At 30.5% G+C, this 72,089-nt stretch overlaps 7 protein-coding genes, 1 long non-coding RNA gene and 1 pseudogene across 12 annotated transcripts; 2 read left to right on the forward strand and 7 right to left on the reverse strand.

Annotated features, from left to right (window-relative positions):
- Positions 1–4,965: 4,965 nt before the first annotated feature.
- On the reverse strand, positions 4,966–10,319 carry LOC107940662 (uncharacterized protein At2g29880). 3 transcript variants are annotated; one of them, XM_041108327.1, is made up of 4 exons: positions 9,883–10,319; positions 7,080–7,155; positions 5,841–6,211; positions 4,966–5,765 (listed from the first exon to the last, which is right to left on the reverse strand). In XM_041108327.1, exons 3-4 carry the CDS (start codon positions 6,108–6,110, stop codon positions 5,289–5,291), a joined length of 747 nt encoding a protein of 248 aa, XP_040964261.1. In that variant the 5' UTR covers positions 6,111–6,211; positions 7,080–7,155; positions 9,883–10,319; the 3' UTR covers positions 4,966–5,288. The 3 variants fall into 3 exon arrangements, with proteins under 3 accessions (XP_040964261.1, XP_040964262.1, XP_040964260.1); XM_041108328.1 differs by having other exon boundaries at positions 7,055–7,155; XM_041108326.1 differs by having other exon boundaries at positions 5,841–7,155.
- A 5,244-nt stretch (positions 10,320–15,563) lies between these two features.
- On the forward strand, positions 15,564–16,252 carry LOC107947413 (pathogenesis-related protein 1). Its single transcript, XM_016882081.2, has one exon. It carries the CDS (start codon positions 15,626–15,628, stop codon positions 16,112–16,114), a length of 489 nt encoding a protein of 162 aa, XP_016737570.1. The 5' UTR covers positions 15,564–15,625; the 3' UTR covers positions 16,115–16,252.
- Positions 16,253–19,600: 3,348 nt separating this feature from the next.
- On the reverse strand, positions 19,601–20,393 carry LOC107947414 (agamous-like MADS-box protein AGL61). Its single transcript, XM_016882082.2, has one exon. The coding sequence runs from the start codon at positions 20,339–20,341 to the stop codon at positions 19,718–19,720; it is 624 nt and encodes a 207-aa protein (XP_016737571.2). The 5' UTR covers positions 20,342–20,393; the 3' UTR covers positions 19,601–19,717.
- Positions 20,394–21,144: 751 nt separating this feature from the next.
- Positions 21,145–21,906, reverse strand: LOC107947415 (uncharacterized). The gene has a single exon (XM_016882083.2). It carries the CDS (start codon positions 21,747–21,749, stop codon positions 21,228–21,230), a length of 522 nt encoding a protein of 173 aa, XP_016737572.1. The 5' UTR covers positions 21,750–21,906; the 3' UTR covers positions 21,145–21,227.
- Positions 21,907–30,208: 8,302 nt separating this feature from the next.
- On the forward strand, positions 30,209–32,241 carry LOC107945124 (uncharacterized). 3 transcript variants are annotated; one of them, XR_005922277.1, is made up of 5 exons: positions 30,209–30,748; positions 30,857–30,957; positions 31,125–31,247; positions 31,450–31,550; positions 32,093–32,241. It is a non-coding gene; the product is annotated as an uncharacterized lncRNA (long non-coding RNA). The 3 variants fall into 3 exon arrangements; XR_005922276.1 differs by lacking the exon at positions 30,857–30,957 and having other exon boundaries at positions 30,215–30,748; positions 31,115–31,247; XR_001696429.2 differs by lacking the exon at positions 30,857–30,957 and having other exon boundaries at positions 30,220–30,748.
- Positions 32,242–36,843: 4,602 nt separating this feature from the next.
- Positions 36,844–37,562, reverse strand: LOC107940683 (uncharacterized). Its single transcript, NM_001327437.1, is given in 2 exon segments — positions 36,844–37,324; positions 37,327–37,562. Coding segments are annotated over 2 exon segments (717 nt in total).
- A 1,406-nt stretch (positions 37,563–38,968) lies between these two features.
- Positions 38,969–40,678, reverse strand: LOC107945123 (cold-regulated 413 plasma membrane protein 1). The gene is made up of 4 exons (XM_016878982.2): positions 40,290–40,678; positions 39,756–39,863; positions 39,604–39,674; positions 38,969–39,474 (listed from the first exon to the last, which is right to left on the reverse strand). The coding sequence occupies exons 1-4, from the start codon at positions 40,466–40,468 to the stop codon at positions 39,221–39,223; spliced, it is 612 nt and encodes a 203-aa protein (XP_016734471.2). The 5' UTR covers positions 40,469–40,678; the 3' UTR covers positions 38,969–39,220.
- Positions 40,679–52,915: 12,237 nt separating this feature from the next.
- On the reverse strand, positions 52,916–54,580 carry LOC121224644 (allene oxide synthase 3). The gene has a single exon (XM_041108330.1). The coding sequence runs from the start codon at positions 54,478–54,480 to the stop codon at positions 52,990–52,992; it is 1,491 nt and encodes a 496-aa protein (XP_040964264.1). The 5' UTR covers positions 54,481–54,580; the 3' UTR covers positions 52,916–52,989.
- A 3,747-nt stretch (positions 54,581–58,327) lies between these two features.
- On the reverse strand, positions 58,328–59,285 carry LOC107940689 (allene oxide synthase 3-like; annotated as a pseudogene).
- Between the last annotated feature and the right edge of the window lie 12,804 nt (positions 59,286–72,089).

Here is a 72,089-nt window from a genome sequence, read left to right on the forward strand (position 1 = left end):
TCACACTATTTGGAATTTGTAGAGGTATTTTAAATATAATTTTAAGTATGTATTAAATGGGAAGGGATTCACTACACCATTGTAAAACTCATGTGGTTTTACCTCCTTTTATAGATTTTCTATTTAATTCATATTTTAACAATCTAATTATCATATATCATGCAGATCATGCATGTCAAGTTTGATATAAATTAAAAATTTCTACTTATTTTATGTAAAAAAAAACTTTTAACTATTAAATATTTATTAATACAGATAGTATTTTAGATCAATATAATAGTGTATCGGGCCAATTCAAAATTTTACATGTATGACAAGTAAAAATATCTTGATAAATTCAATGATTAGATTGTTAAAATATTATATCGAGGCCAACTAAGGGGTAGTTATTCATAGCACGAGATCGCTTGATCTAGAGAGTATACAAACAAGTTAGTACATGAAAGGACAAGGGGCAAATAATTGTGGAGACGGAGTTGAACTCCGAAGATGGTTGAATGTTGCATTTCTTTTATGTTTTGGGAATGTAACTTAAAATATGATGCTATTAAACTTCGAATTTGGTTTTTGGTTTTATTATTATTATTATTATTTGTATATGTTTTTGTTTGAGTGTGTTTGTTTTTTTTTATGTAGGTCACTCATTCGAGGATTGCATAATATATTCGAGCTTTATCCTAAACACATTGGGGGCAATATGTAATTTAAGCATGGGGAAGATACATAGAAATTGATATTCTTTTTTGCTTTGGCGTGCATATATGTTTATTTTTCAGTTTTAATAAAAATAAAAAATTTTTTTCTTTGTTTTATTTTTGAATTGTTGCATGCATATAATTCCCACGTACTATTTTGGTCACTAAATTTTTAATTTTTTTCAAATTAGTCACTAAGTTAATCAAAATCAAATTTATTGGTTAACGAATGTTAACAACCGCTTCAAATTTGACGGAAGCGCTAATGTGGGCTCTTTTCTTTTTGTCTAATAAGAAATTTAGCTCTTTAATGGTTACACTTCTATCAATTTGATTCTAAATATAAAAAAATTAACAATTTTAGCCCTCAATGCTTACAAAATTTATTATTTTAGTTCAAATTCTAAAAAAAATCAATAAATTTAGCCCTTAATATTTCTAAAAGTTATCATTTTAGCCCTCTAAAATGATTTATTCCCTTTTGTTTTTGATGTTTTAAGAATTATATAATTTGTTCCCTTTTTGTCTAATCAGATCAAGCCACACTAACTCTTTAACGTTACAGTCAAGCGTTGAGTTAGCCATGGAAACATCCAACTCATTTTGAGTTGTCATCGCCCGGATGGCCTCCATCAACGATGTCACCTCCAATATCTCCACTTGTTCTCACTTCTTCAAAGTTAAAGACAATACCTTCCTTTTTAGTATAATTTAATTTGAAAATTTTAATGAAATTTGTAATTATTTTACGATGGTTAAAATGTGCCTATAGTCTCTGCACTTTTTAAAAATTAAGAATTTAGTCCACGTACTTGTATTTTTAGGAATTTAGTCTCTCTACTTTTCAGATTTCAAAATTCAGATCTAACTATTAACACTATTTTTTGTGTTAAATTTGTTGTTATGGTATTTTGAAAAAAAAACTACTCACTTGATAGTCATGTAATTAAAAAATGATATTGTATTTAACCTGAATTGAACAAATTTTTTTTAATAATATTAACAGTTGGACCTGAATTTTGAAATCTGAAAATTAAAGAGTCTAAATTTCTTGAAATACAAATACACAGACTAAATTCCTAATTTTCAAAATATACTATAGGCATATTTTAACATTTTACGATTTCCTTCTTTGATCAATCCCACAAAAAAAAAAAGAAAAAGAAAAAAGAAAAGAAGATTTGAATTCAATAAATTAAAAAAAGACTTCCGACAGTCACGGTTGAATTTGATTTGGTTATTTGAGCATTTAAAGAAAACATGTATTTAATTAAAATTTTTAAAAAATTAGGATTAATTGACTCATTTTTATAAAAAAAATTAATTTTTGATAATTGCTTTGTAATTCATAGTTTATATTCACCTTTAAAGAAGAAAAATTGTAAATTAATATAGGTATTGATGTATATATATAATATTTGTGGGTTTGTTTAATTTTGAAGGAAACAGTTTTAGTTGGGGAAAAAAGGATTTGCTTCCTTGAAAGTTTCTCCTATTTGGATCCCAAGTCTATGGATAATGTTTTGATTTAGATGAACCAATTATGCAAAAAATGTTGCCATTCAGCAAGGTCCTCTTTTTTTTTTTGTTTCATTTTACACACCTATTTGAACTTTGCATGAGGGCCGGATACGAGTATATGATTGTCATAAGTTTCCTCATTTTCGAAATATGCATTACATGGTTAAAACGATAAATTTAGGTTCAAATTGATAGAATATGTAAATATTAGAAGGCTAACATTATTATTAGGCCACTAAAAAAAATTCACCTCGGCACTTTGATCAAATTTTAATAACCAAAAGAATTTGATTTCGAATAGTTTCATAATTAAATAAACAATGACCAAAATAGAAGACGAAGAATAATTTAGTGACCATTTCAGGGCCTTTAAAACCAATGGAGTGTAGGTGCCACGTTACTTGTTTCTTTTCATTTTCATATGACTATTCCTACATCATACACCACGTCAACTTAATTTTATTTTAAATATTTAAATTTGAATAAACTTAGGTGGCAAAGGGAAGTATATATTTATGAAAATTTGATATAAATAATAAATTTGTCTGCCTAGGAAACAAAATTAAGGAATAATGTATCCAAATTTCTAATCTTCAATCCCACGACTTAAAAATCTTTTATTAGAAAAATCAAAACTTCTAGATTTCGTAATTGGAATCTGGAAAATGTCTTTTACAACTCACTCCTTTTTCATCTTATCAAATCTAGACTCTAATAAAGAAGGAAAGAATGAGTTTTGATTATAATAAAGAAAGAAACCAAAGGTCCTTTTTTTATAAGTTGATGCTCAATAACAAAAGTAAAATAAACAATGAGTTTTCTCTTCTCTTCTTGTTAACTTCTCATCTAAATTTTGGGTCACTTTTGATAAATCTACACAATGAGATGATAGTTTAACATCCTTAAATGTTAGGCTGATTTCACGACTGAAAATGGAGATAGGAGAGGGAGAGTTTGAAATTTTGGTTGTAGATGTAAGAAAATCAAGGCTTAATTTGGCAAAGATTTGGAATGTTAAGGTGGAATTTTGGTGTTGATTGACCTTTGGAGAGTGGTAATCAATTTCTCTGACACTTGATGGTGGTGGAGGAGGGTCTTTTTTGGCAATAGTTTTTAGTATACTAAAATTTATCTGGTTAGAATTATTTATATTTATTAAAAGTTTTGAAAACTTATAGAAATGTGGGATTATACAAATTTTTTTATTTTAAAACTTATGAAAATGTATATTAAAAAGCGTGGGGTAAAATATTGGAGCTTTAAAAATATTCTGGTTTTAGAAGGAAAAAAGTTAAAACCGAGGGGAAGAAACGTGTAAGTTGCTAACCAATGACTGCAAATGAAAAAGTCATTCAAGTGGAAGAAACGTGTAAGTTGCTAACCAATGGCTAAAAATGAAGGAGAAAAGTCATTTCACCTTTCAAACCCATGGGTTTGAGTCTTGGTCTCTACCACATTACTTTCATTTCTTTTTCATATTACCCTTCTTAGATGATACACCACGTTAACTTTGCTTAATTTTATTTTTAATTTGACTAAATTTTAAAAACTTATAAAATATATAAGATTATAAAATATTTGGGTGAAAAATAAATTTATGTAGCAAATATATTTATAAAAAATAATATAAATAACAAATGAGACTTTGATCGAGTCAAAAAAATAATTATGGAATTTAAGTGTACATTAGTGTTAAACCCTACTGGTGGTGCAGTTAAAATAGATTTGGATAAAGCTACTTCAAAAGGTGTCTTAAATGTCTTGCAAGATTGGAAAGGTAAATGGATTTCTGGTTATAATAGATGTTTGGGTAAGTGTTTAGTTTTTTATGCTGAACTATGGAGAATTTTGGATGGTTTTAAATATTATGTTGAGTAGGAACTTTGAGAATGTTTTGATTCAGACTCATAGTATAGAAGCAAAAAAGGCTATTAATGATTGTTTCATGTCATTCTCGAATTGTGCATTGATCAGGCGAATACGAAAAATGTTGAAGGAGGTTGGAAATTGATTTTTACAATATGTTCCCAAAGAAAATAATAAGGATGTTGATTGTATAGCTAAAATGGCCTTTGATAGAGAAGAAGGTTTGGAAATCCTTAGGGATCCACCTAGGGGATTCCTAGTGTCTTGATGTATTCACCAAAAAAAATCACACAAAATTTCAATAAATGTATTAAAATAAGGCCACGTTTGGTTCGTTGTAATGGAATAGAGGCGTAATAGGTAATTCTTTTGTTTGGTTGAATGGATTGGAATAGAGGCGTAATGGTATTCTTGTGTTTGATTGAATGGAATAGAGGTGTAATAGCATAAGGAAAAAAGCTAAAATGACTAGAATACCCTTAGCAAAATTTTTTTAGGTAGATGATTATTGTTATTGTTATTAAATTTTAATAAGATTATTAATATAAATAATAAATAATTTAATCATATTTTAACATAATTGTTATTAAATATAATTTAATAAATATCATAATATATAATACTATAAAATATAATTTAAAATAATTCTTATTAAATATAATTTAATAAAATTCTTATTCTTATATGAATTTACTAAAATCATAATATATAATACTATAAAATATAATTTAAATAATTATTATTAAATATAATTTATAATCCACTTTATTATTTTTAAACTGCAATACATATTTAATGTGCTAAAATATCATTTGTGGAACAAATAATTTAATTATTCTACAATAAAAAAATATTAGCAGTAATAAATAACTTTAGAATTATATTTTGCATAAACATAATTTTCATATATTAACAAAAGGTTAAATGAAATTCATGAAATTCTATGTCACAATCCATATGTTATACAGTTTTGCCACACCAAAAAGTTAGAACATTGTAATGACATACCATCCCAAATATTACAAACAGAAAAAGTTACGAAAATGTCATCAACAAAACCATAATTTTTAATGGTCAGCAAGAAATCTTCTGACCCATTCCAATTGTACATTAGAAGGTAAACTAAAGAAAACGAGCATTTGAGTTGGATGATCTGGAATTTTACTTAATGCTCGAAACTGCTCATCCACAGTTAAACCTTCTATTTCACATAAGGTTGGATATAAATTTGTAGCTTTTTTCTTGGATGGTCTGGAATTCTTCTGACCTTTGTTGAACTACCACATCGGAGGCAATACTCCTACTGATTTGTTCGCCAATGGCCCGCATGTTTTCAACCAATAAAGTGACAGCATCATTAACTGAAGAAGAAAAATGACCACTTGCGTCAGAATTCTTTTTTTTCCTCTTTGAAGAGGAGGAACCCCCTTGGTTTCTATCTGGTTGCGGCTCCGTAGCAGAAACATCCATGTCATCCAAACAAACATTAGCATCGCAGTCATAGTATTCATTTCTTTCTTCATTAATATCTGCAGTAGGTACATCCTCAGCATTTATTTCTTCAAGAACGTCAGCGGCTGTTTGAGCGTCTTTCCCAGTTGCTCGATCTTTTGCGTATATGGCAGTAAGTTGGTCATAGTAAGGGAAACTACGATGTCTGAACTGACCGGCTTCTTTATGACTCTATAAAAATGAGGAAATCATATTAGTTATAAGGTTGGTAAAAATAAGATAATAAAGAGTTGAACTCATTCTTACCTTTAAATAAGAGTCCCAAACCGCATCTTCAGCAACAACGACCTGCCTATGGTCGTCCCAACCAAAACCGCTATTGTTTTGGCCATTAAGCATGTCATACACGATTGACCAATCCCTTTTTAGTAACCTAATCCTTGACTCGATATTAGGTCTAGCCTTCAACATTGTATTGGATAAAGCCTTTTCTAACATTTTTTCTAACTCGTTTAAGTAACCGGCTTTGAACCCCGTATCAGCGTTAAATGTTCCAACATTGTGCAAGTCCACCATGCAGGAAACCAATGCTGCATCTTCTTCTGGAACCCATTTCCTTTGGTTCCTCGAGATGATTGGGAAGGAACATTTGATTCTGAAACACCTGACATAATTATCTTAAGAAAAAAAAACAAATTAAAATTAAGTTTAATATCATGAATCAAAATGTGAACACTTTATAAAATTAAAATTGAGTTCAATATCATGAATCAAAAACTCAACACTGTATAAAATTATAGCACATGATGAATGAAAAGAAATCAAATTATAAAATTATAGCACATGAAGGAACTTAACCGTATTTTTTGACAATGTTACGAATTTAACATTAACAAATTACATATTTCTTTAAAGAATTTTTAGAAGCACTTTCAATCATAATAACAATGAATATTTGTTTTTCTTTAAACAATTTTTACAAGCACTTTCAATCATAATAACAATGAATATTTGTTTTTTAATCAAGTTGTTTACTTGATTATATCTAATGATCCAATTTTAATATATTATCCATATGTTTTTTAATCAAGTTGTTTACTTGATTATATCTAATGATCCAATTTTTATTTTATTTACTCATGATTGGATTAGGTTTAATTTATAATGGTTCAAAAGTCGATATATATGTAATATTATTAAAATAATATTTTTAATTTTAATTATTTAAAAATATTTTTAATTAATGCGTTGTATATGAATATACACATTTAATTAATGCGTTGTATATGAATATACACTAGTGCAAGAAATCCTATAATTTCGTACAGGTCTCGTAATTGCTCGATTAAAATTTTCGAACTACCTAAACTTAAGAAATTCGATCCCAAATTCAAAATTTTCAATACCAATAAAAATTAACTTATTACATCACCACTTGCAAAATATAACTATAAAAACATTACTGTGGAGTAAACCATAAAAAAACTGTCCAATTTACTGGAATTACAACTATAAAATACCTCTTGAATTGCAACTATAGAATACCTCTTGAAATGCAACTAGAGCTTCAGCTTGCCAACGATTTATGTCTGGAGCAAATCCGTAGCTAACAGTCCAATACCTACAAAAGTTCACATAGAACATCAATTTACTGGAACAACAGTGCTCAGATACACCAGGCGCAAGAAATTTAACAAGGGTGCTAATATACAAAAGAATTTACACTTCTAAGCATTCAGAAATCAAATTAAAACCTCACTTGTAAGTCACTTCCAAATTCTATAAAGCTTAAAAAAGAGATAGTATCCAATTAAAGCCTCAATTGTAAGTCAAAGAACATACTTACAATTATTGTAATACAATTTAATCAATCACAATTGATGAAGGTACTCAAACAACTAACTAAACCAATTTCGCCAGTTATTCACAATTACATGTAAACAAATTGCCAATCTCCTAGTTTTCCATGCTCATGGTCGTGCAGTAAGATGATAATTATCATGATTTATCATTTACATATATCCATAAAAAAAATCAAGCTAAAGTAACAGTAAAGGAATCACAGTCAATCACAGTCAATCAGCCAATCAACCTAGTGATAGACAGCCGCATTTTAAGCAGGCTATTGAGTGAAAAATTGGTTCCAACAAAAGAGAAGAACCCCATTAAAAGATGGGGAAGGGGTCTTGCCTATTTTTTAGAGGACAATTGGAAGAGAATATGGGTGTTGGCTCTTTGGTTCTCAATCTGTGCAGGCTTGTTCAATTGGAAATTCAAATCCTTTAGCACTATACCAATTCAAACGTACTTACATAAAATGTACATTTTTCAATTATAACATTCAATTTAACTAACATTATGATCGAATAACTATCAATCGAATAACTTATTAACCTTATTTATGTGGTTAAAAGTTCAAAATTTAACATCGAGCTAAAAGCATAGGAAGTAAGTGCTGGGAGGAAAAGAACGAGCAAAAGAAAAGAAAGAACAAATAACAGGGGCAGAAGCATGCAATTCATTCAACAATATGAGGTCTATATCTATAGGTTCTGTAAAATACAAACAACAGGTTGCCATTCAAATGCCACAAGGATTTGGTTAAAAAAAACTCAGACCTGAATCGTAGATGCATTAAGCATCTTGTGAACCTTGAAAATATTGACAGGAACAAATATAGCAATAAAGAAACTTGTATGTCACTAGAATAACTCATCTTCTTAAAATCACAACCAAGACAAAACAATGACGGTAGAGTCCAACCAGTAAATTTGAGGCAACCGATAACTTCCAATTAAACAACCGTTAAAATTCTAAGCTAAAAAATTTGGCAACCTGAAACAACCAGAAATTTGTTTAAATCTTTTATTTAAAACCTTTAAGCCTATCTAGAATGTGGTTTTTTGTAGCTAATATCAATGACAAAAACCTACAGCTAGAAAATTAACAGTAAATTTCACCGCTGCAGAGCTATTGGGTTAAAATAATGGATAAATAACATTGGTCCATAATTCATACACTAAAAAGGTGAAATCCCCTGCTCTGACTAAAAAATGCTTAGATCAGTGTTTCCAGACCGAATTGTGCATTTTCAAGTTCCTATTTACTTTGATATGCATTTTCTATTCAAAGCTAATGTCGAATCATTTCCAGAACTCAGATCAAAGGAAAAATAAAGGCCAAGAGATGTATTTCCAATATTAGAAACAAAGTTAAATGCTTTTCATCATGAAAATCACGATTGAAAATGACCCAAAAGAAGTTCAGAAAAGATATTTCCTTGGGTATATATATATAACATTATCAACTAAGAAAACATAGCCTGCAGAAAGAATCACAAAAGGTTAGTTTGAATACATAAAACTTTTAAAACGTGTATAAAATTTATTTAGTTTTACACTGTTTTTTCCCATATACGCAGCGGAGAAACTAAGCTAACTTTACTTTTTTAGTCACAATCTCTCTTTTCTGACCCACGACGGAGCTTTCAAGTTTTTTGCCCCCTACCAATCAGAAGCGTCAAGTTTTATTCTTGAAAACGACATAGTTTTCTCTCATTATAGATCTTAATCATAAACGAATATAAAACCCAAACCACATGAATTTCGATCGAAATTTAGCACCTCCCACTTTTCTTTGTATACTTTTTATTCATTTGAGAAAGAAAATGATAATCACAGGAACTTAGCCACCACTTGGAAAAAGGTTCAAGCATCTAAAGATGGACAAAGAATTCAAATATATACAAGGAAGAACAAACCCGAAAGTGGAACTCAAAGAGAGCAAACTGAAAACCCACAGCAGATTAGAGATCAAAGAAGATAAAATCACTGTATGATGAAAAAATCAAAACAGAGAAAAAGCAGATCGAAATGGAAGTATTCAAACCATTTCTCGATGCAAAGAAAAATGCAGTAATTTTATTTCAAGCTAGTAATAGAAATATATATATGAAAGAACAAGAAGTAATAATAAAACAAAACAACAAACGTAAAAGAAAAAAAATAAAAATGCCAACCAAAGAAAAGCCGTAATGCAGTCCCCAAAACACAAAATGAAATTGAAGGTAAAAGCTTGAAGATTAGATTGTAAAATAGGAGGGAGATCCTCGAGTGTCAAATAAAAAAAGAGGAGGATTATACAAAATTAGCTACCATTGTTCGCATGCAGTGGCACATATTTGTCGACAGGATTTGGATTTCACATTCGAGCAAATATAATTAGCACAGAGAAATACCATTCAATTTCCATGAAAATCAATCAAGAAACCAATGCAGTCGGTAATTTCCATGAAAAGCAAACATTGTTTTTTTACAAGTTTCAGACAAAAAAGGAATTCAAAACATACCCAGAAAGGATGGAGATCAACGCAACCTTGTCAAAATTTGGAGATCAATAACCTTGACAGAGCCCTAGTTCTTGCTCGAAAACGATGAGGCCGGAAGAAATCAGGAGGGAGAGGGTGGATGTGGAAGTGGCTTTCAGGTTGGGAGGGTAAAACAGGGAAGAAGGAATCGGGACAACCTAAAACACATGGAAACTGACCTTTCCGTCCGGAATAGAAAGCATCAAATATGACGAATAGGGGCGTAATGTAATCAGCCCGTAATAGGGCATTACATCCAACCAAACGCCGAAATAGGTAGGGCCCACCGAATCAGGCTGTAATGGTATCCCCATTACAGCGAACCAAACAGGGTGTAAATCTGGAAAAAACCCAACCTTAACTTTTCTACAACATTTTTTGGCGTGCAAAGAAATGTCTTTTTTTTTGTTTATTTGCCATTTTGGAAAGACTCTTTGAGTTAAATAAAATTAAGGGTGGGTTTGAATGGGCAATGTGTTTACCTGCTGTTAGTGTAAAAAAGCGGTGGTGGTTATCAACAGTTACTACTTAAGTAGATTAACTACTCTAAGTTAATCAATTCATTCTTCTATTAGTTAGTTATCTTTTATTAGTTAGATATTCTCTTGATATTGTAATTAGTGTATAAATGCACTCTCATTGTACCTACAATGTTATGAATCAAATATTATTGCTTCTCTATTTCTTGTTTCTATTATGGATGTTACAGTCATGTAATATTAGTGTGCCTTGTACTAATGAGTTTACTTCCATTTGTAATGCGTGCACTCTTGAAAAGAGTCACAAATTGTCATTCTCTTCAACTACATCTGTATATTTTGCTCTACTTAACCTTGTTATTACTGATCTATGGGGCCCTACTTCTTATTTTTCAACTGGTTTTCAGTATTATATCTCATTTGTCGATGCTTACTCAAGACATTCTTGGATATATTTTCTAAAAAATAAAGCTAATGATTTGTCTACATTTCTCTCCTTCAAAAAAACATGTCGAGTTACAGTTAGAGACTAAAATTAAACAACTTCAAAATGATGGGGGTAGTGAATTTCGAAGCTTTGATCCAGTTCTTCAAAAATTTAGCATCAGGCATCGCTACTCGTGTCCTCATACTTCTGAACAAAATGGTATAGTGGAAGGTCATCATAGACAGATAGTAGAGGCTGAATTGGTGTTGTTTGCTCAAGCATCATTACCATTGTCATTCTGGATAGATGCTTTTACTTCAGTAGTTTATCTAAAAAATGTTTTACCTACCAAGTCCCTAAATGGCCTATCACTTGTAGAGAAATTATTTAATCAGAAACTATATTACAAGTTTCTCAAAGTTTTTGAGTGTTTATGTTACCTTCTCACACGATCTTACAAACATCATAAACTCCAGTTTAGATCTACACCTTGTACATTTCTTGGTTATGCAACAAATTACAAAGGCTATAAGTGTCTTGCCAAGAATGGTCGTGTTTACATCTCAAGGCACATGCAATTTGGGTATGTTCCCTAATGCCAAATACTCTTCTTAAGATACAACCAGTCTTTTGTTGTCAACAACTGATAAAGTACCAATTTCCTTCCTACCCGTCATTATGCTACCTTCTCTTATTGTGTCAATTGTCCCACCAGCATCAGTAATTCCTCTAAACATATGTGCTACTAGTCAACCCTCATTGCAACTTCGCATTGAGAACCCCTTGAGCTCAGCTTCTTCAAGCACTCCTTCTAACAACTTTTATCCTATGGTTATTAGAACAAGGCTGGCATATTTACACCGAAAGTATACACTGTGACTACCACCGTTAGTCTCATTGAACCCTTCAACATCCATGAAGCCATGAGTATTTCATCTAGGAAAAATGCAGTGTATGATGAATTGCATACATGCCTTAGCTCGTAATGGCATATGGGACTTAGTGTCTCCCCCTTCTGATAGGTCACTCGTTGGGTGTAAATAGATTTTCAAGAGCAAAAAGAATCCAGACGGTAGTGCGGCTTGAAACAAGGTACGTATTGTAGCTCAAGGTTTCTCACAGGGTACAAGTATGGACTATCATGAAACTTTTAGTCCAGTGGTAAAAGAAAACACTATCCGAACAATTCTAGCTTTGGCTGTATACAACAAATGGTGGCTTCGGCAGGTGGATGTCAATAATGCCTTTTTAAACGTAGATTTCATTGAAGAAATTCATACTCCTAGGTTCTAACCTATTGATGAAAAGGGTAATTTATTGACTTGCAAACTTAAAAAGGCACTCTATGACCTTAAACAATCTCCTAGAGCTTAGTTCCAAAAGCTCCATGACTTAATTCAACAGTTACTTTTCCATTCATCCAAAGCAGATTCATTTTTATTTGTTAAATAGACCCCTTCTGGTAACAATGTGTTTCTACTTGTGTAAGTGGATGATATTATTCTCATAAGAGATTCCAACACGGACACCGAAGTAGTCATTCAATCTCTACATAATCAGTTTTCACTAAAGGACCTGGGAGATCTTAGTTAATTTCTCGGTCTAGAAGTAACACAACACGATGATAATGTGCATATTTCTCAACACAAGTATGTATGAGATCTGTTAGACAAGGCAGCAATGGGACAAGTGAAGTCAATGGCCTCGCCTATGGTAAGTTCACCTACTTTATCTTCTCTAGTTGGTTCACCTTTTCAAGATGGCACTCAATATAGACATATAATTGGAGGGCTTCAATACTTGTGCTTGATGAGACCAAACATATCTTTTGTTGTTAATAAAGTGAGTCAATACTTGCACTTGTTATATGATATGCACTAGACAGAAGTAAAATGAATTCTGAGATATACACGAGGGATACTGGATCATGGATTGATATTTCAACCATCAATGGTCACTTTGACAAGGTTTTCTAACACTGACTGGGTAAGTTCTCTTGAAGATCGGAAGTCAACGTCTGGTTTTTGTGTCTATCTTATAAACAACTTGGTTGGCTAGTCATAAAAAAAAACAAGGGGTTGTTTCTCGATCAACAATAGAGGCTGAGTACAGGAGTTTGGCAAATGCCACTACAGAGGTTACATGGTTTCAATTGTTTCTAAATGAAATAAGGATACCATTAAAGTGTGTTCCAGTTATTTATTGTGATAACTCGAGCACTGTCTCACTTATTGCAAATCCAGTAATGCATGCCCGGGTCAAGCATGTGGAGCTTGATTTATATTTTGTTTGAGATAAGGTATTAAGTGAGAAGCTTCAGGTAAATCATGTTCGTGAAAATGATCAGGTGGTTGATGTGTTAACAAAGCCACTATCCATTGGTGCTTTTTCTCGGTTTTGCCACAAACTAAATGTCGCTTCTTTTGAAGATTTTCAGCAAGGAAACGCAATGAGAATATTAACAGTTACTACTTAAATAGATTATAACTACTCTCAAGTAATCAGTTCATTCTTCTGTTAGTTAGTTATCTTCGATTTGTTAGTTATTCTCTTGATATTGTAATTAGTGTATAAAAGCACTCTCATTGTACCTACAACGTTATGAATCAAAGATTATGTCTTCTCTATTTCTTGTTTCTATTAGTGGTGAGATTAGATACTGTAATGTGAGACAAAAAGTAAGCTAAACGCATCATACCGAACTCAATTGCCCATCCAAACCTACCCTAAAATAACCCCAGTGGTAATATGTGTGTACTCAAAAGAAGAAAAAAAGAAATATTTCAAATAAGTATCGTTTACTTATGGTTTATTAATATTAAGATTGTTGTAGCTACAACTATATTTTTATTTTAGAAAAGAACACCTTATTACGTGCCAAACATTTTTTATTGGCAATGTATGAGAAAATTACATCAAGAGGGTTGAAGTTGTGAAGATTTTAACTTAAAAAAAGAGAGAGAGTGATTTGCTCAATCGACGGGATTGAATTGATTAGAAACACTCGACTTTTGTGAAGGAATGGCATCATACCATAAAATAACAATTTAATTAAGCCAAGTAAGTGAGAATATCTCATTTTCCATCCTCTTTTCGGGCCTCTTAACAAATTTTCGTCTTTTTAATTTAAGGTTTTTTCTTCGTTGGTTCGGTACAATAAAAACAAATTTTTATAAGACTAAAAAATTTATCAAAACGTGAGTGTATGTGGAGATCATATTTGTTTTTTTATATAATGTCTAAAATTATTTATATTACTCGAACCCACGTTTGGATCCTCTTACACTAGTAACAAGATCGATGCTAACTTAGCTAATACCCAATCGGCTCACGTATTTAAAGTATAGATGTGTTTAATAATAACATATAATATATAATGAAATATATGGTTTAAAACTAAATAATCATAATAACACATTAAATATGTACGATGTTAAAATGAAAAAAAATTAAAATGTGAGTAAAATGAAATTTAAACACATAACTACATCATATTAAGAATACTAAATGCATTACAATTGTTTATTATGATGTTATCATCAATTCAAGTTGACTTGTGACACTGGTTCAGTTAACAACGCTATCAATACATATAACTGTCGGAGATAATAAAATATGCATAATACAATTAAAATATACATATTATATTAATATAAAATTTTGGTTTTGCGTAGAATTTAAGTTTTATTGTTGCAAATATCATGGGTTCAAATCTAACTTCATGTTTTTTTTTAATTTAAAAAAAAAATAAAAAGACTAAAATATTCTCAAATAATATAACTTATTTTAATTACAAAATATAGAAAGATATTTTTGTAATTTCACCAATAATATTGATGTTCAATTGACTCAATTAAAACTTAAATAATATTTCTATTTCATACCATCATTTATGTTGTGAAGAAGCCGAGAATGTACATCCTATTCGCAATGTGATGTAAGAAAATTATAATAATAGCCCCCAACTAGTTTTAGTTATATTTTTGTCATTTATTTATTAATTTTTTTTAAAATTTAATCATTCAACTTTTCAAACATTTTTATTAGTTGCCATTAGTCGAGGGATGGAAAATTGATATGGGCCTTTTTATTGGCTTAGTAATAAATTTAGTTTTTTAATATTTACATATTTTATCAATTTGACTATAAATCTAAAGGAATCAACAAATTTAGCCCTCAATTATTAGAATATTTTGTTACTTTATTTTGAATTCTAAAAATTAAATAAATTTAGCCCTCATCATTTATAATTTTTTTTTCAATTTAGTTCTACTTCTAAAAGTTTCAAAAAAAATATTTAAAAAAATATTTTTTAATATTCGTTAACATACCTCCACAACCCACCGAATAAGAAAAGTATTTAACACCATTCGAATTGTGCTCATTTCAAACTAGTGTCATCTTTGTGAATATGGTTAAAAAAAAACCAAATTAGCTTAAATCCAATTATCTAAGTGTATTTTAAATTAATATCATATTATTTAACTAAATTCCTCTCAAAATATTAACAAAATTTGAAACTAATACATAACAATTATTTTGAAATTTTATCTTTTTTTAAATATAAAAAAACTTAATTTTCGAGTAAAGAAAACAATACAATTTAAAATAAATTGATACAGTTTTGGTTTTCTGGATTCATAATACAATTATTAGTTTGATTCATGAAAAGTAAGCGTATGGTTTGAACATTCAACTGCATGCCAAACTAATAATTGTCCATAAATACCGCCCTCAAAACACCTATTTTCACCACTCATACTTACAATTTCTCAGCATATATTTTCATTGCAATATTCTTAGCAGAATCAAACCTGACATGGAGTTTTCTAAGGTTTCTACCCTAGCTCTTACTTGTCTCGTGGGGTTAGTCTTGGTCCTTCCCTCCCATGCCCAAGACTCACAACAAGACTACCTCAACGCTCACAACACAGCTCGAGCGGCTGTCGGCGTTGGTCCCATGACTTGGGACAACACCGTAGCTGCCTATGCAGAGAACTATGCTAAGCAGCGCAAGGCTGATTGCAAGCTTGTGCACTCCGGTGGACCTTATGGTGAGAACATTGCTTGGGGCAGTGCTGACCTATCGGGAACCCATGCTGTAAATATGTGGGTTAATGAGAAGGCCAACTACAATTACAACTCTAACAGGTGCGCAGCAGGTAAGGTTTGCGGGCATTATACTCAAGTGGTTTGGCGCAACTCTGTCCATCTTGGTTGTGCTAAGGTGAAGTGCAACAATGGCGGTACTTTCATTGTTTGCAACTATTCTCCTCGAGGCAATATCGTCGGTCAAAAACCTTACTAAAAACCTTCCTTAATTTGCTTAAAGCCCTTCCAAATAAAAACTTATTTATCTGCAACAAAAATGTTATATATATGTACTGATTTGCCTACTGAATGGCAAATAATAAATAAGGAATGAATATCTTATCATTTGCTATTATAATTTCGTTATAATGATGTCTCCCATACATCCTATAATCATATATAATTGATTCTACAAGACCAACTTGCGGGAAAAAAGTAACCATGCATTGCAATCAACCAAAACAACAAGCTACACAAGGCTTTATTTTAATATATACTAATAATAAAATCATTCACTAAGTTAATGTCATGAATTAACCGATCACTAACTCGGTTAGAAAAATTACAAAAATATCTTTTTGTATTTAAAATAAGTTATATTTGAAGGTACTTTAGTACTTTTTATTTAAAAATAATAATAAATATGCAAATGATGAGATTTTAACCTATGTCAATTACATTAGAAAAACCTTAAACCTACCTCTTAACCAAAGTTTTATTTTAAATTAATCTATTTTTTCAATTTAATACGGTAGATATTGTATGTATTATTATTAATTAATTTCAAACCTTATGTTTTAATTATTTATTGTATCTTACATTCAAACGCACACCTGTATTCTAAATACTTGGTTTCCACACACCGACATAAGTATGTATGTGATATACTAGTTGATATTTAAAATTTTTATGGAATTGATGTTACTCTTCAATCGAGTCTCATCTCAATAAAAAGATTTACCTAAAATTTCTTATTTTTACATAATGCAATAAATATTTGGAAAAAAATTTCAAATGACAATACAACATAAATTAAGTTTACCAACACTATTTTCATGAGGGTTTATGAAAAAGGCAGTATTTCCCTTCTATATTTTATTTATTTTTTAAGACACAAAATAAGTTGTCTCAATTTGGTTTAATAAAAGTTTCAGCCCAACCCAAATTAATCAAATGCCTCAACATTCTCTCTTTGATTTTAGTCCAATAGAAATTTCTTTAAAAATAAAAAAAAGCGTAAAATTGTCTCTTTGACTGAGAGGTTGATTTTTTTTTCTTTGTTGACTCACAACCAATTACAAAGTAATAAGAAAGAAAAATAAGAATATATAAATTTTACCTAAAAAATTTTTATCAAGAAAAAAATATGAATAGAAAAGAAAAACTTCACTAATATTAAAAAAATAAATACAATAAAGTTTCGACTACACGTTATAAGAGTTAAACAACCCTTTTATAATCAACGCCTAATAAATTCAACTTATGCGGCAAGGTCCATAATATGGGGGCTCGAACCTTCGCCCCCACAGATCTCTAATTTTGCACTTCCGTTTTATTTTTTTAACAAATGAGTTGCACTTGAACTTTTCAAGCCAAATTAAATAAGATTCAGATTAAACAACTCTAACAAATGAAAATTAATTTTCTGTAGACAATCAGGTACTTTATTGTCATTCTCAAATTTAAAATTAATCAAATCCTTAACTTTTTAGTATTTGCTTTCAGTTTATTTTCCTTAGTCATGGAGTTCTCCACTTTTTCTACTTTTGAAAGCGTTTGTGATGTGTTGCTGCCATTGATTTAGCTCTTCCAGTGAGTTTTTTTTTTATCAATTTTGTGCTAATTTAGCTTTACGATTTTCTCTTTTAATGCTAATGGATGATACTGCTGCTGCAATTGTAATATGGATGATGGATACCCTCAATCACTTTGTTTTTGCCACTCCCATTTATCTTCGTACTATATTGTAGGGCCTGACTCACCAGACAAGACGACACCTACATTTCCTAGTTCATTTTTTTTCTTCTTTTAAATTCATTGTTGAAAGTGATGGTACCCTGAATCAGTTTCGAAAAGGAAATAAGAAAGGCATGGCTAAGTTAAAATCCGTTTTCACTCAAGTTTCTACCCTATTATGTTATTGTTAACGTTAATTATTTCCTCACTAATTTTTCATTCTTTTGAATTTAACCTTGTTCCGAGTTAGTGATGTTGAAAATTTCATTTGTTAAAGTACGTTGGCTTTTCATGGCAGTATTTGATCCATATAGAGATAAGTTTCCTTTTTGTTTGGAGAAGCAAGTGAATATGTGATGAACCACCAATCTCACAACCATACATAGGTTCGACTTGGACACAGTTGTGGTGGTAATTCTCAGATACTAATCTTATTCCGCTAGACAACTTTAACAGGCTAGATCAGTTATGTTTCACAATGCCATCACCATCAGAGCTGCTTCACCATCTTTATATGGTACAAGCTTCCAGTTCCTTCTTGAGTAATTAATTAATTGTTGTTAGAGTGATACCGGAAAACTATTATGCACCTCCAGTTTTGGTGTCAAAGTTGATAATACCAAGGCATACATCTTTGCACGGTACTTTATTTTAGTTTCTGAAACTTGGATTTTGTCAATAGAAATTCAGTAAACTGGTTTTCCCTATACTCAGCTGGGATGCAATGCTTTTAGAAGGGATCATGGAAAATGCTAAAAATGCAAAATTAAAAGCTTTAATATTCAAGAATTTTCTCTCTGTCAATACCTTTGCAAATTTCGATATGTCTCTATACAAGTAAACATCAAGAGTGAGTTCTAATATAAAATTGATTTGCATGTATGTGCTTGTGCATGATCAAGTATCATTTGAATAAAGATTGACCATCACTGATCTCAATAAACCATAGATTGCTTTATTCCTTTTCTATTTAATTGTTACATAAATTTTTCAATATGCAAATAACTTGGTTGTTAATTACAATATAGTTGTCTAAAAGAATATATTACAATATAGTTATACATATATCGATTGATCTAAGGGTCCTTATATAGTTCCATTAACAAATTACAATATTGATGTCAATGCACCCTTAGATCAATATTGTAATATTGTAACTTATTTTGGGGCCCCAAAATGACAGTTGTTGATTTAACTTTCATTAATATACCAAACAACTTTCTATTATAAATTCAATGTTTTGACTTGAATGGAGTGATAATCAAAACTCTTGTTAGACATCTATTTGATATGGATTCGAACTGTATTACTCCATTCCTAGCCTCTAATATCATATAAGAGATAAATGAAATTCAACATTCAATTTTTTTTAGTTTATCAAATAAAATCTCAGCGTAATTTTAGATTAAGCGGCATGGATAATATTAAATCTTAGGAGTTTTGTAATAAGTACGGGGACAAGAAGAAACAAATCCAAAGCCTAAAAGGCAAGTAACGGTGAGGAAACTTTGCATGTAAATACTCTCTTTTTTTGTGTGTTATTTTCTTGCATCCTTCCGGTGCTTGAAGTGATGATGCAAATTTCAATTTCCGAAAAGTTGGTTTTTGGTAGATTTCGTAATATTATCGTATTGGTGCCATACTCATATTATAGGTATTTTGTTTCATCTCATCATGTAAAAAAAGCACGTTGTTGTCACCCCCTTCAATGCATATTAATAAAAAAGGTAAACAATACTACAAAAAATCAAAGTTTTGAAACTAAAACACTGTATGTATAAATCTCCCTAATGAATAAAAGATGAAAGTTGATGACATAAATAACAAGGCCAGTTGAAGAAATTAAAAAACCTCATCCCCATTTTCAAAGCTGCCCAGCAGCTCCAAAGTCATGGCTTGGACAATGATCAAAATTAAAAGCATCCGCAGCAATACCAAAATCAAAGTAACCACCGGAATCAGCCACCACATCGCACATCATCGATTCATTAGCCTTCCTAGCCACATTATTCCTCAACTCCTCAATGGCTTTAAGGTAAGCCTCAAGTTCCTCTAACCCCATATTATCATCAATGGCTTCATCCCACCAAAACTCTCCCTTGTTTTTCATCGCTTCTTTTGTATGTTCAATTCGCTTCTTCTTCTCTTCTTTCAGCTTCTCCAATGCCTCCTCGCATTCATCGTACAACTCTTGGAAACATAGACCGGTCTCAGTCGTGGCCGAACCGTTCTCGTAATCATCCATAGCAAGGCTTCCACTAAAAAAACGATCCAATATGGTTTCGATATTAGGGTGGCCAAAGATGAAAGGTTTCCCTTTGGGAGAGAAGACGATGATGCCTATGTTTGCACCACATGGTAGGCAAATTTCACTAGCTTTCTTGAAAAGTCCATTCCTACGCTTGGAAAAAGTCACTTGGCGACTACTTTCCTTTTGTAGTTTCTTCATCTCAACTTCTTGGCGGCCTCTTGTGGCTTTGGAGGTCATTTTGTTGTTATCTGATTAGGCATTGCAATGAGAAATAATAATAAAAAATGAAGTTAGGAGATATCATTATAATGTAATTTTTGGTATTAATTTATGATTGGGTAGGTTGTAAATATTGTAGTTAAATTTGAGAATTTAATTTTGTAATATTGAAAAAGAAAATTCTAATATATTTTTGGTAAGTCAACCAGAGTTTATCTCCATTTACCTAAAAATAAGTAATTGGTTTCAACTTTACATTTATTAATGACTCTAATTAGCCAAGCAAATTGATCGGAAAAAATGGAAGAAGTAATGAATATAATATGGTTGACAAATTATGGATTATCAAGGAATTGCTAGGACCTCCATTTTTGCACCATATGTATAATCCAGACTTTTATGCTAATTGTACTTCCCTTTTTCTCGCAGGGATTAGAGGAATGGGCATCAAATCAGCCATTTTATTTTTTTCTTTTCGTTTTGAATAATACTATTTGGGAGTCGTGGATAACTTAGTCAACGGTAGCTGCATACACACAATTCCAACCAATGGCAAACTTGATTCATAGCTCATAATTTCAAATTTTGATAGGGGCTTCCATCTTAATTTCTCAATCCCAAATTCATTGACTGGAGAAAAAATCTCTAAGGCTGCTCAAGAGATAATGGCCGTTCTTTTCCATACCAATGGTATAACATTATATAACAAATTGATATAAAATTAAATTAGACTTAATTAAAATGCTAAAATTAACTTAAAAATGTATTCTGAAACCCAATCAACAGGTGCTGTCAATCCAAGCACATTATAATAATATAGATAAACAAAAGAGTAGTCATCTAAAATAACCATAATTTAGTGTTGTGAAGATAGCCTAAAACTGGCACTAATTGAGGCCAGTAATCAATCAAATTGCTCTTCCAGAATAACAGTCAACTTTGAGTTAAAACTACTCTTTGCAGTTCTTGTTTTCCTTCTCACTCGGAAACCTTCACCTCCACCTCCACCGCCGTGGGTCACCAAGACACTAGACTTTTGGAGGTTGTTGTTAAGAAGCAAGGGAGGATCCATCTTTTTATTAATCCCACACCCGCACAAGTTGTTTGCAATACCAGTAGCGTGACCTAGGTTAAGAGCTTGAGTTGCCTTGACAGCCAAGGCTCCCATCTCCTGGGTTCGAAGAGGGCTATTTAACAAACGCAAAGGCAAAACAAAGTAGAGCTCACCTGGTTGAAGCTGATCATCGGCGTCAATGGCGCAAAGGGTGGTATCGAAGTCCATATCATCTGAACTGCACACGGAACAGTTAGGGTTTCTCTGTAATACATGTGAAACCCTAACCGGGTTTGAGAATTCTTGAAGGCTACCGTCTTGGAGGATTAGCTTTGCTGTTAAAACTGATGAAGTTGAGTGGCATATGCCCATCTGGCTTTTTAACAGAAGTTGAGATTTGGGTTTCACTGGCAAACTTAATCCAGTTTTACAGTTTTAAAAGAATAATAATAAATTCCACGAGATGCATACATGCTTTGTCTTCACATCATTCCGTGTGAGATTCTTCCCCCATTTTCCGTACTTGCCATGTTTATTTTATTGACGATATCCTTTTACATCATAAATTGGGTCTTCTTTAACCTTGGAATTTCACATCATTCAAAATAACAAATAATTGATAAAAATATACATAAATTCAACATCATTCCCAATTAAATTATATATTTTAAAATTAGCTTATTTTTTTTATAAAATTGTTATTATTTAAAAGGTAAATTATATATTTACCAACTTTAAAAAATTACAAAATAATTATTTGACTTAATTTTATATTATCCTGTCATATAATAATTAAAAAGAATATTAACCCAAATCACCCTATCCCAGTTCCCTTCCCTCACTCACTTACCCCCCAACCCCACACATCTTGCATTAAAAAACAAAAAGCATGGCCTGACTTAAAGTAGCACTGCTAATTTGGCATTGATATTCATCAATCTCTCTCTGTTTCTAATTGAAAAGACAAATTATGGGTTTACACATTTCCTTGTTTTAAAAGAAAGAGACAAGCAGCAAAATGACGAGCGCATAAATTCTTCAGTTTCTACACAAGGAAATCGCTTTAAAAAGCAAAATTAACAGTATTAGAGTACTGCAGTTTTTTATTAAAAAACAAACCAAGATAGGAAAATTTATTTAATAAAAAAAAAACAGAAGATAAAGTTGCAATGAAAAAATTGTTGCTTCAAAATTACCTTCTAATATTACATGTATTACATGATATTTTACGTATTTAATATCTAACCAATTATTATTACTAAAAATATTTTTTAAATACTAAGCGTAATTGGTTAATATTTTAATGACTCAAATATTACCATAACTAAAGATTTACCAATCATAATTAAAATACTTGTACAATATTAAAAAATTGATGTATTATAAATTAATATCCTTCCTTCTTTATCAATAAATTTAATAAATATAAGTTGTGGATAATTAAAATTATTATAAAAATAAGAGTTGTTGGATATAAATGCATTATTTATAAAATTTTATGTAATATTATATTAAATGATTAAAAGTTGATTTTAAAATTAAATTAATATAATTTTTTTTAATTTCGGTTAATAAAAAATTTTAATACTTCAAACATATATCAAATATAGTCAAATTAATCAAGTCAACAACAGAGAACAAATTGAATAGATTTGAAAACATGTTTAAGAGCTAAATTGAATAGATCAAAAAATTTTATCTAGAGATTTAATTGAATAACTCGAAAACTGTGACCAAGGACTAAATTGAGCAGACTAGAAAATGCCTCGAGGGGATTAATTAATGACTTAGAAAACACACTCATTTACTGAATTGAACAAACCGAAAAATGCATCTAGGGACTAAATTAAAAAAATAAAGTAGGAAATAATTTTAAAATTATAAAAAGAAAACATAAAACTCTCTCAATCTGTAACACCCCTTGCCTGACCCTATCGTTGGGTCTGAGCTACAAGATGCCACATTCGTTGCTAGAGCAACTACAATCAATCAAAAAATATACAAGCATTTATACATATGATCAAGTGTTAATAAAACATGTTAAACAATCATTTTCGGATCTTAATCGAGCCTACGAAAGCTCAATACCAACCCGAGGTCTAATTAGGACTAAACTGAAAATTTACAAAATATGATAAGAGGGCATTGCGATATCCAAAGCTTGTTATCATGATCCCGAAGACAGTAGCCAAACATCAAAATATGTTCAGTGGGTATCGCAATATCTAGGGCTTGATATCGCAATCTCAAAGACAGTAGCCAAACTTCCCAACATAAGGATCAAACTACAAAGTTTACAAAATAATTCAAGGCCAATATTGCGATATCCAAGGTGTGGTATCGCAATACTGAAAACAGTCCACTAAGTCCCCATTTTAGGTAAAATATCATTTGGTACCTATTTCAAAGCTTTCCTCAAACCTACACATTTAATTTAATAATTCACCATATTAACTTGAATCAACCATCCCAAAAACATGCCAAAACAAACCATTAAATCATTTCTAATCAACCAATGGATTATAGCTTCATTTTAGCACAAATCATACCATTTTAAATTGTTCAACTATAAATATTCATCTAACCAACTAACCATTCATCAATCAACTTCTCATCTTTGCAATTTATGTTCAACCATGCTAATTTAAGTGTCATACATAACTTAATCACATTATTGAAAACATGTCATTTTATGTAGGCTTTATCCTTACCAAAATCAAGCATTATAAAGGTTGCAAGCTAAAACTTATCATTTGAAATTAACATATACAAACACTTATGTACATGCCACAAAATTGGATTTAAAATGATTCAAAAGCAACTGAATCAGTAACAGGATAGTGTGAGCTTCTCGACAATTCGATAGACATGTTTCACAAGTTGGCAATCTACAAGGAAAAAGGGAGGCAAAAAAGTAAGCATATTGAATGCTTAGTAAGTCCATATGAAATTTACTTAGCTTACCTTGACATTTCAACAAACTAAAATTTAAAACACACCGGTATTTAATATGGCATCCTTTAGCATACTTTCAGGTAACTATTTCATAACATCAAATACACCATATAGATTACTCCATTTGCATTTCATAATCACTGAGTAAGAAATCATATACTTTCATTCAATTTGAATTCATAACTCATTCAATCTTAATTCAAGTCAATTCAACATTTTCATTACGTTAAGTTAAGGTTTCGCCCGAGAGAACTATAACAAATTGAACTTAGATGTAAGACCCTTAATCTCTATCTGTCACTAGAATAGGGTTATGGAACATTATTGAAGTTTACAGATCAATTATAGAAAAATCCATATCATTTACTATTCATATACGAAATCAATCATATTGTCCTTTAAATGCATTTAGATCAAATTGGGACTAAACCAAGAACTTAGAGAATTTTTTACGAAATTTCAAAATTTTTCTTAGATGCAAGGGATACACGCCCGTGTAGCCAAGTCGTGTGGCTCACTCAGCCAAGTGACACGTCTGTGTCCCAAATCGTGTGGGCATTCGATGTGAGGTACACGGCCGTGTCCCATCCCGTGTTCAAATTAAGGTAGCTACTGACTTGGGTCACATGGCCAAGCCATACGCCCGTGTGCTAGGCCGTGTGAACAATTTATTTTACATTAATTAGGTGCAAGGGTTACACGGCCAAGTCACATGTCCGTGTCTCTACCCGTGTAAAAATACCTAGGCATTCTATTTCTAAATTTTAAGGATGCAGGGGACACATGTCCAAACCACACGCCCGTGCTCATGGTCGTATGCCACACATAGTTGGGACGCACTCCCCTGTGTCTACCCGTGTAGACGAAAATAGGTCATTTTCAAGGCCACTTTTCTCACCCAAATTTGCCTTCAACCTACAACAACACTTGAATACATTCACCAACAAATTCAAGGCATTAAAACCAAGCCCAAAGCCAATCTTATACGTGATATATCATCACATGTATTTAAGTATTCAAACTTACCTATTTGTATAATCATATAAGTTTATCAAAATTCAATCTATCATGCCAAACACATATATATTAAACATGATATAACCTCCTACATATACATCAAACATACCATTACTAGCCATTTCAATGGCTAGTTACAACCAACCATATACATGCCATCATTGACCAATTTAACCTATACATGTCATTATACCAAAATAAGTTTGCTATTTACCATAATGAGCTAAAGGATAGTGTGATGTTACTCCGACCACGTCCAACCTTCACGAGTTTACAAGTACTATAAAACAGAGAAAAGAAAACTGAGTAAACATTTAATGCTTAGTAAGTTCGTGTAATAAGAATTTAACTTACCAATCATGTTCATTTAAAATAAGCATACATAACACACCCAAATCAATGTAATTAATAACCTAAATACACATAATCCTCAATAAGCATGTTAGTTATGTAATTCATATAAATACCAAGAAATGTGGATGAGCTCATCAATATTCCATTTCCATATACATATATTTGTTATTTCAAATCTCCAATGAACATATACATATCATATTTTTGTATATCAAGTATTTCTCACCATCATTCATCTATAATTCATATTATCTCATACTTGAAATTTTACCCGTTGAATTATTTAAAATATCGATGAATACTTGGGCAATACACATGAAGTGTACAATACAGTAAATCTATCAACTCATATCTAGGAGTGCTCATAAAAGCTCATAAACGGGAAGCTTATCCGGGCTAAAACAGGAAGCTCATAAAAGCAATATTCAGGAAGCTCGTACGAGCTTATAACGGGTAGCTTGGAAGAGCCATTAATTGGGGAGCTCCGGATAGCCATATATCGAGAAGTTCAAGCGAGCCATATCAGGAAGCTCTAGAGAGCCATTAATTAGGAAACTCACAAAGAGTCTTTAATCGAAAAGCTCAAAAGAGCTAAGGTGTGCCCACAACACATGTAGGATCACAGCCTATCGGGATGTCCAAAGAGCTATAACAAGAAGCTCGCAAGAACCATTTAACAGGAAGCTCATGAGAGCTAATAACGGGATGCTCTTTCGAGCTATGGTGTGTTTGCAACATATGCAAGACCACAACCAATACGGGAGCCCTGTATCCAATTGATTTTCATGTATTCAAACGAGATTTAATATTTATCGGGCATTATCGGATTTTATGATTAATTTTATATACATACCAATTTCACAATTCAGCATTCATAAATACAAATTTTAATTCAAATATGTAATATACAAAATCTAGTTACACGAACTTACCTCGACATTTGCTCGTGTACGAAAATCTACTAATCCGATACTTTTTGTTTTCTTCGATTCAATTTCGTACTAGGTCTATCCAGATCTGTATGAGTAAATTTAACATCAATTTAATACATTTCATATTCAATTCAATTCAATTTACATCCTAGGCAAAATAACCATTTTGCCTCTATATTTTTAATTAATTCCAATTTTGTCCCTAGACTTGGAAGATGAAATTCATGATATTTAATCTTCATTCCAAGCCTAGAAATTTCATACATAATAATAGCAATCCCATGAATTCCATAAAATTCAAAATTTTCCATGAATTCAACATCTTTTCAATTTAATCCATAAATCATGTTTTCTTTAAAATTCTTTAATAAAACACTTTTAAATAACCATTAACACTTCAAATTCATCATCTAATAACTGAAATCATATAAACTCATCAATAGTAACTCCCAAAATTTTCAATGAAATCAAAAACCAAGGTAAAGGTTACTTAAACCTAATTGTAACAATCACAAAAACATAAAATTTTCAAGAAACGGGTGAGGATTTGACTTACCTGAAGAAAAAATTGAAAAACCAGCTTAAACCCTCTCAATGTCTGTTTTTAGAACTAAAAATGATGATGATTTCTCTGGAATTCTTTAATTTCTCATTTATTTCATTAAATTTTGCCCTTAGTTCACACCATTTTATCATCTTTTTAAGGCTTATGCCGCCCCAGCCATATGCTTTTGGCATATTTATACCTTAAATCCCTCCTTATTTATTGGTTAAACTATTTAATCACCATTTCTTTTAATTAACAAGTTTTGCATCTTTTTCAAATAGTCCTTTTTAACAAATTAGATACATGAGACTATATTGCTCACACAAGATGACATTTATGAATTTGTGACCGCTCCCTTGTTGTTCTCGCGTGCTATGAGGGAAATCAACACAAAAACATGTAAATAATCAGGGAATACTAACGTGCGGTGTCTGCAAGTGTGACAAGTCAGATGTAATATATGTAGTGTTATAATGGAACACCGGAGTATTCCAAGGATCAAACCTAAGACAGTCAGAAATTTAGTGATTTCTATTAAAAAATGCATGCAAGAAAAGAGTCTAGCTAGCTATTTGCTAAGCACTATATTATGGTAGGCCATAAATGAAATTGATTAAAACTTATTAACTACCTATAATAGAAAATGACTAAATTGTAAATAACGCAAAATATAAAACTACCGAATACGATATAATAGGGAGTGGTTGGTTGATTTCCATGTTGTTAATAACCTTTGAATTAGGGATCTAAATTGTTAACACTTCTAAATTGGTTTAATTTTACCTCTCGATCTCAACTTTACCAAATTAGACAAATTAGTTTGGTTTATCTCTCGACCTCACCCGACTAACCCAGGACTAATGAATTGGTGCCCAATAAGATTACCTCTCAGTTTCACTTATCTTGATATTCCCTTAGGGGCATCAATACTAAGTTTTGAAGTTTATTCAATTTAGTCTCGGTTTACTATTTAGTCCATAAAACCTAAAATCAACTGCCTAACATTTCCATCAATCAACCACCAAAGGTTTAACTACCCATTACCATATCACTACACCAAAACAGGCTTTTAGCGGCGTTTGGACAAAAAATGCCACTAAAAATCGAGCATTAGCGGCGCTTTACGTAAAACGCCGCTAAAGATCGAGCATTAGCGGCGTTTCTAGGAAAGCACCGCTAAAAATTAGCATTAGAAAAAACGCCGCAAAAAGTCTAAGCCCAACGACATCGTTTTGTACCTTACAGATCTTTAGCGGCGTTTTGAAAAAAAGTGCCGCTAATGCTCAGATCTTTAGCGGCGTTTTTGAGAAAGCGCCGCTAATGCTCAGATCTTTAGCGGCGTTTTTAAAAAAGCGCCGCTAATGCTCAGATCTTTAGCGGCGTTTTTGAGAAAGCGCCGCTAATACTCAGATCTTTAATTGAACATTTTATCTGCTATTTACTATTTAATTTATTTTTAATTGAATATTTGTTAAAAATGGATAAATTTGAAATAATGACACGTAAAAATAATTTGAAATTAAAAAACATAGAAAAATATTTGTTAAAAATGAAGAAATTAAAATACTATTATTTAAAATAATTTTAGAATTTTTTGTGTACATGATTGATTGATTTTTAATTTATATATTAAATAATTTCAAATATAATTGTAAAAGATACGATAGTATTAATTTTAAAATATTTAATTTAATTATATATGGTTTAAGGTATATATATGGTTAATTTAGGATTTAGGGTTGGTTTAAGAGTTGCAATTTTAAGGTTTATAAATTATGGAATTAGGGATTAGGGATTAGGGATTCTGATTTAAGGGTTGTGATTTAAGGTTTATGGGTTAGGGGTTAGGGGTTAGGGGTTAGAGATTAAGAGTTAGAGATTTAGGGTTTATAGATTTAGTGTTAGGTTAGGGTTTAGGATTTAGATTAATTAGTGTGTTTTAATTTATATATTAAATAATGTTTAGGGGTTAGGGATTTGGGGCCGGGTTAGGGTTTATGATTTAGATTAATTAGTGTTTTTTAATTTCTATATTAAATAAGGTTTAGAGGTTAGTGGTTTGGGGTTTGGGGTTAATAGTTAGTGATTTAAGGTTTAGAGATTCGGGGTCGAGTTAGGGTTTAAGGTTTAGATTAATTAGTATTTTTTAATTTATATATTAAACAAGTTCTTATATAATTGTAAAGATTATTAGTTTAAAATTGATATGCAATATACAATAATTGAATATAAAAAATTGTAAAATATGCGAGCTTTGGCGGCGTTTATAGCCAAAACGTTGCTAATATGATTTAGAATTTTTCAAAACGGTGTCGTTTCATTACAATAATTTAATTTATTAGTGGCGTTTCTTCTGTAAACGCCGGAAAAGGTAACATTAGCGGTGTTTATGACTAAAAAGTATTTAATTTAAACCATTTGATATATTTAAATATTAGATTTAAAAAAATTAATAAATAAAAAAATGTAACAAATTGATACGGATAGGTAACTATCTATTTTAGATATATAGGACCAAATTATAACAAATAAAAATAAAATACAAAAACCAAAATCATTCTACATCGAACATCTAGCAAAATAATTATATTTTAGTTAGCAAGAAATATCTCTAATAAAATGGAGATTAGATCGGAAATGAACAATATAAAATCATAATTAACGTCTCAATCTTTAATAGAAATTTGATATGTGAGAGATTATTTGATAGTAAAATAATTTTACTTTAAAAAAATCAATTTATAAAAACGCCGCAAAAAATCAATTTATAAAAAACAAAATAAAAAATACGAACATTAAAGACTACAAAATTATTTTATCATTTTCTAATTGCTACATTGATAATTTTAACCGCAAAATTAAATGTTTAAATTAAAAAAATAAATAGCGGCGTTTTTTTAAAACACCACAAAAAATATTCCACAAAAGATTATTTTTTTTGGATGGTGCAAAAGATAAATAATAGCTGCTTTTTTTCATAAAAACACCGCAAAAGCTAATTAAAATCCCGCTCAATTCCAAAAAAAATTATTTTAGTTACCTGCTCATTGCTCCCTCTTCTTCTCATCTCCGTGCGCCCTAAATCCCCCAAATAAAAGATTGTACTTAAAAAGATTTACCTTTTTATCTCAAAATTTGCCCCCAACTTTCCCATTTCCAGCAACACCAAGTCAATACACCTACGCCAATCACACTTCTTTTTCCTTTTCATTTCACTGCACTGAATTCACTCACCATCGCTACTCCTTTTCTCTCGATCTGTTAGGGTTTCTTTTAATTTTAGGCTTTCAAGGGAACGTACAGTTTCCTTTTAATTTTACTGGTGATTTCTATGGCGACGGAAACCCTAGATGGCAAGAAACCGGAGGAAGAGGAGGTGAAAGAGAAGACTGAAACTTCCCATTGAATAAGAAATAAGTAGAAGGAAAAAGAAATCAGATCCTTCTGAATAAGAAGAAGAAAAATCAGTACTTTTTTTCCATTGAAGAACAAGAAGTGAAAGAGGATATCAAGGGAAAATGTCAAGAGAAAAACTAAGAAGAGCCGCACTTCCTCCTGTTCAATAGGTGTTCTTTTTTATTTCTATTGCTTTCAGTATATTTTTTTTTGAGATTATTTTCAGTCAAAGAAAAAAAATTGGAAATAACCCATCATTTTTTTTCGTGGAAAACTAGAAAAAAAAAAACAAATTAAATGATAAGCCTATAGCTGTATGCCATTCAGACAATCCAAAACGAACTGCTGAAATCTCTTCTGCAAATTATCCTGCTCGAGAGTATGCTTGGTTTTTATCTAAGTTATATTTCTACATTTTCTGTAATTGTTCTAGGTGATAGTGGGTATGTTTTATTATTTTTTTATTTTATTTTTGCAGTCTTGATTTGTTTGCAAACCAGAATATATTTTGTAGTTTTATTTTAATGCAAGAGTAGAAAAATGCAGTTTTCTATTCAGTTTGCTGAGAAAGACCGTGGTTCTGCGCTTGCTGAAAGTTCTATTCCAGATTCACATGGTGATTCTGGTTTGCAGAATGTCATCAATTACCTCCGACGGACAAAACAAATAGTATGTTCCATTTGGTTTTTTTTTTGGTAGATTATTTCTCCTTTTGTCTTTCTCATGCTGCCTGTACTTTCTGATGTTTTGTGATTTTCTATAGGCGGAAATAGAGATATCTTTATTGAATCAACTAGCTTCTTCCATTGTTATATATGTTTTACTTTGTTGCTAATTCATCTTACTCAGACGATTCTAATACCTCTATCAGCTGTAAAAAAACTGGGAAAGGAAAGAGACCTGGAAAGGGAGGGAATCGCTTCTGGAAAAGCATTGGGTTAGGCTTTAAGACACCCAGAGAGGCCATTGAAGGTTTGCTTTACTTTGCTCTTCCTTATCATTACTATTTTGCTTGCATATTGTTAATTTATTTGGCAATTAGAATACATGTTTCTTAGCCATGCTTCCTTGTGTTCATCACTGAATATGTGTAATGGTAATTACTTGTTCTCTGCTATATTTTTTTTATTGTTAAACTAGATAGTCTAACTATGTTGTTCTTTTTGGAGATTTCGGGACAACATTCATCACCATTTTACTGTGTTTTCTGCTTGGAACTGTTTTAGGGCATTGATATAGTAAGTTTATTGCACTTCATGTTAGATGCTTTCTCTTGGGGTTTTATTTGACCGATGTGATTACACTGTGGAGGCCATGTTTTTGGCTAACATGTTTCTGAGATCTTACCTTTACTCAAACAGTTCATGTCATAGAACCATGGGGCATCCATAATTTTTATGGATATCTAGCCCTTTGTTGATTCATTTTCATTGTACTATTTCATGTCTGCTTCACCCTCACCCTTTCTACAATTGCATTTGTTGACACTTACATTGGATTTCAATGTTGTCCAGGAACATATATTGATAATTAAGAAAAGCCCATTTACTGGCACTGTTTCTATTAGAGGCCGTATCCTTACCGGTACTTACCATAGTGCAAAAATGGTAAGGACCATTATCGTCCGAAGGAACTACCTTCACTGCATCAAGAAATACCAAAGGCAAGATACCTTTTTATTTTAATATCACCTGTAAATAGTAGGTTTTGGAGCATAGAAATGAAATTGGTGGGATAGAGGCCGTTTTTAAATGTGGAATTAAAGCTTTGCCTGTGGTCTCTCATTATTGCAGTTTAGGGTATCCTTTCGCTTTCCAAATAGATTTTCATAGATGCTGGATTTGAGCTAAAGCTATGCATATACATTGCTATAATTTCAAATTTTTAAGTGTGTTTCGGTAAAAAAAAAAAATTAAATTGTTTAGCATTTTAAAGTGCATTGTGATTGTTCATTTATGTTTGCATGCATTTATATGTGCCTTGCCCCATCTTTCTTCTTTATAGAATATTATAAATCTATAGATATATTGATTGTTAGTTTTATTTTATAGATATAGGCCGACTCATTATATAGAATATTAGATATATAAAAGGTTTCTGTATATACATAGAGCCTTTATCAGTTAATCCTTTTCATATTTATTCTATATATATCTCATTTTTCTCATTTTTTAAAATGGCACCAGATGAAAAAAAAAACCCTCAAATATAAGTCTATGCAACTATACAAGTTTCGTTCTTGTTTACAAGTTATTTTTTAATTTCGGAGCATTTATGTATTCATATCATATTGGTATTGATATATTTTAATAATTTGTTGTCATAACTTCTTTATTTAAACTTTACTTATTGTGTCTAACATTACTTACTTACTTGACTAGTTCTTGCACTTTATTTGTTCTATGTTTTTTGGCTGTCATGTCATGTGTCCATTTAATATAGCTATGATAGATTTTAAAGCCTGGGAAGTATGAAGTTTTGGTATGCTATGGTCTGCATTATTTTCCTTTTGCTTATTTGGACTTTGAATGTACATTTCTGGTAACTTTTGTTTCTTCCTTTTACTGTTTTATGTTTATGGTAGATGTAATGGGACTTGCGAGTGCATGATGTTAAAATTTAGTCACAGATTGACAATTATACTAACATCAATTGAATTAAAATCTAGTCGGCATATATGAATAAAAAAGTTTGACTTGCGAGTGCATGATGTTAAAATTTTATGATAAATGATCGTTTATTTTGCCAGGAAAATTGGTAGCTATATGTGGTTGGATTGATAAAAAGATCATAGTCACAGATTGACATAAACCTAAAATATATCATTTCATTGTGTCTTATTCAAGGCATGTATTTATTTATTTATTTTTGCTCCAATTTAAACGTGCTTAATTTTTAAAGTGGAATGATTAAAATATAATTTTATATAAGTACCTTACCAATCTCATTAATGTCTTGTTTTATTCTTCCTGAAATTCGAAGAATCAGTTATTTAAGTGTTTTCATTCAGTTTACATGTTTACCTCTGTTTCTTTAAGTTTCATATTTAACTAATCCATCTTAATTGGTGGTAAATTCATGTTTTAGGCACTAATCAATTTTAACCAAATTATCTAACTGTAATTTGTACTGCTTGCAGACTTTCAGCAGCATGATCCCAAAATGGCTGTGGAAAACCAAAATTGTCAAGCAAATTAGCCAAATGCTGGTGAATCACCTTGGACTAAATTTGACCAAAGATGATCTACAAAATGTGGTTGATTTAATGGAGCCATATGGTCAGATAAGCAATGGAATAGAATATCTAAATCCTCCCCTTGATGTCAGTAACTAACTTGCTTGTCATTTTAAATATGCAAGTCAATTGCTATTAATAATTTTCTGTTGGATTCTTTTTGGACTGGAAAATAATTTCTGGGGATAGTCTAAGAATCTTAAATTTTATAGAAAGCCAATAAAGTGCTTGCTGGACGAAATGTGGTGATTAATTGAATTGCAAGGTCATACATGCTGTTAATTTTTTAATAGCTGATAAATGAGTATGACATAGTGCTCATAAATGTTCTAAGAAGGATGTCTTTAGATGAATGGAATTGTTTGATAGCTTGAGGTTATAAATCTTTGTATTGATTTTTCTCAACAATCTGAAGCCTGTCATACTTAGCAAATTTTTCTGTAAGAATGGGTGTTTAAGAACTGTGAATTGTCTTGAAATATATGCAGTTGTGATGGTTGATATATTATCAAGCATGCAATATATATCACTGTCGTGACAGGTTTTTATAGGAAATATTTGAAATCGGTACGAATTTATATCCCTGTTACATGGAAATATATATTTAGCTTTAAAGTTAAAATTTTAATAGAAATTTTAATTTAATTAATACTTTTATCCTTAAAAACAAAACAAAACATAATATAATAATTATCATACAAATAAATATTATTTAATTAAAATATTTTTTCAAAAGTCATGTTTTTAGCGGTGTTTGTTAAAAAGCGCCACTAAAAGTCATCTTTATTGTGGCGTTTGTTATATAAGCGTCGCTAAAGGTCGTGGCCTTTAATGGCGTTTTTGGGAAAGCGTCGCTAAAGATTGTGGCCTTTAGCGGCATTTTTTAGAAATGCGCCGCTAAACGTTATGGTCTTTAGCGGCGTTTGTGGGATAAGCGCCGCTAAAAGTTATGGTCTTTAGCGGCATTTTTTGCGGCGCTTCTCAAAGGGCCGCAAATTCTTTTAGTGGCGCAAAAAAACACCGCTAAAAACCTGTTTTGGTGTAGTGTATTAAAGCTAACATATATGAAAGAAACAACCATGAAAGCCATTAACATAAAACTCAATAAAAAGATGAAAGATTGGATTTTTACTTGAGAAATGTAAAAGCAAGTAAACTAACAACAATGTAAACAACAAAGAGCAATAAAGTTAAGATTTTTGGTAAATGATCAGACCAAATTTGAACGTTAGGGACGTCGCTCGAATCTCAGTGAAAGGTGTGTGTTCTTTTACAAGTGAATCGGGCCAAAATCGTGCTTAGGATAGGGCCACACGGTCTGCCACACGGGTGTGTAGGCCACCCGTATGGACCACACGACCCCTCACACAACCATGTCCCCCTTGAAACCTTAGGTTTTTCGCTTCTCACACAGCTTAGAACCTTCCATACAGCCGTGCCCCCTGTTTTTAAGATTTTATAGCTTTGCCACTCTTTTTCAAATTTTACAATTTTGCCATTATTTTTCAAATTTTATAGTTTTGCCCCTCTTTTTTATATTTTGCAATTTTGCCCCTTTCTTTACAAATTTTACAATTTTACCTAGAATTTTATGATTTGTTCAGTTTAGTCCCTAATTGATTCCTGAACTATTTTAGTATATTATATTATTCAATTAATTCCCCGATACTATGAATTATTTTAGAACCCATGAATTGACTAACCATATTAATATAATGATTATATAATTGAATGCATTGTAAACAATACATATGATTATTGCTTCGGTGTTTGCGATTGTACATGTAGTATGATTTATGACACTATTAAATCAAACACTTAATAAGCGTGACTTTTGCTATTGAGTTGAACTATTATGAGCATATTAATTGCTACTATATTGAACTATTATAAGCATATTGATTGCTACCATATTATTCTGTTAAAAGTATAATTAAATACTAAAGTATTAATCTGTTTGAGTTGGCCTTATTGCATTGCATAGGGTGTGACTATATGTACAAAGAAAGTGTTAGCAGCTTGTTTGCACCGTTTAGTGGTTTATCCACATCATATTAACAGCTTTTATCTGCACCGATTAGTGGTTACCCTCACCATATTATCGAATATTTAACCATTCTAAAGAACTTTGGTACAAAATAAAAAGAGCATGTGCACGATGATGGATAAAAGGAAGCTTACTCCAAAAATTAAATAGGGAGCCGAGTCAAATAAATATGTTGTCGGTATGGCTAGTAAAGTACTAAAAATTGATGTGTTTTAAAATATTAAAAATTTGATATAATAATTTATTCAAATTTTATTAAAATATTTTGGAAATATAATTTTTACAAAAGTTGATCAAATTATGATATATAATGTTTATGTCAAAATTTTAATATTTTAAATGTGATTAGCGAATGTATACTTTATTTCAAGATACAACAGTTTTTACTAGTTTTTAAATTTGATGATTTTTTTTTACAATCTTATAGAGCTTATGTTAATTTCTATAATTTTTACAATATTTTACACTTTCTAATATTTTTTTATAATTTTTATAGCTTTTTAAATATTTTTTAAAAAAAATGAAAAAATTACTTTTTAAAATATATATTTATAATTTTATTCATATATTTATATATTTATAATTTTTTTATGTTTTTTAAAATATAATTTTAGATTTTTTTTCGAATGATGATATCACTATGATGTCAGTGTATGCCATGTGATAAGTTATGATTCGTTGAATATTAATGGTTAAAAACTAAACTAAGCCTCAGATTAATATAATTGGAAGGATATTTTTACTGATTAAATTTCTGCCCCTTTTATATGAGGAAAACTGTTGGAGTTTTGACAACGTCAAACGTTTTGTTGTTTAATTATTTACATAATAAAGACTTTGAACCTAAAAAAGAAAGAAAAAAAAAAGAAATTGAAGAAAATAGAATTTATTCACAACAGAAACTAAAATAAACATTGTGGATGTCATATTTGGTTTTAGTTTTACAGGCACCAACATTATAGTGCATCAACCAGACAATGTTTTCAGGCTCTAGACATCAAAGTTCCAATAACCCCAGCAATAAGAGCGGTTGGATCACCAAGTACAGCTGAGATTATGAATTGCAAAGCCAAAGCAGCCATTTCACAACATTTCTTAACCTTACCTTTACTCCTTTTATGAGGGGTTTGAAGTGTGTTCTTCAAGCTCGGAATTTGGCTCTGCAATTTCCTGGAACCTTTACCACCTCCGAAGTATAATTCATGCCAATTCTCCACTAACATTTCTCTAACACACGCCACATGCAAGTTATACTTTTTGCAAGCTGACTGGTAACTCCAACTCCTCCCTTTTCGACCACATCTATGACATGGTGATCTTACCTTCCTATACAGATATAGTTTCACTTCTCCATCATCTAACACCATTGGTAGCTTTGCACAACATGGATGTAGATCGAATCCACACGTTTTGCAGTGATAAACGAAGCCAGTAACGTCCTTTTCGCAGGCATTGCAGTAACGAGGGTGTCACCAGGGGGCCTTGAGAGGAACTGAAAGGAACATTTTGTGTAGAAAGGGTGAGAAATCGAAAGGGATGGTACGGTACAGTGCATGTGGAGATCGAAATCGCAGAAGGAACAACGATAACGTGAGCCTATGCCAACTTCTTTGCACCCATCACATTTGAATGGAACTTCAGTGTACTCAAATTTTAGAATGTGTTGGGGGTGGCTGAAATGGGAAATCTCATTGTATTTCATGGTTCTTTTTTTTTCCCTCTTCAGTGGTCTCTAAAGAAATTATGGTAAGGTTTGTAGTAAGGATTATGAGAATTTGGCTTGAAACTGAAGCTAAGTAGGGAATTAAATGCTTGAAGATGGTGGTAAGTGATTGAAGGGAAAGAGCAAACATAAGGCATCTTTGGTGATGTCCCACAAAAGAATAGGAATTTTCACTTTTATGTGATCCACTTAATCAAGTAATATTATTGAAATGGTTACGCAAAAAGATAACAAGTATGAATTAATTAGGTAAGTAATGAAGGGGTTGAGTGGAAGATTTATCTAGAGGGATCATATACTTGCTGAAAACCTAAGGATCCAATAAAGAAATTAAGAATTTTAGCATCTTAAAAAGATGATTTTAAGACATAAGCAACATTATCATCAAGGCATTATTTTTGGGATTTTTAATCTCTCCAACATAAGCTAAAGCATCTAACAGCATTGTGTGGAAGTAACCTAGGAATGTTTCAATCCTAAAACCCAGTTATTGTTTTATTTTTATGGATATGAACAGGATACCATATAATCTAATGCTAGAAGGCATAGAATCATGGTCTTGAAAAAATATTTCTGTTTGAAATTCAAGATTTGGAGGATAATGATATCTTCTTTTCTGCACCTTTTTCTTATTTGATAGAATTTATGTCCATTTCTATGATTGGAATCTGTTTGCAAACTGATGTGGCAAGTGATTATATGGAATTTATTCTTAGATTAATTAATGATTAAGATAATAATAAGTTGACAATTAACTATGTTCTTCATTGTTCTCTCACAGCCTATTCGGCGGAGGGAATATTAAAGTGATCTGTTGAAACTTGAGAGAGCTTCTATTTCTATCTTCCTCAATTATTTATAATTTTTGCTCAGGAACTTTATTCTTTACTGTTGTTAGGTTATTGCCTGAACATTCCAATAACAACTTATTGAAAACTAGCCAAGTGGTATGGGAATAGAGTTATCTCTCAGCCACTTGCAACACTAGACGACCCGATCAGCTTCATTCATTACCAAAGAGATAGAGAGTAGTTGGGTTTTTTAGTTTGTATACTTTTGTTGCATTAAAAGGAAAACCCCTTTTCCATGAAATGTAGAATTTGGTGAAGAATCCAATACCCTTTTGGTCAACAATGAATCGTAGCGTCATGGTAGCTTCTTATGTCTCATTGTTGTTTTGGTTGAATGATTTCTTACATGAGGAATGCTGGAATACCTGCTCGTGATTAGTAAGTCAATAGTCCCATCAAGGTGTTCCAGCATTTTACTTACCTGCAACAATGGAGAATGGATGTTGTTCCACCACGGGATTGAAACCAGAGATTGTTTCTTATTCAATTTTACAGTATTAGGTAAGTTATATAAAATACAAAAAAAAAATCTCATAAAAGAAATTAATAATTACATTTTTTTACAAATCTTTAAAAATATAGTAACATAACTTATTACTGTTCCAAAGTCTTTTAAATAAGGTATGGTTACAAATTCAGAAAAAGCAAGCAGAGTAAAACAGTGTTATGGAACAACAATAACAATGAATTTTGGTAAGTCTCAACAAATTAATGGTGCAGAAAAAACAAATCATGAACTTGACGAAACTAAAACACACACAATCCAGAAGCTGAGCTCAGCTGAATCTAGAGGATGTCAGTGACCAAAGCCCAAGCAGGGTAAACCAACAGAATAATTATGCCAATTGTGTTGGATATTCCATTGGCTTTGGTGAATGAATTTCGAAACCCACCCGATGCTCTGATGTGCTCCTGAAGTAGATAACAAGCTATGCCTAGGCATATCACCACACCAATCCAGTCGTTCCTTATTGTGCTTGAAAATAAGCTCGGTGCCACCACTATTAGAAGTATCAATGCTCCAGGAAGTTCCAGCCAATCTGCACCAGTTCCGGTTTCAAAGGGTTACTGCAACTTTTCTTCATATTTTCAATCAATTTGAAGAATCGTAGGTTTATTACTTATGTTCAAATACGTGCTATGCGGGGTTATCAGATTAAATATTATACCTGGGAAACGTGTAGGGAAGAACAAGCGCAAAACGACTGCAATAAAAGCAATCCATTTCCCAACTTCTCCCCTGAAGGAGGACCAAACCATATGTATTTAGAAAATGGAAGGAAAAGACATGGCTTGAGTGATGCCCACAGAATGGATTTACCTCAAGATGTTGAACAGGAAGGAAGGCAGGCTCAAGAAGATGTATGGGATTAACAGTGCTGTAAGAATATTGGTTTTCCAGTTTGTACGGTCCAATATCAATAGATAACTGCATCAACCACAAGGTTGTAGTAGAACATTGTAAAGCAATCCAATTCTTCAACTGCTTGCCAAAATCATGATAAAGAGACCTATATACTATATACTATAACACTATAGTTATTAAGTGTAGTCTATATCAAACAAGAAACCTTTCAGACAAAAGGAAGAACTCACGAGAAACAGAGTCATGATAAAGAATCAGAAAAGGAAAACATGCAGAACCAATGAATGGAATCCTAAAAAAATATAAAGTTTATATCCGTAACCATTCTAATTGGAAAAAAAAAAAAGAAAAGGCTTCAAATTTCAATCTAATTCAACGATTATACTATCAAAAAATCAAATCTCTTCACTCATAAATTGGATCAACATAGGTTAGTTAAGCTAGTAAAAATGTGAAAATGAAGAGGTGAAGAAAGAAAGGGTGGCATACATTGCAGCGAAGGAAGCGATCCATTCAAGAAGGGTGGTCCCAAATCCCCAAGAACCCAATTTGATAGCATGGTTAGCAAGCTTCTTAGTAGCAAAGATTAGATCTTGGAAGTCAGATGCGATGAGATCAGTTGCTTCTCGCTCACTCCTCATTGCCAAATAACTCTTCTTTCCCACCATTATTTTCCTCTCCTCTCTTCAGCTTCTTGATTACTAATTGTTTAGCAAAATGCCCAAATAAAAGAGACTTTTTGGGGGGAGAAAACAACAGGAAGCAGACAATGCCACAGATGAACAGTTGACTGTGTGGGTTGGAGTCTAGAAAGTAGTAACCAATGGGAAGGCTCCAGTGTTAATTTTAGGAACCATATTTTTGGATTTTTGTGACACGTGCAAGAATATACTGCGCTGAGATACTTATAGAAGTTGCACTCCAAATACGTGTCCTTCCTCTAGTCTTTTGGAGGTTTAATTTTAAAATTAAAAAATATTATTAGTGACTAATTTTTTTATTTTAATTATTTAATTAAAAAATTATAACGCAGTTATTCAATTATTTAAAAATTTTTATTTAAATTATTAGATTTTTTTTTAAATTTACCAACGATCTTCAAGCAATAATTTGATAACTGGTATGGTGGATCAATAACCATGAACATATTTTAAATTTAAATCGATCTAACGGTTAATGTCGTAGATCGAAAAAAAAGTTATTTAAATTTTGATTTGTAAATTCGTGATATCCAAAACTATTTTTTGAAAAAAATTGAACTGTAAAAAAAAAGAAATAACGCTTCTAATTGGTATAGATAGTGTGAACATAGACTGCCATTATCATATATAACGGATTTTAACAATTCAATAATATAAATAAAAATTTTAAATAATTTAATGATCAAATTGTAACCTTTTTAATTAAGGGATCAAAATAAAAATATATCTATAATTTAATCACTTATTTTTAATTATTATGAGGTAGACTAAGATGCAACATTAAATGTAAATATTTTTCTTTTTACTGATTAAATAATATAATTATTTCCTATTTGCCACCTGTTGATGATATTATCTATGGGTTCATCCGGTCATTGTCTACACGTCATCTATGCCAACTCACCTCTTTCATTTTTCTTCTTCCTCTTATCCTTAATAGGTTAAGTCCATTACGTGGCCCGCTTGACAACAGAATTATTGAAACCAAAAAGAAATTCTAGAACTGTGTTTATATTAATTTGACAAATATCTTTTATTTAATATATTATTTTTAAAATTGATTTATTAATTATATTTTATAGAACATCAGTTTTTCTGAATATATAAAATATCAGTTCAATTCACCTCATAAACTATTTATTAATATTTATTTTTTTAAAGAATATTTGTTAATATTTACTTGTAAAACATATACCGCACATTCATAGACTTGTTCATAGACGGGCCATCCATCCGGACTCAAAGGCCCACTCAAAAAATGAGAATGTTTGGACAAAAATATGAGGCTCGAAAAATGGGTTTAAATAAAATTTAAGGTCCATTTTTCTATACGAGCTGAGCCTTGGACAATTTTTTTTACTCGAACCCGGCCGGGTATATTATGTTATCAAAAATATTATATTAATTATATATTATATTTATATTAAATCACTAACCCAATAACAATTAAATTCATTACCCAAAATCTAAAAAAAAAAACACCCAACTAAATAACCCAACCCAAAATATAAAATTTTGAAAATTATATTTAATACAATAAAATATTTATTATATTTATTTGTGTTTTTTAATATAATAAAACACTTGTTATATTTATGGTAGTATTTTTTAATATAAATATATTTTTATGTATTTTTAATGTGAGAAAATTTTTATTTTAGCATCTTTTTAGTGCATTTAGTGTATTATATATATATTAAATTAAATAAAATTTAGTCTAAAAATCAAATTTGGGTCAGTCAGGTCTTACTCGAGTTTACCTTTCTTAAATTGTATCAAGCTTAGGCAAAAAAGTAAGCTCATTTTTTAGGTTGGACCCAAGCTTAAAAATTTGATTTAGATACCTTGCATGGGCCCAACTTGAACCCTGCCCATGAGCACCCCTATAGATCCACTATGTGTAAGTAAAAAGACTTTGTCTAATAAATTTATAAAAACTTGAAATAAAAATTAAACAGTAATTATTTGATACACCGTCAGTAGAGTTTTTTAGATTCCACAAGTGGATTAATGGCATGCCAAGTGTCATATTTATTTAGGCTTAAGGGTGTAAAATGCCCTCAAACTTTTTTCAAAAAAGCAATCAAGCCTTTACTCTTTTTTTCTTTTTCTTTTTTTTTGCACTCAATTGGGTACTTGAACTGTCAATATGCATCAAAAAGACCCTTTAACTATTAACTTAATGATTAACCGTTAAAGTTAACTGCCTCTAATTTTTTTTCCAGTTAAAACCACCATGTGTCACAACCACGGCATGTGACGAAAAATGATAAAAAAATAAAAACTAATAAAATTTATACAAATTATAAAAATTATTAAGTTTTAATAAGAAATATTTAAAAGTTATTAAAAATTAAAAAAATTGTAAAAAATTGTAAACGTTTATAAAAATAATAAAAATTATAAAATATATAGAAAAATTTATAAAATTTTCTAAAGTCATAAGAAAATTATAAAAATATAAAAAAATATAAAATTCATAAAAAAATATTGGGTGCCCTTGTAGCTATTGCAACATTTTGCCACACCATAGCATGCACCATTTGATTCCTTATGTTGTTTCCTTGTCAATGTTTGTTATGATGTGTAGTGTACGTGTGTATCCAAAAGTTATTCGATTTCGTATGTTTGTAATGATCTATAGTGAGTATGTACGTATGTATGTAACACTCCCCATAGAAGCAACTCCTACAACAATTCCGATGCAAAGCACTTCATCAAGTTCTATCAATTTATTCAATGGCATAGCTCTTTCCTCTACTTGATTTTATATTTTTTTATAATATTTTTTTACAATTTTATATTTTTACTATTATAATTTTTTATTAATATATATTTTATAATTTTTTACCGTTTTTATAAAAAAAATTATATTTTTTATAAATTCTTTACTATTTTTTGTGATTTTTATATTTTTTATATTTTTCTATAACTTTATTGATTTTTATTTTTATCATTTTTCACCTCATGTCATGTTGTGTTGCGACACGTGATGGCTTTAATTGAAAATTTTTTTTGGGAGTTGTTAACTTTAACAGTCAAATAACCTTTTTTATGCATTTTGGTAGTTCAAGTACTCAATTGAGTGAAAAAAAAAGTAAGGGCTTAATTGCTTTTCTTGAAAAAGTTCAAGGGCTTTTTACACCCTTAAGCCATTTATTTATATAATTAATTTTTTTAGTTTTTTTAATACACTATAATACATTGTCAAACCTTAAACCCACTTACAGAGTCTAAAAACTCAACAAACAATATATCAAATAATTTTCCAAAATGGAATAGGATCTTCGTTCAAATGATAAAGTTGAGTTTATAAATATAACGAGGTCTCAGGTTCAAATCTTGTCATGCATATATATTTTTTCTTTAATACTAAAAATATAAAAAGATGACACTACCCTCGAAATAATATATGTTGCTTTATAAAAATAAAAAGGGTTTTGATAATTCCACAACTGAGTTAAGATTTCGTTAATGGGTGACACTAACTTTGCAAAACATTTAGGTAGTGTTTGGAAAACCACCTAATAATTAGATTTAGGTGTAATTGCATATAATTACACAAGGGTGGCATGTTTGGTTAACCATTTTAATTGGTAGGTCTCACCGATCAGGTGTAATTGGAACACTCTAATTACATTTTCCATTCCTTAGGGGAGGGTGAGAATTGGAGTAATTACATAGATAATTACTTCCAAAACCAATTTTAAAAAATTATTTTTATAGAAGTTATAAAAATTATATTATGAGTATGAACACGAATGAATGTTTGGGATGATTATGAAAAAATATTTATTATATTATAAATACTTAAAAATTATATTTTAAAAATAATTTGTGTATTTTATGAAGTTATAAAAAAATTATATTATTAAAATCTTAAAAATTTTCTAAAGATGTGACAAAAAAATTTATTATAAAAAATAATGTACATGTTATAAAGATGTTATAATATATTTATTTATAAAAAGTTATGAATAAGTATAGACATAATTTATTTATGTGTCCATGCTATATAATATGCTTATTCATAACAAAATGTTATAGTTTTTTTTTTTATCATAGCTTATTTATAAACAAATAATTTTCTAGAAGTATGGTAAAAATTTATGCTATTTATAAGAAATGAAATTTTTGGGTAATTTATAAAACCTTTTTTATAAAGGTTATATATTATAAATTTAACATTATTTTTATTTAATTTATGTATTATAAAAAGAGATATAATCTAGTATAAGTTTTTCTCTAAATTGAGTTTATATAAGTTTTTGTAATTAAAGCTACAAATAATTTAGACTGTGAATCCAAATATTATAAGGTTGATGATAATTATGCAGATGGAAAAATTTTCTTATACCATATCGTGGGGTATGATACCATTGAGAGAATGGTGTCGGACACAAGCACTAGGGGTGTTCAAATTTCGGTTAAAACCGAATTAATCGACCGAACCGACCTAATTCGGTTAATCAGTCGGTGGCTGAACTTAGTTCGATCGGAGGTCGGTTAATAATTTTTTGAAATTTCAGTTATCGATTAATTTGGTTCGAAATCAGGAATAGGGTTGGTGAAACGGGGTTAATGGTGGGTTGAAGGAGTTTTGTTCACATTCTATTTATGCTAATATTCTTTGGAATATGGTGTGTTGGTTGGGATTTGGAAGTTTGTTATCATAGTTCTGTTAAAGGTCAGGAGTTCTATTTTGACCTAAGACTCTAGGAGTTTTGTTACCGAAATTCTGATTATGATCACAATCTGTTAATTATTCATGTAATATATGCGAACATAAAGGTAACTATATGATTAAATAATAGAAATGAATAATGAATTTAGTTTAATAATTTGTTTATTATTTAGCGAAAATGCATGAGTTAATTAATTTATAGATAGTATAAATAACTTGCTAATTTGATTTAATTTTAATATTATAATTATGTTTGAATAAATGGATGGTAAGTTTCTAAATTCAATTAAGTACTTATTAAACTATTCATGTAACTTAATGCGTAGGCGAAAGAAAGTAGATAAAAGATACAAGGAGTACTTCTTCACGAGGATAACCTCAACTCTCAAAGCTTCAAGACTCTTTTGATATATGATTTTGAATTTAGAAAATGACATGTACATCAGTTAACTTAAAGTTTATGTTTAAGTTCTCTAGTAGTGGCACCGAGCAAGACTTAGAGATTGAAATTGGAAATTTTAATGTGGCATTCCTTACTTTAATATGTTAATAGGTTAGTAAGCAGTGTTACATTAGGTTGGTGTCACAAGTCAATCGGGCATCAATTTGGTTAGAGAAACTGCAAAAATATCCTTTTGAATTTAAAATAATTTATATTTTTCGAGGGTACTTTAGTTTTTTTTTTAAATTAATAAAAATATGCACATAGTGAGATTTGATCTCATGCTAATTGCATTAGAAAAACTTTAAATTTACCCTTCAACCAAAGCTTTATTTTGTTATTTTAATACATTTTTATTTTAGTATCTATACTATTATTTAACCCTTACCAAGTTGGTGTCACAAGTCAACCGGGCAAAAAATCGGTTAGGAAAATTACAAAAATATCTTTTTGAATTTAAAATAAGTCATATTATTTGAGAGCACTATAGTCTTTTTATTTAAAAAAAACTAATAAAAATATGCATATGGTGGGATTTGAACTCATGTCAATTGCATAAGCAAAACTTTAAATTTATCATTCAACCAAAATTTTATTTTGTTATTTTAATACATTTTTATTTTAGTATCTATACTATTATTTAAACTCCTGACTGAGTTGGTGCCATGAGTCAACCGGACACCAACTCGGTTAGAAAAATTACAAAAATATCATTTTGAATTTCAAATAATTTATATTATTTAAGGATATCTTTTTTATTTTTAAAAAATAATAAAAATATCCGTGAGATTTGAACCTATATTAATTACATTAGTACTCAACCAAAACTTTATTATATTATTTCAAAATAAATTATCAATCCAATAACCGGAAGGAGAAGAGTTTGTGTTATTTAAGAACTCTATCCTTATGGTGATTTTATTAGACCTTAAGTCAAGGTTAATAATATAAAACTCAAGTCCTCTTGGACCGACAAATATGGCGCAAGTAACCATTTATTCAATTTTTTTTTAGAGAACCACTTGTTATTATTAATATTTCCTGTTGAATTTTGACTTTTTTTTATTTTTATTAATGACAATGTAAATTGATAATGCATAACTTCAATCTCCTATACTTGCAATTTGTTAATAGAATTTCAATTTAAAACATTTATGATTGTTTTGGTTGTACACACCAATGCATTGCAATAATCCATTGAGTTGTTAGAATGATTCCTATGATCCATACTTCATGTTGAGGTAATTATTTATTTTTTTATTAAATAATAGAGTCAAAATGTAGGTTCTATACTTCTATTTTAAGGGATTTAATTCCTCTATTTTTCAAATCTAAAAATTTAGGTCCATTAGTTGAAATTGTTAAAATTCTTCTCTTAAATTTTTTTAGTGTGACATTTTGAAATTAAAAAAAAAGCCTCACTTAATATACATCTAGCAAAAAAAAAAAAACATCGTAATGTATATGAAATTAATAGAAAATTTTAGTTGGGTTAATAATTTTAAAAAATTCACATCACCATTTTAATTAGAATAAAGTACTTAGGTTAACTAATGAGCAAAATATAAAGATTAAATCTAAAATTAAATCATTCTTATATAATCTCAAAAAAAGTAAAGGGATTAGAATTGATATTTATCCATTAACTTCTCATATATATATATAAAGAAAATAATTGACATTCGGCATTTGTCACACCTTCCTTTTATATATAATAGTATAAGCACAAATTTTTAGTACTTCCAATTAAAAGAAAAGAACCAATTTTACAGGTTCCATTTAGACCTAGGTCGAGTTTGGACCAGGTCAATGTAAAATTTTAGTTGTTTTCTAGGTCTGGATTCGGTTTGACCTGAAAAATGGATCTAAAATTTTGTTCAAACCCGATCCAGATAAAAAAAACAGTTAATTTTATGCTTCTAATCCTTTAAATTCATGTTTCTATACTTAGGAGAGTATTTGGGAGCAAAATGAACGAAAAACGAGAGAGAATCAAAAAATCGGAGCAAGTTTCAAGAGCTACACGGGCTAGACACATGGCTGTGTGCCAAACCATGTCAATTTCGTAAATTACACTCCAAACACACAGAAAAATACATTTTTTTAGGTTTTTCAGGCATTCTAGGACCTATATATGACAAAGATAATAAGAGGGAGTGAGCCGTCATAGAATACTCAAGAAAACAACTCGGAAAACACCATTGAAGCCGACTCTAAAGCAGATTTCCATCAAGATTGATGATCTCCTTTTGATTTTTTGAAGTTTATTATGAGTTTCTTTGTTTCTTATGGTTATACTGTCTTTGAGATGTTTTTATTTGCTATTATGAACTAATTTTCTAAATACCTAAGGGAGATGAATCCTATGATGAATTTTGTTTTTTGAGTTCTATTTTATGCAATAAATATTTGAATCTTGTTCTCAATTATGTGTGCTTAATTCTTGGTTTAATATTTTCGGGCTATTAATCCATGTTTTATGTGCTTATCAAAGAAGGAAAAGTCCCTGTTTAAGAGTAGATCTAGTATAATTGAGTGGAGTTGCATGCAATCTTAGAAATAGGATAACAAAAATCTACCAGATTAGAGTCAAATCTAATAGGGAAATTCATAGATCGAGTTAATGTGAAAATAGGGGTTTTAATTAGAAAGAAATTTCAATTAATCGACTTACTCTTGAAAGAGATAGAAGCATAATTTAGGGATTTCTACAAATCAATATACTAAGTGAAGAAATTGTTTAATTCAGATTGATAATAATAGATTAAATCTAGGTGGATTCTTTCTTGGGTATTGTTTCGCTTCTTGGTTGTTAATCATTTGTTTTCCTGATTCGTTCTTTCTCGTGTTCTTTAGTTAATTAATTTAGTTAATTTTAGTTTTAATCAATCTCTCTAATTTGTCGGTTAAATAATACAAGGATAGTAATTACTAGTACTTTTAGTCTTCGTGGGAACGATATCTTTGCTCATCGTAGCTATACTATTAATTGATAGGTGCACTTGCCTTAGTCAAATTTTTAGTTAGTTTATGACTGCAATCGAGTGACCCGACCCATGATCAAGTTTAGTTTCATTTGTAAATAATCAATTTTCATATGATAAAAATGACATGCATGATCATAAATCATATCAACTAGTAATTTATTATATCTAATTTTGAATTACTTTTATTTCATATTTTAATAAAAAAATTTCTTCTCTCGATCGTTTTAAAGATAGAATATTTTACCAACAAACAGTTGAGTGCAATGATAAGACACATTACATTCCCAAAGGTAGGTTGCATGTTCTAAACTTGGAGATGATATTAATGAGAGAGGTAGCCACAGACCCCAAACATAAATCATAAAACGGACATAAAAAATACAAAAAAGAAAAGAAAATTTTTTAGTGTCGCGTGAATAGTTGCCTGGATAGTAAGTTGCACCGCTTGCTTTCCACCATCTTCAATCTTCATGTTGTTTCTTTTCTTTCCTTTTATTTCACGTTCTTTCCCTCTCTTCAATTTGTTGATATATTTTGTGATATTTTTGTTGTCTTCATGAGTTGTGATAGATAGACACCAATGCCTGATATTATTGAACCTCCATTGACCATCAAAAAACACTCTTGAAAAGTGGGTTGGTTGTAGATCCTTGAATGGTGACTTTTCGTTAGCTTATTGATCTCTTTTTGTTTTCATGATATTTTGAAATAATAAATAATTTTACAAGCCAGTTCAGACTCATGCTGCTTTAAAGTCTTATGTGTTTTTGTATTGTTTTCCTTTGTTTAATAATTCTCATTAAAGTTTTTGCCTTATCTTGTACAAGTATTACTTTTGCTTATGCAAGTGATAGGTATGAATTTGTTGTTATCCTTTTCAGTTTGGTAGATGTTTGGTTTTTTTATTGATTCTACTCATCGCCTTGGACTCTCCGGGGATAATTCCCTTGATACTTACAAGCCTTTTAAATATGTTGTGTTTAAGTTGTGACAAAAGCGATTGTGAATATATTATAATGTTTTATTCTTATTAAGGCTAAAATATATGTTTGTATTAATAAAATTTGTCCTTCATTATATATATATTTTCCAAATCAGATGATGCATGAATGAGTTAAAATTTCTTTTAATAAAAATATATATCTAATTCCCAAAAATAGATCTAAAAATAATGTGAGGTGTGTGAGTTCTTGATTGGGGATGGCGTTTCTTCACATCTGTCGGTACCCATAGATACATTATATTATTATGACCCCCAAAAAACTATACATTAAAAAGATACGACATATCTCACAGTATCTTCTACAGTGATTTCCCCTTTTGTCGTTCGCAAATGACGCCATCCGTATCTCCATCGCATTTTCTGTATGCATTAAAATATTGGGTTCGAATCCCTCGACATCTCCAATTCCAAACTTATCCAATATTTTATGTAATCTTTTATAAACATATCTATTATATAGTTTTGTTTTACCCACCTCATGATAAATTTATATACATATATTATAAAATTTTGATTATCTTGTGATTTAGGGTTCTAATTATCAAGTTAACATTTTACACTTATAACTTTATATTAATTACTTTTATATTAAATATTGATAAATTGTAAACATTAATTTAGCATTATTTTTAACAAAGCATAGTAAACTATTATTTTTAAATTATAGATTTAACTTTGTTGTCAAAAAGAGTTAAAAGAAAATTAAAATGTTTAATATAAACGTAATTATATTTAAATTCAAATACTTTTTAAGTAATTAATATGAATTAATAAAGTGAGAAAAACCCTATTACTCCAATGAGTAAATCTAGTGAACCAATTCTCTTTGTCTAATTAATGTAAATTATCTTAGGCGACAAGTAATCCAATCGCCTTAAGACTCGCATATCTATTTTTTTTACTTTTATTTAATTTTTTAAAATCGATTATCCAATTAAATAATTTACACAAGTCTTATTTGTATCTCGTTTAAGTCATGATGACTTTACCGTATTAAAGTGTATGCGTAATTTTATTTAGTTAATTTGATCACATTCCAAATAATTAGACAACATAATCTCTTATTTTAGCTCCAATTCAGATTCATATCTAATTTAATAGATATCTAATGTGACTAAATTGACCCTAGGGGAAACACCTATTACTCCAATGAGTAAATCTAGTGGACCCTTTCTCATTGTTTAATTGTTTGCGGTTCCATGCAAGTGTTCGTGTTAAGCACAATTTGTTAAAGATTTGTGTTGAGCTAATGGAGGGATCGATTTGATGTATATAATTAGGGCTGAATTAACAAATAATTAAGTTTCAATTCTTCGTCTATTAATTACATCGTTATTTTAGTGTAAATTAACCAATAAAAAACCCACATCATCTTTTCTTCACTCATCTAACAACAACTAATGGGAAAAATGACCAAAATATTTGATTTCGAAAAATTTAGTGACTAAATCGAAAAAATTAATAGTTGAGTGAGCAAAATAGAATGAAGTCAATATTTCAGTGATATTTTTGTACTTTACCTAAAAAAATTAAATGTTAAACAAGTTTTTGAGAAGCAAATGTTAGACATTTTCATTTTGAATAAAATAAAAAATTTCAATAATTTATCAAAGGAATAAGATTTGACATATTATTAATGGAGTTTTTAAACTCCACAGCTAAGACCAGGAGGTTGACAAGCGTGATATAATAAAATATTAAAAATAAATATTTAAAAAACAGATGATAACTTTTTAAACTAGAATAAGAAATCAAATACGTACACCCTTAACATCTCCAAACACTTGTTCTTGTGTGTTTTTCTAACACATTCAACCTCAAATTAATGAGGTAAAAATCAAAATGAACTCAAATTAAGAATGTTAACATTTAATGGCTTAACTACCCTTTTAAGTCTCAATTTCAATTTCTATTATTATAAGACCTGAAACACAATCCTACAAATATTTTGTTTTCATTGGATCTATAAATACAAAGTTTATTTTGGCACATGCATCACCTACCACTCATGTGAGTGACGCAACACTTGGCTATAAACAGTCTTTTTTTTTTTACTAAAATAAATAATTAATTACAAACATAAACAAATTGAACCGTTTCTCTCAGTGACACCACCCTACTTTTCCTATCTAATCATGCAATCATCATTAGTTATTTGGTGTCGCCAATATATATATTTAAAATATTTGAGAAAATACAAGTATGCTAAAAAATAAAAAAAAAAATTTTAATGGTGTCGCTCATATGTCAGCACCAACAAAAATAAAAAGGAGTTGATTGAAAATGAAAAAAAAATCAGAAAATAACGCTAAAAAAGGAACAAGAGTAAAAAAGAAAATTAAAAGCTTTGGGTGTTCACTTTTTGTTGTCACCTTGAGAGAACAAAATATCCTCAAATATTGAAAAAGATAATATGTTTTTAATAATACAAAGAAGAAATTAAGGTTGATAAATGTCTAAAACTTTTAAATTAAAAAATATTTATTATTTTTCAATCAAAAAATTAAAAGTAGTTTCGATTATATTTTTGTTTTATTTATTATTGGGCACTAAATATATGTTATAAATAATGTGGATGTTGAAGTTGGAAAACATGAAGGATAGTAGTAGTATATTTAAAACATATTTGTTTTCTATTAGGAGCAAAAATGATCCCTTAATCATATGGTTCATTTTATATTTAATTAATTAATTGAAGGAAAGCTTCATGTGCCTCTACTTACAGACAGAAAAGACTAAAGAGACTTATAATTTTAATTATTATTTTCATTTATTATATATTAAATTAGTTATCATTAATTTTAATAATATAAATGAATAATGTTGAATTATTTGAAGTTTTGTGAATGATTTTTAGTTTTTACAACTAATTTATAAATAAATAACCTTGGACTGACTTGCATGTAACCAAAAATTTGAAGGAGTAAAAAAATCAATTTAAAACACTTAATCGAGAATTTAATCAACTAAGGGTAAAAGATCGTGGACTAAATGTGTAAGTAATTTTATCCTATCCTAAATTGTATTTTAATAAATGGTTTCAAATGAATTTTCTTTTTAGTTTTCTTTTTTACTCTTCTTCTTTTTTTTTAGGGTTTTTTTTCCAATTATTTTTTTAAAAATTTCACCAATGTCAGCATTATTAAAAAATATCTTTTTGTTCTTTGGCATATTCGTATTTTCTCGAGTATTTAAAAAAAATACATAAGCAAAAAAAAAAAAAAAGAAAGACTAATGATGATGGCATGATTGGGGGAAAGTGGTTGGATTTACAAATTTAAAAACGAAAGACGAAACCTTGTTTGTAATTTGTAAATGTTGGACTTAAGAAATTAACAGGAAAGATGACAATCAATACAACCAATCTTGGAATCATGGTGACGAGACTTTAGTCAGTGACTTGAACGTCACTGATGGAGCGAACATAAACGTCCCACTCTCAACCTCAAACGTCTCATAACGAAGGAAAAGCTCCACCACCATTACTCTACACAACAGTACCACCAGATCTTTCCCAGCGCAATGCTTGTTCCCCGCCCTCGTCTCCTCCGTCTCACGCCCATTCGACCAATAAACATACTTTAACAGCTTCTCTCCTTCCCCAACAAATCTATCACCCACAAATTCCTCAGGGTTCTCAAAAACCTTGGGATCTTTAGTTGCAAACGGTTGATATCCAAATATCATCTCTCCTTTCTTGATCTCAAAGGCTGCATCGTGGCTTTGAATTACAAAATCAACCTTAGCTTTGCCATACTGGAAAGGAACTGGAGGATCGATCCTTAGGTATTCATAAACCACTGATTTGGTCAAAACCATTTTGTTCAAGGCAGATAAAGTAACCCCACCTTCCACTTCGACGGTGGTCCTGATTTCATCAGCTAATTTCTTGTGTACCTTTTGTCCCGCTAATGCAACCCATTTAATCAGCCCAGGGAAGAGGACTTTCATACCACCATAAGCATTAAAACCAGCAAGGAAAACTAGGTTATGGCAAGCTTCATCTCTTTCAATCCCGAACTTACTTTCAGCTTCATCCAACACTGAGCTTCCGAACTCATAAAACACATCGTACAGTTTTTTATAATCAGATTTAACGAGAAAAAAAGGGAAAGTGAATGTGCGCAACAAAATATCTTCGAAATAACATAGAAGATTTGGTAACAACCCTAGTGATCCAAGTGGTGCAAGCTGAAACAATAACCATTTGTCAACAAGTTTTGGTCCTTTAAAACCTATCCTTGTTTCACTAGGGCTTTTGTCACAGAAGAGGCGAAAAACGTAGTTAAAAGACATGGTATCGCTCAAGGTGTTAAAATAAGCTTCTTTTTTGCTAGAAATTTGAGCTTCAAGCTCATTAAAAAGCTCTGATAAGCCTGTTTGAAAGAGTGGTATGAACTTATGATGTCGGGCTGAGAGAGTAGACAAAATGAAGGATTTCAAAGAAGTGTGCTTTGGCTCGGAAGGGTCGAGGTAGGCGCAAACACGATGGCCACCAGTGTAGGCCAGGGAAGGCAAGAAAGTTCCGTCAAGAACATCACGTTTTTCAACTTTTGAAGTGTCGAAAAGGACAGGAAAGGAGACAGCATCCAGAAGACAAACAACACGAGGGCAAGAGGCAATTAAAGGTCCAGGAGGCATATTAGTTTTGATGATTGTGGATTTGTGCTTTTGGATTCGGTTCTCAAAGAACTTGTCTCTGCCTTCATGGTAAAAGTATGCTAAACGATCTCGAAATGGACCAAAGAACGTATGTCCGCAGTCACCAGGAATTGGTTTCATTGGTAGCTGCAGTGGCGACAACAAAGAAGAAGAAGAAGAAGAAGAAGAAGAAGAAGAAGAAGAAGAAGAAGAAGAAGACATTGTTTAATTATCAGCTCAGGTAAATTATTAGTTTGGAGAGCTATGTCTCTATTTCCTATATCTATATATAATATATAAATCCAGCTCCTAAGGAGCTTTATGAAATAAATATGGATAAAATAAGTGTAGCAATTAAAGGACAAAATGGAATAAGATTACATTGGTTTTTAATATAAAGCAAGCTTTTAAAGCGACTTATGAAATAAATAGGGGTAAAATAGATATAGCACAAAATAAGAATAGGATTACATTGTTAAATATAATTAAGTAAATAAGGTAATTATTTAATATAATTTTAATATATTTCTAAAGCCATATAAAAATAAATGGATATTTACCAAAAATACGGAGATATAAAGATTTTAATAATTATATTTTTGTTAACCAATAATTGTTAGTTGTAATGGTAAGTCAGTCGTATTGTTGGTTCAAACTTGGAGGTAGGAGGTGTTCATGAATTGGGTTGGGTTCATATAAGGTATCTAGATTAATTTTTCAAACTTGAAAAATGAACTTATTTTTTTTGCCCAACTCGGCCCTCCCTTATTTGATTTTTTTATATTAGTTTTCATTAATTTTTTTAAATATAATACATTAAATGCACATAAACATTAAAATAAAAGTTTCCTAACACATTAAAAAATGTTTATATTAAAAAATATCATAAATATTTTATTAAATATAATTTTAAAATTTTATATTTTGAGTTGGGTGATGGATTTAACAGTTATTGGATTAGTTATTTAATAAAAATAAAAATATATATAATATTTATTTAACATATATAATTAATATAATAAAATTTATAATATAATATATTTGGGCCGAGCCATGGGCCTTAAATTTTAATCAAACCCATTTCTCGAGTCTCAATATTTTTATTCAAACCTTCTAATTTTTCAAGTGAGCTTTCAGGCCTGAACAGATGGTCCGACCCATGTACATGTTTAATTGAAGACATAAACCATAAAATTAACCGTACCAAAAAAATAAATGTATTTCTATTGTTTCTAAGTCACCTTAATTACTATGAAACTTAACCATTTTTATTTGTTTAATATATCTCAAAAGAATAGTTCTTTATTTATAGTGTATATATATATATATATATATAGTTTTAATTTGGTTAACCTTTATATATACAAACTGAAGTAGAAAAGGAGAACATTTATATTTATGATATCTATTTAATACATATTTCCAAATTTTTGTAAGCCTTTTAAAATAAGTAAAGTTAGAAAAATGTTTTAAATAATTGTTATTTAATCTATTTACTCTTAAGGTTAAATCATATTAAAAATATTCTTTACTCTTATTATTTTATTTTATTTTAAATGCCATTTTTTATTAATTGTCTTTATTTTTTTATTTAATTTTCTTTGTTTCACTTTTTTAAAGTTACATTTTGTGCCTTCGTTACTTATTGTTTTTTGTTAATTGCCTTTCATTCTCTTTTTAATTATGTTGGGAGTTACAATTTCTCGGTTTTTCTTTTGAAGTATACAATTTATTTCTTTTATAGAGAACAACATTATTCCAGTATCATCATGTATAAAACGACTATTTGTCCTTAACTGATTAACAATCTCTTCCGGGGGTTCCTGAAAAACTATCAGGATATAAGGGTATACTTTCATCCTCCCTGCTAGTATATGAGTAGCTACATTAACTTTTTTTGGAATATTTTTAATGATCACCCACCACTGCCTTCTACAAAATTCAAGAATTCTCGAAATGATATCCCTATACAATTACCCACACGACCTATCTAAAATGATTTTCACAACTTTTTATTTTTAATTATCATAAGATATTGCTTTCAATTCTCATGCTTTCAAAATAGTTTTTAATTCTGTAGTTAAATCACATGATTTCCTTAAAACAAAATGGATTCTATCATTTTGGACATTATATTGGAGAACTTAAAGTATGTTGATGCTTGGTATTTTTACTTTTAAATCACTAATCTATTTGACTAATTATTTTCCCTGTCTACCTCAATGTTCATACTACATAATGGAGAAAATCTAGAACAGACACCCGTGAGCCTTTTAACATAACAAAAGATGTTAAGAAATAAAACTTAAAGTCATTCATTGGTATCACATCTTAAGTTTAAGCTCAATAACATGCTTTTTAAGCTATGATTGGAACATTCATTCTTTGTTCAGTGTATTTTATTGAAAAAATAGTATAAAGAATATTAGAGCTAGTAAAATAGGCCCGAGTTTGAAAATTCATTCGTGCTCATTTGAATTTATACCAATTTGAGTTTGAGAATATTCGAGCCCGTAATAAATCCAAGCCCAAAAAGTTCCAAGTTTGAAAAAGCCTAAGCCCGAGTTCGTAAGAATCTGGGTTCAAAATCAATCTGACCTAGCTCGAGATAAATTCAACCCAAAATTCGAAAAAGCCTTAATTTATAGTTGAACAACCATAATAAACATTATTACTAAAACTATTAATACATATACAACAATTACTTTATTATATACTAAATGATATAATATTATATAATATTGTAGGAGGATTAACTTTCAAATATATGAAAAGTATAGGGACTTCAAGCATATTTCAACCAGTTAATAATAAACAATAATATATAATAAATATTAGGGAAAACTACGTAATTAGTCACCCAACTATTAGCATGTTTTTATTTTGGTCATCCAGCTATGAAAGTTTTCAATTTAGTCACTAATGTTTTAGATAATTTCTATTTTGGTCACTTACATTTTAGATCGTTTCTATTGGGGTCACACTCCATTAAATGGTAAACGAATCTGATGATGTGACATTTTTCTAACCAGTATAATAACACATTTAGTTCTCAATACATACATATACTATCAATTTGACTCTAATTCTAAATAATTCAATAAATATAACCTTCCACATTTACAAATTCTATCATTTGATACTCAAACACATATCATTAAAATCTAATTAAATAAAAAATTTCACCCCTTCCCCAAACCTCCCCCCGTGCCTCTCCCTCCCTCTCCTACAGCTTCCCCCTGCCCTCCTTAATAAAATATTATTAAATACATGTTTATAATTATAATTAGCAATTCATAAAATTTAATTAAAAATTTAATATCTTATTAAAATATTATTTTTATTAAATTAGATTTTGAGTTGGACTTTAATTTTTAACAATTATATTTTGGTATTGGGTCTTTTTTTTTTAATTTTGAACTTGAGATTTGGGCTATAATTAGTTTATTTTGAGTTTGGACAATAATGAGTATATTATTTGGGTTTGGGCTTAGTATAATATATTTTAATTTTGGACTAAATATTTTAGAATATGGGTATTATGTTTATGAATTTAGTAAGAATGATAAAAAGTTAGTCAATTGTCAATATAATATAATAATGAACACTAAAAAAATATTTTTGTTAATTTAAATAATATCATAGAATAATAAATTTTACATAAGCATTTTAATTGTTTTATATAAAATATCTTTATTAAATAGATATTATTTATGTTTTTTATAAGACAAAATTAAATTGCGTTGTCATCGTATAAAAGTACAATAAATCATTACATTCAAAAATAAAATATTTATAACTTATACAATTTAAAATTATTTGAATCGGTCAGACGTCGCTTGGCTCAATTCTAGCCCGAATTCAAAAAAATCTAAGCCCATAATAGATTTGAGCTTAAAAAAATCCGAGATCAAGAAAACCTTCTTTAAAATGAAATTAACTGAACAAAACAAGATGGTAATCAAATTAAACACCCTTTAAATACAATTATTTTTCTCATCATTAGTCATGGACAGTCAAGTAATTGATGAGGCTTTAGTCAAAGTCTTGAACATCACTGATGGAGCAATCATAAATGCCCAGCGGAAAAGCACACCACCGAATCTTTCCTAGCACAAGCCTTGTTCTCCGTCGTGGAATCCTCTGTCTCACGCTCATTCGACCAATAAACATACTTCAAAAGCTTATCTCTGTCCTCCCTAACAAATCTATAAGTGAAAAACACCTCAGGGTTCTCAAAAACCTTGGGATCTTTATTTGCAAACGATTGAAACCAAATAGCATCTTGCCTTTCTTGATCTCAAAGGTTGCATCGTGGCTTTGGACAACAACATCAACCTTGGCTTCACTGTATTGGAAAGGAACTGGTGAATTAATCCTTAAGTATTCATAAACCACTAATTTGGTCAAAACCATCTTGTTCAAGGCAAATAAAGTGATCCCGCCTTTAGCCTTAACGACGGTCCTAATTTCATCAGCTAGTCTCTTTTGTAACTTTTGTCCGACTAATGCAACCCACTTGATCAGCCTTGGGAAAAGGACTTTCATGCCACCATAAGCATTAAACCAACAAGGAAAATCATGTTATGGCAAGCTTTGTCTCTTTCAATCCCAAATTGATTTTCGACTTCATCCAACATTGTGTTTCTGAACTCAAAAAACACATCGTACAAATTTTTGTAATCAGATTTAACGAGAAAAAAATGGAAACTAAATGTAAGAACAAAATATCTTCGAAATAACCTAGAATTTTAAGTGATAACCCTAATGATCCTAGTGGTTCAAGTTGAAACAATAAACACTTGTCAACTAGTTTCGGTCCTTTAAAACCTATCTTTGTTTCATTAGGGTTTTGCTAAAGAACAGGTGAAAGACGTAGTTGAATGACATGGTATCGCTTAGGGTGTTAAAATAAGCTTCTTTTTTTTGGTAGAAATTTGAGCTTCAACCTCGTTAAAAAGCTTTGATAAGCCTATTTCAAAAAATGGTATGAACTTATGATGATGGGCTATTTTAGGGGTGAGCATTCGATCGAGTCGAGTAAAAAAATTTCGAGTTAGTTGAGTTAACGAATCTTATTTTAGCAACAAAACTCAATTTGAATTTTTCAAATCGAGTAAAAAAATTTCGAGCCAAGTCGAGTCGAGTTAACGAATCCTATTATTTATACTCAATATTGCGTTTACATGGACCGATTATTTAACTAATAGATGAAGTACAAGATTATTTAACTACATAAATAATATAATGGTTTTGCCTTTTAACTTAATGGTTTTGACTTTTAAATTTAGAAAAGGTAAACATTTATCAAAACGATGTAGTTTTACCTTTTCTTATTCGGATTTTTTGACAACTCGAATCTCATATTTGAGTTAAACAGAAAAACTTTATTTTTTTATTTGAGTTGATTTGAATAACTCGATTAACTCAAAAACTCAAACTATTTAATTCAAAATTTGATTTTTTATTGAGTTTTTCGAATCGAATCAGATTTTGCTCACCCATATAGGCTACAATAGTAGATGAAACAAAGGATTTTAAAAAAAAGTGTGGTTTGGCACAGAAGGATCGAGGTAGACACAAACATAATGACCACCGTTGTAGGCCAAGGAAAGAATGAAAGTTCCATCAAGAACAGTACGTTTATCGACTTTTAAAGTGTTGAAAAGGATAAAGAAGAGATAACATCGAGAAGATAAAAAATGTGAGGTCAAAGGGCAATTGGAGGGTCGAGATGCATATTAGATTTTTATAATATGGATTGGTATTTTTAGATTCGATTCTCAAAGTACTTGTATAACATCCCTTCCCCGACTCGATCGTCGGGTCCAAACTATAGGATGCCATGTTTGTTGCCGGAGAAACTATAATCAATTACAACATAATTTCTATCGATTCAACATTTTATATTCATTAACATGTTCATTACATCATTATATTATAATATATAATTTTTTTCGAGGTTTATCCGAGCTTGCGAAAGCTCTTTTCATAACCTAAGATCGTTGGAGGACTAAACTGCAAAGTTTCAAAATGTTCTGGGTTGGCGTCGCTACTTCAGGGGTGCAATGTCACTACTTCCAAAATAGTAAGTTGGCATCGCAACTTGAGGACTAAAATGTAAGCTTTCCAAACATTACCGAGTTGGCGTTGCAACATCAAGGGTACAATGTCACAACATTGAAAATAGTGAAATGATGTCGCGACCTCAAATAGGGGACATTGTGACATTAAGGGCTGGTGTCACGACATCTATAGAGTGGTGTCGTGACTTTGATAATAGTCTACTACAAGTTCAATCCATTTTTTGTTTCACCCTATCAATCACATAATATGACCAATTTTAGGACCTATAATGGCAAGCATAACAAGTAAATGTTCATCCCAACTTCCCAATTCATCATATCATGCCGACTTATAACCAAAAACTAGATATCACTAGGCTATATGTCAAGTAGTGTCAGCCCTCCTTAAAATGGAAAATTTCTATTTAAGCCCCTTAAAATTTTAAATTTGTAATAGTAAAATTATACTTTGGCTTCCCAAAAATGATAAATTTTTTGATTTAATCCTTTAAAAATTATAAAAGATATAGGCTATTAAATAGTAAATTTGCATTTTTACTATCGTGAAAATATACAATTTAATTTCAACCCCCTAAAAAATTTCCTGGTTTCATGCCTGATATCAAGCTTAACATACACATACCCATAAGCACAAATCCAACATTGGCATTCATAAATAAAGATGACCATTTACATATCAAAGACCCTATATACATGCCACGACATTAGATATCAAAATGAACATATTTCTACCATCTTGATAATAGTGTGATATCCGCAAAGGTCCGACTTCGCGTGTTCCGCAATCTAGGGATCTACATGTAATAAAAACAATCATAGGTAAGCATTCAATGCTTAGTAAGGAAAACAATTGGGTTGTTACAACTTGTCCCTACCTTTATGGTAAATTATGCTAATTGATCTTGAATTAGACCAAAGAAGGGATGGCCATAGTCACCGGGAAATGGTTTCACTGGCAGCTTTGGTGGTAATAGTGAAGAAGGTGAAGAAGAAAAATAAGAAGAAGAAGAAGAAGAAGAAGAAGAAGAAGAAGAAGAAGAAGAAGAAGAAGAAGAAGAAGAAGAAGAAGAAGAAGACATTTTTTAAGGGCTTAAGTCAAGTAAGTGATTAATTTCTCTTTGTCATAGTATATACAGAAGCAACCACTCAAAAGCTATAGGGATAAATATTAAAACTATACATGAACTTTGATCCAATGTACAATATCATACGTGAACTTTAATTTTGTGCAATTTCATACATAAAAATTTGATTTGATTCAATTTTCACAAGTCATTGGAAATATTATCGAATTAGCACCATTTATGTTGATATATTGCATGCATAAACAATTATATTAATCCAATATGAAAATAAATGTATGTATTTATTTCTTTAAATGCGTACAATTGAATCAAAATTAAAGCTTCCTGTATACATATGAATTATAATTTAAGTTTCATGTATATAATTGTTCCAAATTGAAGTTCATGTATCAAATTGCACATTGGATGAAAGTTCATGTATAAATTTAATATTTATCCCAAAACTATTACATAATATTAATAATAAGTATTTATGTGTTGTTTGATTACTCAAATAATAACATAAGGGAAAAACTTATTTATTACATAAAATAAAGAATAATCAGTACAAATTTAAACTTGAAATTAGAAAGATGAGTAAAAATTGTTGTAAAAAATAAGTGAAAAATTTTCCTTCACTTTGTTAAAAATAAGTCATGAGAGGAGCTAAATATTACCAATTAAGTTAATTTATTGCTAACTTATAACTAAAATATGTAGAAAAAAATAATCCTCTTACCAAACGTGAAATTAAAATTATTTTATCTCAAAAAAAAATCTAAATTGTAACCTATTAATCGGGTTTTCACCTACTTCAATGAAAATAAGTTACTGAAGTTATTAAGAGTTTGGTAAATAGTTTAAGCTTGGAAAATGATTGGCTATGAAGTGATTGTTGACTGTGTGGGGGTGGTCCTAACTTCTAAGAAAGTTTGGTAATATTGTCCGACGGGAAATAAAAATCTTATAAATTTTAAAATTATACAAAAATTTTAATTTAATGTGTAATTATATATACGAATTTTAATTTGGTACAATTATACAAATAAAATTCTAATTGTGGTTCAAATGTATACTTGAAATTTTAATTTTGATTTAATCATGCACATTTAAAGAAATATATACATCAATTTATTTTTGTATTGGATAAATATAATTATTTATGTATGTAATATATAAACATAAAACGATGTTATATCGATAATTGCCAAGAATTGGATCAAATCAAAATTTCATGTAAGCAATTGCACATTAAGCCATAATTTATGTATAGTTTTAGGATTTATCTCTAAAAAAAAGGAAAAACTCCAATAATTCATATATACAATTACATATTAAGCTATAATTCATGTATATTATTTTATATAATAAAATTTTTATAGATACATAATATATTAAAAATAATTATTATATCAATACTAACATGATAACATAAGACATGAGTATTTATTCTATACAAATAATTTCATTTTAAAAAAAAATCATATATTTCCATCCTAAGGTTTTTAGGTTAACTGTCTTTAACGGGTCTTTTACAAAAAAATATTACAAAAAAATAAAAAATACTAAAATAATATTAATTTTTTATTTCCCAAAATAATACAAAAAACAAAAAAGTTTTAAAAAAAGCTACTGGAGGATGTGACAGCACCCTAGTGGAGGGGCTGCCAGAGGCGGCACCAGTGGTGCTAGTGGCAGAGGCAGCACCGATGGTGCCACTGCCACAGGCGGCTCCACCCCCTTATAATGGGGGGACCATTCGGCTAGTGGGTGGAGAAGAAAATGAGAGGGACAAGAGAAGAAAGAAAGAAAGAAAAAGAAAGAAAAGGAAAGGAGAAGAAAGAAAGAAAAGGAAAGGAGAAGAAAGAAAAAGAAATGAGAAGAAGAAGAAGAGGAAAGGAAGAAAAAAGAAGTACAGGTAAATTTTTTTGTATTAATTTAATTTTTTTTGTAATATTTGTGTAAAAAATCTATGTTATGTACATTGTATGTGTTTTATTATTTTATTTAGCATATATATTTTATGAAATTTATTTAGTATGAAAAAATCCATGTTATGTACATTCTATGTTGATTAGAAATTTTTTTTATGAAATTTATTTAGCATGTTGTGTAACAGCCCGATTTTGACCCTAATCGGACAAAGTTGTTCCGGGACCACAAATATGAGTCAAAAAAATATTTTTAAATTATTTTTGATATTTGCAGTATGTGAATTGATATGTGTAAAAATTTCGTATAAAAATTTGATCGTTTGAGTGCTCAATTTGATAAAATAACTTAATCGTGTAAAATGAAAATTTAGAAGGTCAAACTTAAAATCACCCAATTGTTGTTGTCTTTCAAAAATGAGGGTTTTAAATGACAATTAGGCCATTTAGTAGATAGTGGGCAGCAATGGTCAATATTTCCCTTAAGTTATATGTTTTATAATTTATTTAATTAAGGTCAATTTAGTCATTAAGTAAATTATAATATTATAACTAAAAATAAGTAATGAAAAGATGAATATTTCATCTTTCTTAGCCGAATAGTGAAAATGAAGAAACCTTCCATGGCTTTTTAAAGTTTCGGCATTTCCATAGCAAAATTAAGGTATGTTTTGGTTTCGGTTTTTGATAATTTTTATGTTTTTTAGATCATTGCTTTGTGTACTACAAGACCCATACTTTAATTTTAGAATTTGATGGTGATTTTGAGATATGCCATTAATGAATGCTTGAGCTTTGTGATAGTTGATGATGAAATATGAAAGATATGCAAAGGTTAGCATGTTTTGTCTTTGAATGTTTAGTGAAATTGAGTAATTAGGGTTAAAATTGTGAAAATAAATTTTTGAGGGACTAAAATGTGAAATAAATGAAATGTGTGGACTTGTATGAAGCCTATGAATATTCAGCCCTAGCATAGTGTGGGCAAATTTTGTGTATTTCGTGTTTTGTGCAAAAAAGACTAAATTGTAAAAAGTGTAAAATGTAAGGGGTGAAATGATAATTTGCCCATTTATGTATTTTTAGATTTAATTGAATGTTTTGATGATAAAAAGGTTAAATTTGAATATGTTTAGATCAAGAACGAAGAAAACGGAATTGGATCGGGGGAAAACGAAAGTAGTCGAGTAATCGATCGTGTCCACCGATATTCGAGATAAGTCAATTAGCAAGTAAATGTTATCTAAATTGAATATATATATATACATTTTTTTACCACACATATGATAAGTTAGAACTTAAAATGTGTAAATTAAATAAAACCTTGTAATTTACCTATATATTACAGCCGAATATAAGAATTAATATTAATAAGTTGATGTTAATGATTTACGTTTCATGCATGTTAGCTAAATATGCTATAAATTCAATGATTCGAAACAAATGGTGGAATATATATACATATATGTGTAAATTCGAATGTAAGGCTTAATTCTTTGGATTGAATTTAAGTTATGAGTTAAAGATATGGTTCTAAAGTATATTATAAGTTCTTGTAATAAAATTTAAATACTATGAATTACATATATTTTTGTGCGTATTGTTAGAACATAGTTATATACGTATATTCATGTTCTTGAGCTGGAAAATTAATGTATGAATTTTATAGGTGTAAGAGGGTTCGAACATAGATTACAAAAACATTTGTGCTGAATGTAATGTTTTTTTTTAGTTATACCTATGTGGTCCGAATGTAAGTTTACTATGAAGAATCGAATATAATTCAATGTTACGGATATGCAGTTACTGAGTAAGACTTATGTAATTATAAATAACTATACGAAAGAGCGTCTTTGTATTTGAGATTCTCAGGCTTGTGCCTAGCAGGCTTAATGCCGGTGAAATATTCAGACTATACGTCTAGCAGGCTTAATGCCGGTGAAATATTCAGACTATACGTATAGCAGGCTTAATGCCGGTGAAATATTCAGATTATACGTCTAGCAGGCTTAATGCCAGTGAAATATTCAGACTATACGTCTAGCAGGCTTCATGCCGGTGTACGGAATCAGGCTTTAAGCCTAGCAAGCTATGTGCCGGTGAATTTATTTAAAACGTGTGTTCAGAAAGTTCTTGTTAATGTAATTTTAAATGTAGTCGGACATGTGAATGAATTATATCTACAGGTATGTATTAATTAAATAAATGAATGGAAATAATGTAAGTTGTCTATTCGGAATGAAATATCATAAGTGTTTGTAATATTATAAGTTACAAATTTTATTTAGAGATGTAAATTGGCTTAGTTGATAACTAAGCTACCATAACGAAGGCTTATATATATATGTATAATGGTGATTTATCAAAATGTTTGACATTAATGATGGGGTGGTTGTTGTTAAACAGTGAACTTTGCTTAAAAGTATATTTGACTTGTTAAATATATAATATGAGAATAATAAAGTTGAAAGTATATATGCAGTTAGTGAGTAGAGAATATTAAATTATTGAGTTATAAATTTATGCAAAGGTTGAATAAAAAAAATGCTATGTACTGGACCTGTATTAGTAAATATTATATATATATTTGTATATATATATTCATATAGAATGTCTTGAAATTTGTTTGATTCAAGTATATAGGTGATAAGAAATATAATTATGTATATAAGATTTGCTAAATTGACACGGATATATATATGTATAAATTGCTTTATGAAACTTAAGTTTTTCATTAAATGAGTATACATATATTATTTATATTCGAGTATACCTTTGATTAAATTTGGTTGCGTTGATAAGGAATGCAACTATGTAATAATTTGAATTGTCCAGTAAGTATATTTAGCATTGTTCTTGCGTGTTTAAGATTGTTCAATAATTGTCTATAATCATGTTAAGTTCAGTAATGCCTTGTAACCCTAATCTGGCGACGGACACGGGTTAGGTGTGTTACATTTTATTGGTATCAGAGCTACGGTTTAGTCGATTCTAGGACTAACGTAGCGTGTGTGAGTCTAGCTATACATGTTATATTTTATGTTGCGATAGTGTGATGATTTCTGACATCTAAAAATGTGTTTTCGTATAGTAATGGATCCTAATCGAGCCGTAGCCGATGATGTTGAGAGTATAGCACATATTCCTGCGCAAGGGACAGAGCAAATAGATTCTAGACCTACCTCGAGTAACTGGGAGGGGAGTCTAACCAAGCTTTTTTTCCAAATAATGAACGACTGGTTTACTCAATATATCCGGACTAATCCGGCTGCACAACAACCTCCACCCTCGACTAATCCATCTCTGATACGTGTGGTACCTCAGATGATTGATCCAATGAGATTTAATAAGCTCCCTGTTGATAAAATTAGAAAATACGGGGCTGAAGAATTTAAGGCCACAGTTAATGATGATGCTGAGCGGGCTGAATTTTGGCTCAATAACACTATCTGTGTATTCGAAGAATTGTTATGTACTCCCGACGAATGTTTGAAATGTGTCATGTCTTTGTTACACGATTCTGCCTATAATTCGTGGAACACTTTAGTGTCGGTGGTGCCGAAAGAACAGATCACTTGGGAATTCTTTCAGATTGAGTTCCGTAAGAAATATATCAGTTAGAGAATCATTGATCAGAAACGTAAAGAATTTCTTGAGCTTAAACAGGGTCGTATGACTGTTACTGAATACGAGCAGAAATTTGTGAGACTCAGCAGATATGCCCGAGAGTGTGTTTCGACTGAAGCTACAATGTGTAAACGATTCGAAGACGGGCTGAATGAATATATTAAACTGTTAGTTGGCATACTTGAGATAAAAGAGTTTGTGGTACTTGTTGAATGAGCTTGCAAGGCCGAAGAACTCGGGAAAGAGAAGAGAAAAGCTGACTTTAAAGCTAGAGATTCCCGTAAAAGAACATTCAATAAATCATTTCAGTCGACCTCAAAGAAATTCGAAGAGGATCATAGCCGATCTAAAGCTGTTGCAGGGTTTTCTAGACGAGATCGAGATCGCCTCCTGTGAGTTCACGAGCCACTTCGATTGCTAGTGTTGGCAACGCTTGGCTGAATAGATCCGAGTGCTAGCATTGTGGTAAATGACATTCTGGAGATTGCAGATTGCATGATCGATCTTGTTTTAAGTGTGGATCGAAGGATCATTTTATCCCGGAGTGTCCGATGTTAGCCGAGAAAAACACTGTTCAGAGCACCAAACTGAGTAATATGTCAATGCGAGGTAGACCACCCAGGCATACAGGTAATGTAAGTGGCAGTTAGAGAGGGACGAAAGATATGACAGTTAGATTTAAAGCTCGTGCACCTGCCAGATCATATGCTATACGCGCACGAGAGGAGGCCTCATCCCCAGACGTTATTACTGGTACTTTCACTCTTTATGGTACTAATGTTATTGCATTGATTGATCTTGGTTCAACTTATTTATATGTGTGTGAGACTTTAATATTCAGTAAGACTTTGCCTGTTGAGTCTACTGAGTTTGTGATTAGAGTATCAAACCCCCTGGGCAGGTGTGTTTTGGTTGACAAAATGAGTAAAAATTGTCCGTTGATGATTCGAGATTCATGTTTTTCGGCTGATTTGATGTTGTTGCCATTCGACGAGTTTGATTTTATTCTAGATATGGACTGGTTGACTTTACACGATGCTATGGTAAATTGTAAAAGGAAGATGATTGATTTGAGATCTCAGAATGATAAGATTATTCAGGTGGAATCTAATGATTTGAATGGTTTACCAGTTGTGATATCTTCAATGTTAGCTCAAAAGTATGTGAGAAAAGGCTGCCAAGCTTACTTCGCATATGTGATTGATTATTATCCAAGAAAGGCTAATGTTGTTGCGGATGCCCTACGTCGAAAATCATTGTTTGCTTTGCGTGTAATGAACACGCATATAGTTATGTCTGATGATGGTGCGATAATAGCTGAGCTAAAAGCAAAACCGTTATTTTTTTAACAGATTTGTGAAGCTCAGAAAGTTGATGGCGATTTAATTGCAAAACGGACTCAATGTGACTTGAATGTTGATTCAGAGTTTCTAGTTGATGCTGAGGATTGTTTGAGATTCAGAAATCGATTATGTGTTCCGAAAAATTCAGAGTTAATTTAGATGATATTGAATGAAGCTTATGATAGTCGGTTATCTATTCACCCGGGTAGCACGAAAATGTATAACGATCTGAAATAGCACTATTGGTGGCACGGTATGAAACGAGACATTTCTGAATTTGTTTCGAAATGTTTAATATGTCAGCAAGTAAAAGTCGAGCATCAAGTACCTTCTGGATTGCTCCAGCCGATCATGATACCTGAATGGAAATGGGACCGAGTCACGATGGATTTTGTATCCAGTTTACCGTTGACACCGAGCATGAAAGATGCAATATGGGTTATTGTTGATAGATTGACAAAATTGGCTCACTTTGTTCCGGTCCATACTAATTATTCACTTGATAAACTTGCTTCATTATATATTTCTCAGATAGTGAGATTGCACGGGGTACCTATTTCTATTGTTTTGGATAGAGATCCGAGGTTTACATCACGGTTTTGGAAGAAACTGCAAGATGCAGTAGGTACTAAACTGCATTTTTGCACTGCTTTTCATCCCCAGACAGATGGTTAGTCCGAATGAATCATTCAGATACTTGAGGATATGTTGAGATGTTGCATTCTCGAGTTCAAAGGTATGTGGGATCGATACTTGCCTCTGATTGAATTTGCATACAATAATAGCTTTCAATCGAGTATCAAAATGGTACATTATGAGGCTTTGTATGGTCGTAAATGTCGTACACCTTTGTATTGGACTAAACTCAGCGAAAACAAAATATACGGGGTCGATTTGACTAAAGAGGCTGAATAGAAAGTGGAAGTGATATGCAATAGTCTGAAAACAACATGGATCGTCAGAAATCGTATGCAGACTTGAAAAGAAAAGATATAGAGTTTCAAATCGGGGACAAAGTGTTTTTGAAAGTCTCGTCATGGAAGAAAATACTCAGATTCAGACGTAAGGCAAATTAAGTACGAGATCTATTGGACCGTATGAGATTATAGAACGTATCGGACTGGTTGCTTATAGATTATTGTTGCCACCTGAGTTAGAAAGATTCACAATGTATTTCATGTTTCGATGCTTCATAGATACTGATTCGATCCTACATATGTGATTAGTCCGTCGGAGATTGAGATCAAATCGGATATGTCATATCAAGAAGAACCGATTCGCATTTTAACTCGTGAGGTCAAAGAATTGCGAAATAAGGAAATTTTGTTTGTAAAAGTGCTGTGGCATAAACATGGGGTCGAGGAAGCAACTTGGGAACTAGAAGATTCAATGAAAGAAAGTTATCCCAATCTATTCACCAGTAAAATTTTCGGGGACGAAAATCCCTAATGGGGGAGAGTTGTAACAGCCCGATTTTGACCCTAACCAGAAAAAGTTGTTCCGGGACCACAAATCCGAGTTAAAAAATATTTTTAAATTATTTTTGGTATTTTCAGTATGTGAATTGATGTGTAAAAATTTCGTATAAAAATTTGATCGTTTGAGTGCTCAATTTGATAAAATAACTTAATCGCGTAAAATGAAAATTTAGAAGGTCAAACTTAAAAGCACCCAATTGTTGTTGTCTTTCAAAATTAGGGTTTTAAATGGAAATTAGGCCATTTAGTAGATAGTGGGCAGCAATGGTCAATATTGCCCTTACGTTATATGTTTTATAATTTATTTAATTAAGGTTAATTTAGTCATTAAGTAAATTATAATATTATAACTAAAAATAAGTAATGAAAAGATGAATATTTCATCTTTCTTAGCCGAATAGTGAAAATGAAGAAACCTTCCATGGCTTTTTAAAGTTTCGGCACTTCCATAGCAAAATTAAGGTATGTTTTGGTTTCGGTTTTTGATAATTTTTATGTTTTTGAGATCGTTGCTTTGTGTACTACAAGACCCATACTTTAATTTTAGAATTTGGTGGTGATTTTGAGATATGCCATTAATGAATGCTTTAGCTTTGTGATAGTTGATGATGAAATATGAAAGATATGCAAAGGATTAACATGTTTTGTCTTTGAATGTTTAGTGAAATTGAGTAATTAGGGTTAAAATTGTGAAAATAAATTTTTGAGGGACTAAAATGTGAAATAAATGAAATGTGTGGGCTTGTATGAAGCCTATGAATATTCGGCCCTAGCATAGTGTGGGCAAATTTTATGTATTTCGTGTTTTGTGCAAAAAGACTAAATTGTAAAAAGTGTAAAATGTAAGGGGTGAAATGATAATTTGCCCATTTATGTATTTTTAGATTTAATTGAATGTTTTGATGATAAAAAGGTTAAATTTGAATATGTTTAGATCAAGAACGAAGAAAACGGAATTGGATCGGGGGAAAACGAAAGTAGTCGAGTAATCAATCTTGTCCACCGATATTCGAGATAAGTCAATTAGCAAGTAAATGTTATCTAAATTGAATATATATATATACATTTTTTTACCACACATATGATAAGTTAGAACTTAAAATGTGTAAATTAAATAAAACCTTGTAATTTACCTATATATTACAGCCGAATATAAGAATTAATATTAATAAGTTGATGTTAATGATTTACGTTTCATGCATGTTAGCTAAATATGCTATAAATTCAATGATTCGAAACAAATGGTGGAATATATATACATATATGTGTAAATTCGAATGTAAGGCTTAATTCTTTGGATTGAATTTAAGTTATGAGTTAAAGATATGGTTCTAAAGTATATTATAAGTTCTTGTAATAAAATTTAAATACTATGAATTACATATATTTTTGTGCATATTGTTAGAACATAGTTATACGTATATTCATGTTCTTGAGCTGGAAAATTAATGTATGAATTTTATAGGTGTAAGAGGGTTCGAACATAGATTACAAAAACATTTGTGCTGAATGTAATGTTTTTTTTTAGTTATACCTATGTGGTCCAAAAGTAAGTTTACTATGAATAATCGAATATAATTCAATGTTACGGATATGCAATTACTGAGTAAGACTTATGTAATTATAAATAACTATACGAAAGAGCGTCTTTGTATTTGAGATTCTCAGGCTTGTGCCTAGCAGGCTTAATACCGGTGAAATATTCAGACTATACGTCTACCAGGTTTAATGCCGGTGAAATATTCAGACTATACGTATAGCAGGCTTAATGCCGGTGAAATATTCAGATTATACGTCTAGCAGACTTAATGCCAGTGAAATATTCAGACTATACGTCTAGCAGGCTTAATGCCGGTGAAATATTCAGACTATACATCTAGCAGGCTTCATGCTGGTGTACGGAATCAGACTTTAAGCCTAGCAGGCTATGTGCCGGTGAATTTATTTAAAACGTGTGTTCAGAAAGTTCTTGTTAATGCAATTTTAAATGTAGTCGGACATGTGAATGAATTATATCTACAGGTATGTATTAATTAAATGAATGAATGAAAATAAGGTAAGTTGTCTATTCGGAATGAAATATCATAAGTGTTTGTAATATTATAAGTTACCAATTTTATTTAGAGATGTAAATTGGCTTAGTTGATAACTAAGCTACCATAACGAAGGCTTATATATATATGTATAATGGTGATTTATCAAAATATTTGACATTAATGATGGGGTGGTTGTTGTTAAATAGTGAACTTTGCTTAAAAGTATATTTGACTTGTTAAATATATAATATGAGAATAATAAAGTT

Source organism: Gossypium hirsutum, chromosome D12, assembly GCF_007990345.1.
Source record: "Gossypium hirsutum isolate 1008001.06 chromosome D12, Gossypium_hirsutum_v2.1, whole genome shotgun sequence".
NCBI classification, from domain to species: Eukaryota; Viridiplantae; Streptophyta; class Magnoliopsida; order Malvales; family Malvaceae; genus Gossypium; species Gossypium hirsutum.

Coding starts and splice junctions, on each gene's coding strand:
- LOC107940662 (XM_041108327.1), bottom strand. CDS start 6,110: ATGGTGGACTTGCACAATGTTGGAACATTTAACGCTGATACGGGGTTC. Junction 5,766..5,840: donor TTTGGGACTCTTATTTAAAG/GTAAGAATGAGT, acceptor TCATTTTTATAG/AGTCATAAAGAAGCCGGTCA.
- LOC107947413 (XM_016882081.2), top strand. CDS start 15,626: ATGGAGTTTTCTAAGGTTTCTACCCTAGCTCTTACTTGTCTCGTGGGG.
- LOC107947414 (XM_016882082.2), bottom strand. CDS start 20,341: ATGACCTCCAAAGCCACAAGAGGCCGCCAAGAAGTTGAGATGAAGAAA.
- LOC107947415 (XM_016882083.2), bottom strand. CDS start 21,749: ATGGGCATATGCCACTCAACTTCATCAGTTTTAACAGCAAAGCTAATC.
- LOC107945123 (XM_016878982.2), bottom strand. CDS start 40,468: ATGGTGGGAAAGAAGAGTTATTTGGCAATGAGGAGTGAGCGAGAAGCA. Junction 39,864..40,289: donor ATCGCTTCCTTCGCTGCAAT/GTATGCCACCCT, acceptor TGGTTGATGCAG/TTATCTATTGATATTGGACC. Junction 39,675..39,755: donor TTCCTGTTCAACATCTTGAG/GTAAATCCATTC, acceptor GTCCTCCTTCAG/GGGAGAAGTTGGGAAATGGA.
- LOC121224644 (XM_041108330.1), bottom strand. CDS start 54,480: ATGTCTTCTTCTTCTTCTTCTTCTTCTTCTTCTTCTTCTTCTTCTTCT.